At 45.9% G+C, this 71,012-nt stretch overlaps 4 protein-coding genes and 2 long non-coding RNA genes across 7 annotated transcripts; 5 read left to right on the top strand and 1 right to left on the bottom strand.

Annotated features, from left to right (window-relative positions):
• Positions 1 to 8,545: 8,545 nt before the first annotated feature.
• On the top strand, positions 8,546 to 12,936 carry LOC109743545 (uncharacterized). Its single transcript, XM_020302649.4, has 3 exons — positions 8,546 to 8,871; positions 8,961 to 9,381; positions 12,497 to 12,936. The coding sequence occupies exons 2-3, from the start codon at positions 9,138 to 9,140 to the stop codon at positions 12,559 to 12,561; spliced, it is 309 nt and encodes a 102-aa protein (XP_020158238.1). The 5' UTR covers positions 8,546 to 8,871; positions 8,961 to 9,137; the 3' UTR covers positions 12,562 to 12,936.
• Positions 12,937 to 21,411: 8,475 nt separating this feature from the next.
• On the top strand, positions 21,412 to 23,327 carry LOC109743550 (putative UDP-rhamnose:rhamnosyltransferase 1). The gene is made up of 2 exons (XM_020302652.3): positions 21,412 to 21,987; positions 23,044 to 23,327. The coding sequence occupies exons 1-2, from the start codon at positions 21,464 to 21,466 to the stop codon at positions 23,282 to 23,284; spliced, it is 765 nt and encodes a 254-aa protein (XP_020158241.2). The 5' UTR covers positions 21,412 to 21,463; the 3' UTR covers positions 23,285 to 23,327.
• Positions 23,328 to 26,660: 3,333 nt separating this feature from the next.
• Positions 26,661 to 47,145, top strand: LOC109743552 (protein arginine N-methyltransferase PRMT10-like). 2 transcript variants are annotated; one of them, XR_005756496.3, is made up of 14 exons: positions 26,661 to 27,074; positions 27,180 to 27,358; positions 27,466 to 27,658; positions 27,901 to 28,007; positions 28,234 to 28,547; positions 30,258 to 30,443; positions 30,823 to 30,930; positions 31,030 to 31,098; positions 31,180 to 31,230; positions 44,623 to 44,682; positions 44,914 to 45,091; positions 45,266 to 45,346; positions 46,092 to 46,146; positions 46,245 to 47,145. XR_005756496.3 is itself a non-coding variant. In XM_073500328.1 (14 exons), exons 1-5 carry the CDS (start codon positions 26,927 to 26,929, stop codon positions 28,246 to 28,248), a joined length of 642 nt encoding a protein of 213 aa, XP_073356429.1. In that variant the 5' UTR covers positions 26,661 to 26,926; the 3' UTR covers positions 28,249 to 28,547; positions 30,258 to 30,443; positions 30,823 to 30,930; positions 31,030 to 31,098; positions 31,180 to 31,230; positions 44,623 to 44,682; positions 44,914 to 45,091; positions 45,266 to 45,346; positions 46,042 to 46,146; positions 46,245 to 47,145. The 2 variants fall into 2 exon arrangements, 1 of the variants encoding a protein (XP_073356429.1); XM_073500328.1 differs by having other exon boundaries at positions 46,042 to 46,146.
• Positions 47,146 to 52,430: 5,285 nt separating this feature from the next.
• Positions 52,431 to 53,744, top strand: LOC141036834 (uncharacterized). The gene is made up of 3 exons (XM_073506367.1): positions 52,431 to 52,980; positions 53,065 to 53,206; positions 53,647 to 53,744. Exons 1-3 carry the CDS (start codon positions 52,606 to 52,608, stop codon positions 53,742 to 53,744), a joined length of 615 nt encoding a protein of 204 aa, XP_073362468.1. The 5' UTR covers positions 52,431 to 52,605.
• A 7,504-nt stretch (positions 53,745 to 61,248) lies between these two features.
• Positions 61,249 to 63,095, top strand: LOC120964399 (uncharacterized). The gene is made up of 3 exons (XR_005756474.3): positions 61,249 to 61,570; positions 61,689 to 61,867; positions 62,629 to 63,095. It is a non-coding gene; the product is annotated as an uncharacterized lncRNA (long non-coding RNA).
• A 1,599-nt stretch (positions 63,096 to 64,694) lies between these two features.
• LOC120964397 (uncharacterized) lies at positions 64,695 to 66,817 on the bottom strand. The gene is made up of 2 exons (XR_005756454.3): positions 66,487 to 66,817; positions 64,695 to 65,215 (listed from the first exon to the last, which is right to left on the bottom strand). It is a non-coding gene; the product is annotated as an uncharacterized lncRNA (long non-coding RNA).
• Positions 66,818 to 71,012: the final 4,195 nt, after the last annotated feature.

Below are 71,012 nucleotides of genomic sequence, written 5' to 3'. Positions count from 1 at the left end.
CAAAAGCTAAAGGCAGTCGACTGAAATTTAGCTATTGTGTTTAGGATAACATGGAGACAATGTATAGAATTTTTGTTTGAACTTTACAAGTATCGGAAGACTGGGCTCATGCTTAGCTCGACCAACTAATGTCGCCTGATGATGAAACGTACAGCCGCTCAACTCTCTAGGATGAAATGCACGGAATTATCAACATTGAGCCGCAAGGTTTTCTTCACTTGCAAGTTCCGATGCTCTTCCATGGATTCTCCATTTATACCTATCTTCAAAAGAAATTGCCAATGCATCCCATTCCCCTGCTAGATCATGCTATGTGACCGCCGGTGCCATTCACCTTGCCCATAACGGTTTCTCTCTCCCTATACTTTGGCATTCTCCCGTGGCAACTAAACGTGATACTGCTACACGGGGAAGCTCGTAGATATGTATATAAGAGAAGCGAGTGAAATGTTTTGTGTGGCTAGGACATCAGTTGTTCACCAAACATCACATGTCAACTGGTGTGGCCATTTAGTTCTACTGTGAGAGTCTAGTGCCAAATTTATTGCATTATCTACGCATCTACTCCCTCTGTACCGTAATATTTGTCACTAGAGTAGCTGATCAGCTACTCCAGTGACAAATAGTACGGTACAAAGGGAGTATTATATATGAGCAACTATAAAGTGAATACTGCAACAAAGCATGACAAAAGACATGAACTCAACCAATCCCTGAGGGTGTTGGCGATGAACACCGGCACCACCGCACCAAGACATGGTCCAGCTTGGCCACCTCTGTGCCCTTCACTATGCCCATCGACGAGCTTGCCATGGCTAGCTGCAGGTGAGAGCAGAGTAGCACAGAAAAAGCAAAGGGTAGGGAGGGAGCAAAGCAGAGAATGCATGGATGAGCTCACACCGGTCAGGCCGGTAAAATAGATATCTTGGTCAGGGCTTGGGTGGTTTTCGGAGTTGAACCTCCGGTCATCGTGGGGGCGGCGGTAGTGTTGTCCGTTGGTGCAAGTACTTCGCGAGGTGGTGGTCGGTGCCGCTGAATTGAAGAGAGAGCAAGAAGCCCGGGACACACGCGTCGAAGGTATAACCATGTTGTCACAAATTTTCTATGAGTTGTACAGTTTAGTTAGTGTAGATAAGTCATATTGCGTACTTCTAGTGTAAATTTGTCCAAGGTGGCATTTTAGCGGATAGTTGGTGTAGCGGTTAATAATTTTGTTCGTTGAGATTAATGAGAAGAAGGCAATGTGTGACAGGTGAGAAATGTCTGAATCAGTAAATTTGACTATTTACTACGACCCTGGTAATGTTCGATATAATGAGTTGGGGGTTGATCTTAGCGAGTTCAAAAATGGTGTCATGACACTTGTAGACCTGGACAGACTGGACATTAGATAGTAGAAATACTGGTTTACTACTAGTTTTGGGCTGGATCCTGAAGTATGTTCCGTCAATATTCATGCATTGTGGACCAAATCCTGTAAAAATGTCAAGTGGGAGTTGATGCCGATAGATAGGAGCCAGCATTGGTTGACCCTATTAAGTTGTTGCCGAGACCGAAGAATCCACCCTTATGCCCTAGTGCAACTAGTGGCGAAGGAGGAGAATACCATACAACTCCACGTGGGGTATGAACCCAGCCAAGGCAGTCAAGTGGCTAATGAGATTGATTTATCCGGGTCACAGCCATCGGATGTGGATGCTAGCCAACCCGAGAAAGAGTCAGACTACGTGCCACACAATGTTTGTGGTCAGGATACTGGACAAAGTAGTCGGCCGATAATATTAGCTGGTTCTGGTTTTGCTAATGGGGACGAGGAAGGGAAGGAAATGCAGAGGGTGATGGAGGAAGATGACGAGGATGGATTCACGGAGGGTCTGAATTCTGAAAATTCCGAGGATGAAGTGGTGGTACCGATTCCTCCTGCATGGGATCAGGAGATATCCACCGGCCTTATGGTCAACGATGGCCATGAGACTCCATGGCAGTATAATATGAACCAAGTCCAGATAGGGGCTATGGTTGATACAAAGAAAAAAATAAAGTATGCGGTGATAAAGTGGGCTATGTCTACGCAGAGTGTTTTCCGGACACACACATATCAAGTCCAACAAACTATACCATGAAGTGTGTTGAAATAGGTTGTCCTGGGAAGGTCCATGGGCACGTGCCGAAGTATAACATCCACTGGGTTGTCACCGATGTCGTCCCACATAATTGTGTGAGAAAACCTTCTGGTGAATCATCCAAACCTGACTTGAACTCTCATTGCGCAACTCATATATACTGAGATAGTGCAGAAGAAAGATATGGAAGCAAAAAACATCCAGATAGCAGTGAAGGTCAGATGGAATTATTATATTCCTTATGGGAAGGCTTGGAGGGCTAAGCATAAGGTTATGGAGGAAAGGTTTGGGACGTGGCTCATATGTTAATGTTGTTCGTCTCCTGGACATACTGAAGGAGAGGAATCCCGACACTTATGTTAACGTACAACACACAAGGTTGCTGAGTATACCAGATTTCAAGGTGTTGAAATGAGTATTCTTCTCTTTTGCTATGTGCATCGAAGCTTTCCGGCATTGTCCTCTTGTGATATTTGTGGATGGTACATTCCTGACTGGTTAGTACAAAGGGCAAATCCTGACTACCGATGGTGTGGACGGGAACAATCAAACCATCCCACTTGCTATGGCATTTGTGGACGGTGAGAACTTTCCGAGCTGGGCGTGGTTCTTCTGGCAAGTGAAAATTGCCATCGTGAAGGATCGACCAAACGTGTGTGTTATTCATGACAGACATGCCGGTATATTGAAGGTCGTGAAGACACTAAGGAATGCAATAGAAGACGAACCAACATCTTGGAAGGATTTGGAGAGATTCCCTATTGGACGACCCTATGTCAGCGTTGATAGACCTTTTGGGTTGGAGGACATGACAGGGTCTTACGTGCCTGCTATCGGCGACTTGCCTACTATGGGATCTGTTTGGGCACGGAGAGAGGTACTTTTAAATTATGCAATTCATTCAATTATTTTTACCATGCAATAGTATTACTAATGTTTATTTGTTGTCATGTATAGAGAAAGTTGGCGCGAAATAATGGCGGGACAGAACAGTGGGATTGAGTTGGCGGGAACATATGGAGGGAAAAGGATGCCAAAAAACTATGGCGGGAACAATGGGGGGAAAGAGTTGGCGCGAAAACATGGAGGGAAATGGTTGTGTGAAAGTATATTTTTTCAATATCTATATGACGGGCAATGGTTGTACAACATTCGTAAGTCAAATTTCATAAAATAAAGCATTTCAGCCTAGCAAAAGCGGAAGCGCACAGCCATGCATCTTCGGCCTCCAATTGACGTGAAAAGCTGGGGCCCAGGGACTCTTCGGCCTACACCTGACCGAAGAGTCCTCTTCGGCCAAGCGCCGACCGAAATGACAGTCTTCAGCCCACCCGCAATTCTCTTCGGCCAACAAGTGACAGAAGAGTCCTCCTGGGCCAACTGCAGGCCGAAAAGCTGCTCTTTGGCTCCCAGAGGCCGACGGGGTCATAGTATTGATTTTTCTGCATTAGGTCGTATAGTTTTCAAATTTGCTATACGAAACATGATAGTTTCGAAAAAAATGTCTGATAAGTATCGTGATTATTTAAGAAACATATAATACAGACTAGGATTTGTTCTATCTTTTCTTTTATTTCAAGATTATATATATATATATATAGTGATGCTATTCATCACCCAGGGTGCAGAATAAGTTATTCTTCACCCAACGTAATCTTACGATCACTTCATAATTAAATTACATTTGGAATTTAAATAGTTACGTTCCTATTGATTCACTACGTAAAATTTGGTATAAGAAAATAAAATTATAGGTCATAAGACAAGAAAATTTGGAGTTTATGTATATTTTACACTATGTTTTTACGTTTGTAATTTTACATAACATAAAATATTTTTTACGGCGATGATATATTTTCTTACGGTCTCTTTTTACATCAGAAATAAGATAAAACTTACGGAACGTAAAATTACAGTGCACTGATGGTAAAATATAGGGGGGTGAAGAATAATTATTCCTCACCCAGGGTGACGAATAGTCAATCCCTATATATATATATATGTGTGTGTGTGTGTGTGTGTGTGTGTGTGTGTGTGTGTGTCCACGAGGCTCAAACAATACATCACCAATTTCACCAATCTTCCTCTCTATCCTTCTACATGGTATCAGCCTAATCCCGATCCACAACCCTAGCCGCCATCTTTGCTTTTGCACCGCACCGCCCCCGGTGCGATCGATCTCAATGATCGCCATGGGGGCCACACTGTCCGTACTGAGAGTTCGTCCGTCGTCGAGTCCATCGGCTACCCTAGAGAGTCATTTTTCCGTCAACTTATCCGAGTTTTTCTCTCTCGCGGCGGTCATTTGATCGATGTTTTCTTTTTGCTTTTCTGATCTAAGATCGGTTTGTGTCGCCCGCCTCAGCCGCCACCCCCCGCGCCTCTACTCTGTCACCGGTGCGACTACCCGACCTTTTCTCCGATCTGGCAACCTCGTGCAATGCAGAGGCCCATCACGGCCGTCGTCCGCGCGTTTGCCCTCCCGGACGCTCTGCGCCGACCGTCGCCGCCCTGCTCCGAACGGGACTCCTCCATCACCTTCCGCCTCTACCGCATATGTACAGTCGCCTAGGCACGGAGCTGCATTCGCTACTCGGCCCTGGCCGCTCGTGTGCCGCTGCTACATTGGCCGCCCGAGTGCCAATGCTGACATGCTCGTCCACACGTCATCCCATGACGGCCATCATCGACGGCTTCAGCTCGGACTATGCTTCCACCAAGCGGCGTCTCCGACCTCTGGTACGTCTCCAACGTATCTATAATTTTTGATTGTTCCATGCTATTATATTATCTGTTTTGGATGTTCAATGGGCTTTATTATACACTTTTATATTATTTTTGGGACTAACCTATTAACCGGAGGCCCAGCCCAAATTGCTGTTTTTTGCCTATTTCAGTGTCTCGAAGGAAAGGAATATCAAACGGAGTCCAAACGGAATGAAACCTCCGGGAACGTGATTTTTGGAACAAACGTGATCCAGAGGACTTGGAGTGGACGTCAGGCAACCAACAAGGAAGCCACGAGGCAGGGGGCGCGCCCTCCACCCTCGTGGGCCCCTCGTTGCTCTGCCGACCTACTTCTTCCTCCTATATATACCTACGTACCCTGGAAACATCTGAACAGGAGCCAAAAACCTAATTCCACCGCCGCAACCTTCTGTACCCGTGAGATCCCATCTTGGGGCCTTTTCCGGCGCTCCGCCGGAGGGGGCATTGATCACGGAGGGCTTCTACATCAACACCCTAGGCTCTCCGATGATGTGTGAGTAGTTTACCTCAGACCTTCGGGTCCATAATTATTAGCTAGATGGCTTCTTTTTTCTCTTTGGATCTCAATACAAAGTTCTCCTCGATCTTCTTGGAGATCTATTCGATGTAATCTTCTTTTGCGGTGTGTTTGTCGAGATCCGATGAATTGTGGGTTTATGATCCAGATTATCTATGAACAATATTTGAATCTTCTCTGAATTCTTTTATGTATGATTGGTTATCTTTGCAAGTCTTTTCGAATTATCAGTTTGGTTTGGCCTACTAGATTGATTTTTCTTGCAATGGGAGAGGTGCTTAGCTTTGGGTTCAATCTTGCAGTGCACGATCCCAGTGACAGTAGGGGAAACGACACGTATTGTATTGTTGCCATCGAGGATAACAAAATGGGGTTTATATCATATTGCATGAGTTTATCCCTCTACATCATGTCATCTTGCTTAAAGCGTTACTCCGTTCTTATGAACTCAATACTCTAGACGCATGCTGGATAGCGGTTGATGTGTGGAGTAATAGTAGTAGATGCTTGCAGGAGTCGGTCTACTTGTCATGGACGTGATGCCTATATACATGATCATACCTAGATATTCTCATGACTATGCTCAATTCTATCAATTGCTCGACAGTAATTTGTTCACCCACCGTAATACTTATGCTCTCTTGAGAGAAGCCACTAGTGAAACTTATGGCCCCGGGTCTATTTCCATAATATACGTTTCCGATCTACTTTTATTTTGCAATGTTTACTTTTACTCTTTTTCATAAAAATACCAAAAATATTATCTTATCATCTCTATCAGATCTCACTTTTGCAAGTGGCCGTGAAGGGATTGACAACCCCTTTATCGCGTTGGTTGCAAGGTTCTTATTTGTTTGTGTAGGTGCGAAGGACTTGCGTGTGGCCTCCTACTGGATTGATACCTTGGTTCTCAAAAACTGAGGGAAATACTTACGCTACTTTGCTGCATCATCCTTTCATTTTCAAGGGAAAAACCAACGCATGCTCAAGAGGTACCAACCTCGCGCGCGATCGGACTGATCACCCGCCCACCGGTTGCGCATGCCTCCGCAGGTCCCGTGAAGATTGTCCCTGAGTTCAGGTTGCTCCTCCACTGATCGAGCAACGGTCTGCAGCTGCGTCGCCTCATCGGGCGGCAGCGCCGCCGCCCCATGGTTCTTCGCGCGACTGCACCGCCTCGCACGCCGCTACAGCGTCGCCCCTTCTGGTCGTAGCTCCACGGCATGTGGTCCACGCCGCTGGCCCGAGGCCGTCCCCATGGTTGCACCGACCCATGCGCTGCTGCTGCGCCGCCTTTGTGGGTTGTAGCGCCGCAACACGCGGTCCCCGCCGCTGCCCTGAGTTCTTACCAGTCGTCGCCCCTTAGGGTCGTAGAGCTGTGGCCCGCGGTGCACTCCGCCGTCTCCAAACATTGAGCTCTACATGTTATGCACCGTACCGCCTCCCTAGGCACGGGAACGCCGTCGTCTGCACCCAATCTTCGTCACACTGTTAGGTTCCCCGCATACTTTGAGCACTGCGGCCGTGCTCCTAACCTAGCCATTGTCGTTGTCTCCTAAGGCCGCCGTCACCTCTGCTACCACCGTAGCCGCCACCGTCCATCTCTTCATCTTCGTCCAGCACCAGCACATTGCCAGCGTTACTGTCATCTTCCTTGACCACTTCATCCACTCCGACAACCGTGTGGTTGACATCTTCACATTCTACCCCGCGTCGACTGGCGCCGCGACCATCTTCGAGTCCTTCTCTGTTGGGCCCTCCCACATGGCATACAGCTCGTGCAGGTCCCCATCACACATGCCCGTTGCTGGCAACACCAACGATGCCTTCGTCCATGATGTGTCTCCAGGCCTGGCAAGCCTAGTGCGATGCTTCGTCAGCATCGACTTCGTCCGTCTACGCATGCCCGATGCTGGCAACACCGACGCGTGCCTTCATCCATGACGTGTCCTCAGGCTTGGCAAACCCGTCACGATGCCTCGCCGACACCGTCTTCATCTGGGCACACCACTACCTCGACACTACTGTGTCCATAACTAACTCGACGCCTCCCTGCACCCACGGCTCCCTGGTGACTACCTCGAAACCGGCCACCCCAACTCAACATCGACCACAGCGTCCCTCGCATGACTACCTCGGCCACGACTAAACCATCCTATGCTCTCGGCTACATCGACATCGACACAAAGGGTTGCCGCCATGCTTGAGCAACCTCGTCGGTTTCCACTCCAGCCACAATTTTCGCGATGCATCGACTATTCGACTATGTGGGAGGTTGTCTGCCGACTTACGTTCGGATTCTTCTCCAGTCTCACCGTTTGCGCCGCTAACGTTGTGATTGCGGGGGATGTTGAGTATCGTGATTATTTAGAAAATATATGATAGACTAGGATTTGTTCTAACTTGTCTTGTACTCCTATATATATGCCCACAAGGCTCAAGCAATACATGACCAATTCCGCCAATCTCCCTATCTATCCTTCTACAACCCCTACACCCTTATGAACAGTAAATTAACAAAAAACTGAAACTATGGGGGATCAAAGATGATCAAACTTTTGACGTTCTCGTGAAATTTCAGCCACAAATAACATTCGAGGAGCCCTACAAAAGAATTCACTGCTCAAAAGTGCATATATACTTTGAACACTGATTTCGTTTTTTAGGTGAGGTCTACTCGAATGTTACTTGTGGCTGAAACTTTATAAGAATTTGATCCCCAAAGTTTCTGATTTTTTAATTTACTATTTATAGAGGGTGTAGGAGCACCCCGATTGTTGAAAGTCCTGTCTCCAGATGGAAATGGCAGCAGCGCCGGTGGCGGGCTGGAGGTGGTGGTGTTCCCGTTGTTGGCGTTCGGGCACATGATCCCGTTTTTGGAGCTCCTCTCGAGCTCTTTTATGGTACCCTATACTGCAGAAGGGAATCAGAGAGTGGATTTTTAACATCCGGGGGCCTAGGCACCCCCTTATCTCACTGTTGGTCCAGAATCCAGCACATGGGGATATGTGTCGTACAATGTAGCGAGCAAACCATTAGCAGACCTACTGTTTTGCTAAACGCATGCGGTCGGTTGTACAATACACATGGGGCTGGGCCTAGTCTGTCGCTATGGCGGCTATAGGTTTGATTCCAGTAGTAATGGACATGACCTGTCGGTCCATGTCGAATAAAAACAAGAAAAGGGCTGAAAAGGACGCGTCGCCTTGAAGCTCTGCGTCGTCAACATCTCTGTTCCCCACCCTCCTTCCGCCTCGCCATGAATCAATCCGATCCACGCACCACAGCCTAGGTCCCAATGGAGTTCGTCCATCATGGTGGGGATGATACGGTAGGACGCTTCGCCGAGCTAATCCAGCGCCATGACCCGCAGACGGAAGGCATAACAGAGCTACAGTCTCCCTATGGTATTGATATACTGGCAACAATCGCCGCCTTTCCAGATTTGGAGCCGATCTCCAGGTTAGTGGTGGCGTACTCCATTGACAGTATCGTTGATTTAACTGATTTAATCGAATATATTGAACAAAAACGACCCTCTTCTCGTCCAGATCCGAAGTTGTGGATGCTAGCAATTCAGATCCATTTTGGGGCGACGCGCAAGCAGGCGATATACCCAACTGCGGACATGGCGAGACGAATCCTTCGTCAGGGCAGTAGCGAAGCGAGCGCGTCGTCCCGCTCCTTCCCTCTCCTCTGCGCGGCTGCCGCCTCGCGACGCCACCTCGATGAGGAGCAGCAGCAGCAGCGCCGGCTCGGCGCCAAGGAGGAGGCCGATGAGCGACCTCATCGGCGCCAGCGACGACCTCTCCCGCTTCTCCGTCGCCACCACCACGGCCTCGTCCGAGTGGTCCGCCGGTGGCCGCGGGGCAGCCGCCTTCCTCGACGCCTTCCGCTCCTGCTTCGCCCCCGCGGACGCGCGCTCGCCAGAGACCTCCCTCTCCGACGTCGACCTCGACGCCTCCCACCAACGTACGTCGTTCGCGCACGCCTTCCCTGAACCTTTTCTTCAGTGGGCCCTGTGTGTGCTCTCCTGATCCAAGATGCCGTTTTTTCTTCTTGTAATTTTGTCGCGTGATAGTATATTGTTCTTCAACCATGCTTGGTCAGCGCGTACTTCAGCTTTGTACTCAATTGAATTGCTTGTGTACATGATAGGAAAGAGTCCCCCTCGTACAGTCGCATGTGTACGGCAATAAGAATACAAGATGCATTCTCCTCTTGAGCCTTAGTTTAAGGGAAACATTTGGTGCGCCGGCGGAACGCTCTGGCCGATCACTTCTTCACGCTGGCGCTAGCCACCAGGAAGTAAACACGTATACCTTATCCCCTTCCCAACGCCCAGCCACCAGGAAGTAAACACGTATACCTTATCCCCTTCCCAACGCCCGCATCCACTTCTTCTTCCTCGCGGCCGTGACCTCGCTTTCCGCCTCGCCTCCTCCGCCATAGCACCAGGCAGCTCCGAGCACTCCTCCCTTCACACCCCACAGCTGCACCTCCTCCACGGGGAGTGCTGCTCCCATGCGCCATGGCCTGCGAGCTCAAGGTCAGGGCGGCCATGGCTTACGAGCTCGGGGCGGACTGCGACTGGGGCTCCAACAAGCTGCTATGGACTGTATCGGGGCTCCGCGACGGAGGTACTGGGACCGTGCAGGGGGAACCATGCCGAGCCGTGCCGACGAGCCTCCATGGATGACCACGATGAAGGTTGCGTCGCCAACGAGCGGACAACGATGCTGGAGCCATCATTTTGTTTTGCTTCAACTGGCGAAATCCATAGCTGGAACCACAGCTGTTTTTTACTGCAACCGATAAGCGAGTTGGAAACACAGCTGGTTTTTGCTACAACTATATCATTTTTTTGCTACATCCGGCGTCTCTATTTGCTACAATCTTTTGGCGGTGTAGTTTGGCCGATGACGACAAACAACTGCAACTGGGAGATCAGAAAAGTTGCAACCCACACCGCGAAAAGGTACGACCGGCAACAAAAAAAGCTACAACTATCGGACTGACGTGTTGCAACCAACGACGGCAAACTTGTGGCCGGCGACAGCAGACAGCTGCAACCTACGACCAGGAACTGCAACCGGCGTCCAGTTTTGCTACAACCTGCATTTTGCCGTGCTACCATTGGCCTCGAGTTTTGCTACAACCGGAATCAACAGTTGGAAAAAAAAGCTTCAACCGGCGGTGTTTTTTGCTGCCACCCGTTGATGAATTTTGCTACAACCTTTAATCAGGGGGTCCGGCTGGGGCGCTGGACTGCGAGCGGCGGGGCGCGCGACTGCAAGCTGCCGGTGCACATCGGAGCTACAACCGTCAACCCAAAATGCTACGACCGGTGGCATTTTTTGCTGGAACCAGAGAAAGAATAGGCTTCGACGGACGTGCGTCATAGCTGCAACCATACTGAAAAATGCTACGTCTGGCAACCAAAAAAGCTACATCCGATTATGAAAAAAGCTTCAACTGGATACGGGGTAGCTGGAGGTCGGCCACCGCGCAGCCGAAAAAAGCTGCAACCGGCGTCGAGAATAGCTACAACCCGCTTCTAAAAAAGCTTCAAACTGAAAACAGCTAGATAACAATGGCGACCGGCGACGACGGTGCTGCGTGGCGGTGCTGCGATGGGCGCATGGCGAGCTACGACAGCAGGGCGGTGGCGACGCTGGAACCCTCATCCGGTGGTGCTGCAATCAGGGGGTGTGACACACGTCGAGATGCAAGGCGGAGCTGCATCCGGCGAGCTGCGGCGGCCTCGGCGATCTGCGGCATCGACCGGCCCCCGTGAGCTGCGACGTCGAGCAGGCCCGGCGAGGTGCGACGGGGTGGTCGAGCTGGCCCGGCGAGCTGCGACGGGGCGACCAAGGACGCGCACGAGGAGGCTGACCTGCAGATTTCTTTTTTTCCCTCGCGCAAGGAAGAAGAAGGTAAGGGGGAATCGTTTCTTCAGCGGGATCCAACGGCCCAGACGGTCGGATCCAACGGCTGCTGTGCGACCGGCCCAACAGTTGGGCCGGTGCACCTTAGTTTAATGAGACGTCCGTCATTCCATCGGTACTTTCCTAATTACCACTACCCCTCTAATCCATATTAATTGTGGCTGATTTAGTACGTATTATTTCCCATCTGTTCCATTCGATTTGTCGTGATTTGATCATGACTGGAAACCATATTGGTCGAAATGTTGTCATCCTTCGCTAATTCTTTCTCAGTTTCACAAAGTAAGAAAACCCCCATCATATAAAGTACCATTTGCTAATTCCTTCCCTGTTTCAAGAACAAGGCTTGATATTACTCATAATAGCCTCCTGAGTGAAACTCAAATTCGTTATGTGATATTATCCTGGATTGATGTGGCCCACACTATTACATACCTTCACACCTACTCTGGTAATATCCTAGACCTAGAGTTATTCATCTACGAGTATTATATACCTCCTCGTTTGCATTTTGGTTTTGAATTTGTAAGGTTATTTGGACCAAAAAGTCCACATTTTGTTTTTTTTCTTGCATATGGAAGTTTCGGCAAATAATTATCGGGTGGTTAATATTTGGTTCTGGTCAGAAAAGATCCCCTGAGAAGACTTTGATGTTTGAAGCAAGATCACTTAGAATTTAATTTAGCACTTGTTTTTGTAGTTCACATATGATGCTGCAGAGTCCTTCAGGGAAGAAACAGAGTACTATTGTATCTATTGGCTGCTTCCGCTTAGCTTCAGATGGAACATATAAGCTGAAACCCGTGTTGAATATTTCTGAATTGCCATCACAATAACCAACGCCTAGGATATTTCATAGTACTAATAGGAAATAAGGGTCTATTTGAAATGCAATTCAACTCTCTAAACCAAATTTGGAATAGTGCTATAGTTGGTGATAGGAGAGCCATCATAACTGGAACTATAATGTGGACCACACTATGTCAAATATCTCGATTCTAATAGGAAGTATGATTCGTTGCACTATTAGAACCTGATCTGCAGATGCCCAAAAACATGTATGACCTTTGAAGAATCACTAAATCACTATCACTAAATCACTAGCAATTAGATGCTGACCATATATTTCACCCATACAGATCAGCCAGTCATCCACAGGGACATACATGGTGGGTTGCGAGCATACGTCAGCACTGTTGGTTGAAGGTAGATGATGTTGTGGTGATTTGTTTCCAGAAAGATGAGGAGTCTCCGTCAATGAAGGTATGGTTTACCATCATAGCCTAGTCTTGGCTATATGGTAAGGATTTGAAAGCAAATGGTTGGAAATGCCTCTCTAAAACTGCTGAACTGTATCCGAAAGGTCTTTGGTATGGCATACCAATTATCTAAATCTGGGCACCGTGCCGTCGTCTTCAGTCGCATAACTTTAAATCTTTGTCGTGTGTGGCAAACCAGTTATCTAAATTTGGGCACTGAGCCATAGTGTTTGAATCCTTGAACCTTCCATAATTTTGTAATGTGTTCTATGTTGCAAACATCTACGTAGTTTCTAATCCGAGACTGATGACATGGAAAATGAATGCTCCTGCTTGTGATGTTTCTGTGTATATGTCCATAATAAAATAGTCATACATGTCCTACAAAAATACAGGTGGTGCATATAAATTACACCGATCCAAATTCGAGACATATAAGCAACAAGAACATGGACCTGGTACATATAAATTACAATGATCCAAAATCGAGACATATAAGCAACAAGAACATGGACCTGGTACAGCTAGTCTGACCACACACACTTGTACCTGATACACATAACCTCTGCACATGTACCTGATGGCTACATATGGTGCTATTTTCATTGTGTTCACGTTACATTCATTCATGTGATTTCAAAAAACAAATGTACTTCGATTTCTCCAGCTCGCAAATGCCTGCACCATTATAACATCACACACCATCCGGTGGCAGGCTCGGTGACTTGTCATCTCAGCACGGCGTAGTTTGAATGAATGAAATGGAATCGATGAGATGCCATTTTGGCCTTTTTTAGACAATAAGAAATCACATCGCTAGAAGCTCACGGGTTTCACTGTTCCGGTTGGGTGCGTCCGGCGAGCATTGTTTGCCCAAATACAAATGGTCAAGATTCTCGCCCCGTATAGTCAATTCAGCTGTCTAGTGCGCAGCTTAAACAAACACAGGCTACCATAGCCGGCTAGTTGTTCTATCAAATCAATACTTGTAGGGTGACAGCCTACAAGTCATCCTCTACCTAAAGCTATGAGACAGTTGTGGTTACATGTGTGGCGCCTAACTCTGAGGCGCTGCAGTGCGGGCCTTGGGGCTGTCACGCTGGACAGATGTGCAACGCCTGCGTGCTAGGTGCTGCACCATAGGGTGTGGCGTCTCCGTGTCAGGCGCCATTCAAAACGGTCAGCTGAGTGAATTTTTTTAGAAGCAGTTCATTTTTAAAATGATTTTATCCTCAAGTCAATATTGTCAAATTTGCCAACGATAGACTACCTGGTACTACTAGGCCCATGGTACAGGCAGGTGGACTCCGCTTGTTGTCGTGCATGAGGAGTTGCGCCAGGCACATTTTTTAAGTTGGACCTTGAAGTACAGAAAATGATTTGTTTTTTCTGTTATGGACCATGACTGTCATGATGTGCTCGGTACCCATCGACGAATATGTGCCACGCGCAAAACCTCCAGCACGATGAAAAAAGCAACCCACCCGCCTGCATGTACCCAATTCCAGCAGTACTAGGTACAATCCTTCTACAACACGCCTGGTAGACGTCTGCTATTCGAAACGTACGGCGATACTTGTACTGTGCGTTCAGTGTTCCCCACTCATCTACTATCCTCCTACGAGTGCCCTGTTGCAAAATTAATTATTTTTGTTTGAGTAAGATTCCATGCATTGTGATAGACCACGCATGGCAAAATTGACAAATTTGACCTATGAACGAAATCAAATAACAAAATGAACTGCCCGTGAAACTATTTCACGCGGCTGATCTTTTTGTGTGACGCCCGACATGAAGGCGTCAGACTACGCTGTGCAACGCCTCACAGATAGGCGCTACAGGCCTGGCCAGCGTCGCACCCGTGTGATACGAAAATTACTAAGTCAGTGTGCAGCGCCTGAGAGCTAGGCGCCACACCATACAGTGTAGCGCCTAGTTTCTAGGCGTTGCACTAGTGATTGCTTCATTTTGTAGTGCAACCACTAGTGCAGTGCCTGAGAGCTAGGCGCCACACTATACAGTGCAGCGCCTAACTCTTAGGCTCTGCACAATGACTTAGCAATTTTTAGGCAGTCTGGGGTGCAACGCTGGCCAGGCGTGTAGCGCCTATCTGTGAGGCGTTGCACAATGTAGTGTGGCGCCTTCGTGTCGGGCGTCACACAAAAAGGTCATCCGCGTGAAATAGTTTCACAGATAGTTTATTCTGTGATTTGATTTCGTCCACAGGTCAAATTCAAATTTGCCACCACGCATCTCCCAGGCAAGTATTGCTGCCCCCATATGGTAAAGTTGTATTGTCACATCTATCAATGGTAGCTACATAGCCTATAAACCATAGCGTATTGCGATGCTTTTCGGATGGTGATGCACGTATAGCTGTGCATGCATGATACGAGGTACTCCAACAGTAGTCAGGTCGCAAGGATTTGAGAAAATTGGGAGGCCGTTTTGATGAGGACGTGTGACTGTGTCGTTCTTAAGATTTCGACCATTTCACGTTTCCATACAGAACATACTCTTGTCATAAGATACTAATCACATATCTAATAGTCGCTGCACACTATAAGAGCAACTCCAATGGGGTGATTCATTTTGTCTGTTTGGATCATCCAGACATAAAAGTTGGCCCAACGAGGCGACCCAAACGGACGCGGGTGTCCGCCTGTTGTCCGTGTATCGTCCTCCCCGACCCAAACTTGACCCAAATGTGGGAACAAATGGGTACGAAGCGGACGCTCCCCTCCACCGCTATCGCCCGCTCGTGTCCGCCCCTGGACCCATGTACCAGCGACTGCACATGAGCTGGCATCTACCGCCACAACCGCTGCAGCGAGGAGCGAGCCCACCGGCGAGGCCACCGGCGCAGGCAGCCACCTACCGCGGTGGAGCAGCTGGCGCTGGCGCTGGAGCTCATGGGGGGGGGGGTGCTGGAGCCCGCGGCGGAGCGAGCCCCCGACTTTAGTGCCGGCAAGATCCTGCGGCGGCGCGAGGGCGGAGTAGTGGCGGCGCGACGGGGCGGAGGGCGCGATGGGGTCCCCGCCGACGAGGAGCGGAGGGGCGACGCAAGAGGTGCCCTCCGCCGATCTAGAGGAAGAAGCGCTCGGCGGGTGACCTCCAGAGCCCCGGCCTGCACGGCGGCGCCCTTGATCCGGAAGGGGCGCGACGGGGGTCGGAGGGCGCGAGGGGTGCCCGCTGGCGGGGAGGAGCGGCGGGGCGTCGCGGCTGGAAGCAGTGGGGCAGAGGGGCGGCACGAGGAGGAACAGAGGGGCGGCACGAGGAGGTGCCCGCCGGCGAGAAGGAGGGGAGGGCGACGCGACTGGGAGCAGAGGTGCCTACGGGCGAGGAAGAGTAGAGGAGCGATGCGAGGAGGTTCCCGCCGGCACCGGCGCCAGCACCGCCGAGGAAGAGGAGATGGGGCGGCTGCAGAGGAGTTCCTTGCCCTGGTGCTGTTGTGCGCCTATCCGCTTTTGCGTCTGTGCGTTGGGAGCAGTCACCGTCCGCGTGCGTTCGCCTCATATCCGCTAGGTGGACGGGCGACCCAAACGGATAAAAAACGGACAAAATCCGTGTCCATTTGAGTCGCCCCATTGCAGTTGCCCTAACAGTTTGCTTGAAGCAAACCGTACTCAAAATTTATGTTTGATCTACTATATTTGCCTGTGTTCCACTAAAACCATCAATCAACCTCAAAGATGCAATGTTGCGACCATCAAAATAAAAAAAAACATGCTGAAAACGAGTATACTTGAGCATTTCATGTGAGCATGTCAAGATGAGGCCATGCGCGATGACCTAACATGCTGGGAAAAAAAACACGAACACAGAAAAGACAAAGAGAAAGAGCCATACGCGCAGACTGCACAGTGCCTTGGATGAAACGGGAGCTGACACTGATGTGAACCCCAAAGGGACACGCATTGGCTTGACCACGCTATTCAACCCATGGCGGGGCTGGTTGGTTCTACCCCTAGCATTGCCACACTTTGCCATATATTTTTGCCAACCTTGCCTAAGCTTAGTTCATCAAAATGAAGCCACAAGTTGGCAAGTCTAAGAAAATCTTGCCATATTTTTTATGTGTATGCCATGTGGAGCTCAAGTGTGGCTTACCTAAGGTGTGATTTGAACCAAACACTCACCTAAGTTAGTTAAATTTGTTTAACCTTAAATGTGGCAACCTTTGGCAAAGTTAGTCACGAACCAAACAGCTCCTAAAATGACAATCAGACCACTAGTACCGTGTTGTCACATCGCTACACTTAGCCCAAGACCCGCGTGACCTCCTGCCAATCCTAGCTCTGCATGCAACCCCATGCCAGCAGGGCCTTTTGTGAATTTAAAAATGCCTGCTTAATTTCACAAACTGACCCGGGTCTAGTCTAGCCCAGCCCCTCTTGGCAGGATTCCATCTAGTGAAAAAAAGATGAAGACGACCAGTCGGTCTGCTGGAGCGAGCAGCGAGGTGCCATGCATCGTATAACCATGCATCCATCTGCATGCATTGGCCGCACCCTGCCATACTGAGCCTTTGCCCTCCGTATTTTGCATGCAGGGAACAAATAACCACAACGATAGATGGGCACCGGATAAAAAAATCCACAGTTCAAGGCATACAGGTAAAACGGTAACTTTTGGCTTGGAAATAATGCGACGTCGAGCACCGCTTTGACTCGCCCAGTCGCAAAACAGTGACCTAGCTAGAAGATGGGGCCACGAGTTTTTCTGATGAAGCTAAATAATACTACATGCATACCTACACGCCACAGTATGCCGCATGCACAGCTAAATCCGTCAGACCACAGGCATACCTACACACCACAGTACTAGTGGTTGTCACCTATCAGTGCTGCTGTAGCACCGCTGTCACCTATTCAACCATGGCCTGAATATTGTAGACCTCCTGCCAGGCCTACTCCTGCCAAGCCGCATGCTACTCCCTCCCTCCCTCCCTCCCGTCGCTGTTGCTCGCCTTAAAAAGGCCAGACTAATCACGCTAAACCTGCAAACGACTGCAGCTGCACAGTGGCAGATGCGAATCGTAACGCAGCTGGACGGACAAGATAATAGGGTGCCGGGACACCCGGGTGCCGTCGCACCTTTTCGGAGCAGTATATGGCTGTGTTTGTTTCAGCTTTTGTAGACAGTTTCTTGGGAGAAAAAGCTAAAGCTGTACCAAACAGATAAAATAGAGCAGTTTTGTGTGCAAAGCCCATATCAGTTTCGTCCAGTTTTACGTGGTATAGCCCAAAGCACCTCGCCGCGTACTTTCGCTGCGAAGCTGCTCGCAATAGGCAGTTTTCCCAGCGCTAACCCTGCCCTTTGTCCAGATTTACAACCAAATTGCCATCCGTCCTATTCCCCTGCGAGAGCTCCGGTTCCGCCAGATTTGTACAGACATCTAATTATATGTACGGATTATGAATTATAATGGACGGTCTAATCCTTTAGCCCTCTTTTGTAGTCTCTCCGTTCCAAAATTCTTGTCTTATATTTGTCTAGATACGGATGTATCTAATACTAAAATGTGACTTGATACATCCGTATTTAGACAAATCTAAGACAAGAATTTTAGGACGGATGAAGTATGGATTATTAATTATATGGACTATCTTTTGTATTGTACGGGCAATTGTGACTTGCATGGACTAGCGATGTGACAACATAATTCTTTTGCTCACTATTATTGTATGTATATATGAGCAAGAAAGTGAGAAAATTATTATTATAAAAGGTTTTATGCATTACCATAGAACAAATCATTCCCTGTCAGTCAAAATACCATTTAAACAATCTATTAACCCTGAATCAACAAGTTACACTGACCTCGGTATTCTAAGGGCATTTCGGGCTTTTCATCAGCTCAAAGTCGTTTCCACAGCTGTGTTGCCAAATAGCTAACCTTCACTACAGTTGTTTCCTCAGCACAACAGTTTTGCCAGCACAGCAAGTCCACAGCTGAAACTGTTGAAACTGAAGCCCAAACAAACACAGCCTATATCTAATCTCTTCGTTTGTATCTATCAAGAGAAAATGCCGCCGCCTAGCAATCTCACCTCACGGCACGGCCCCAAGCAGCCGCGCTTCACCTCAATCCCAATGCGTCGTCCCCACACGCCCAGCCGGCCGTCCAACTCCCCTCGGCCCCCCTTGCCGCGGCCGCCGCTGCCACTGCGTTAAGTTGGCTCCGTGCAATCGCCATGCTCCTCTTGTAGACCTTGCAGGCTCGCACATCGGTGACCTTGCGGCAGGCCTCGAACATCCGCTGCCTTCTTATGGATTAGAAGTTCAGTTATCCATGATTGGGTATATCCGTATATGTGGTATGATTGCATCATAAATTTTTCTTGCAGGTGCTAACTGCTGCCCCTAGGAAATAACCGAGCATCACTCAATTGCCAACAGACTGAACTAATATACTTCACAACTTAAAACCTGAATTTGCGTTGGACATGGACAACTCTACGAAGGTGAATACTAAACTATCCGTGAGCACCTGTCGCCTACATACTGCTGCCTGGGAGCCGAGGCGGGGGATGATGTATTTCTGTATGGCCTTCTTTTCGACGACGGCAAGCTCTTCAGCGGCCTCCGGTGTTTTTGCCACCACCGCCATGAATCAGGCCACGATGAGCAGCCTAAGCCAGCTCTCCTCACATACGGCCAGGCGAGGAAGAGGAGGACGGGTAGGAGACGTCAGGTGAGACCTGCTCCAAGCCACCGAGTGTCTGGTCGACGAGCACGGGTTGATCGAGGAAGGGACGGGAGATGGGCCCGCGGAGATGCATGCGCGCGACGGCGGAACAGAATGAGAGGGAGAACGAGTGGGTCGCAATAATCCATCCGACGAGCTGAAAATATGCTCCCAAATTGCCCTTGGATCTCGTATACTGTTCGCGTTAAACAAGCAGTGCACGCTGTACTGCTAACCCAATTCAAGCAGTCTACATCTCTTTGGGACGTTAGATCTTCAGGAATAAACGGCCAATATTCATTTCAGGGTTTCTCTCTTCTCAACGAGCGATTTTAACATAGTCCCTCTTATCCTTACTTTTCACATGAAAGATAAGAAGGTAAGAATTAATCAGACCCGTTACTTAATGCAATCAACATCTCAGATCTATTAATACTGTTACGGTCTTATCTCTCATGTGAAAAGAGGAGGTAAGAAGGAGCATGTTAAAATACCTCATTCTCAACAGGGCAGCATCCTTGAAGAGTATCATCTAGTTTCTTATTGTCCCTAGGATCGGCCACCATATCTGTTTCAAATCAATCCACACAGTATTATTAAAAGACATGGGAGTTTCTATGTTTCCACATGGCTCATAACACACATGCACATATATAATTTAAAGCAGTATGTTTCTGATAGCTGCCAGAACTTGGCATTAGAGAAAAAAAATCTACAACTAGGTCACAGGAGAAGAACTCTGAAACAGAGCACCAAATCTGTTTTGCAACTACACATCCAAAGAACAAGTGTTCTATGGACTCTTTCTAACTAGGTAAGAGCATCTCTAGCAGACCCATAAAAGGGCCGAGACCGTATAATTCCGGCGAGTATACGGGTTCGACCCGCTTTTCTGGCCAGAATAGACATCGTATTCGCGGCCTGGCCCGTAAAAATTTTACCGCAGCCGCAAAAACTCTCTCCCCACCGCTATATATGCGGTTTCACCGCTCGGATACGGGTCAAACCCTATCTGCCTCCACCGCCGCTCCGCCGTGATTCCCCTCCTCCTCCACCCAATTTCTCGCCGCCGGCGAGCCTCAAAAAGCCATGGATGGTTACGGGAGCTCTGGGGATGACGCGGAGCGCCGCCGCTGCGCCAGATCCGACGCCGCACGCAAGCGGGGCGCGCGGAGGTGGCTCAACCGCGGTAGCCGGCCGCCGCCGGCGTTTGAACGTCGCGAGCTGGTCGAGTTCGAGCGCGAGCTCGCCCGCCGCCGCTATGCCTCCTCCGGGTCCTCTGCCGCGGGGAGCTCGTCCACGGGCGCCTCAAGCTCGCGGCTCACTCCGGTGAAGAGAGAGCCAGAGGAGCTCGGGCAGCTCGCCGTCAAGCTCGAGGCCGCCGTGCCGCCGCGTCGAGGAGTGAGGCCCCGAGGACTACCTCCCCCCCTCCCCCGGGGCAGGAGGAGCACCTAGAGCGCGTCGTCATGGAGTGGTCGGCGAGGGAGCAGGAGGAGGCCGAAGCGCGCCGCCGCTGCGAGCTCAACTACGAGCAGATGTTCCTCCAGACGGGCGGCGTGGCATCGCAGGCACACACGTCCAAGGAGGCGGACCTGCACTTCATGAAGGCGGAGCAAGCCAAGTTCTTCATCGACCTCGACTCGTCCAACGAGGACTGAGCTCCTCCGGCTCCTCCGCCGCGTCGCCGCCGCCGCGAGCTCGTCGATTTTTGTAGCTAGGCTCAGACCTGCAGATTCCCCCATTAGTATGATCATTGTAGTATGTAGATGAACTAATGTATGATCAATGTCGTTGTAAGTTTCTCCTGCGAATGCCTTTTTAAAATTTTATAGTTTCATATATGAGGTCTGATCTGCAGCGCATGAAATCGATCCGCAAATCTCATCTACAGCGAACCATAAACGCAGTTTGCGGGTCGGTATTATACGGGTCTGCTAGATATGCTCTAACGTGCCCACTGCCCTGGACGAACACCAAAACAATTTACAGCCCTGGTCCCTGGACGTTTACTTGTGGTCGTGCGTAGCCCAGCAGCTCCATTATTTAGTTAGCTGGCCGTGCCCACTGCCTACACAGCAACACGTACGGCCAACACCAAGGACCAAGCCTCTCCCTGCTTTACTTTGCTCCATCTAATCCGCTGCGAGCAGATCGCAATGGAAGCAGCGGCTGCCGGCGCCGGCGGGCTGGAGGTGGTGGTGTTCCGGTGGCTGGCGTTCGGCCACATGATCCCCTTCCTGGAGCTCTCCAAGCGCCTCGCGGCCAGGGGCCACGCCGTGGCCTTCGTGTCCACGCCCTGGAATCTCGCCAGGCTCCCGCCCGTGCCGGCCGGCCTGTCCTCCCGCCTCCGGTTCGTGCCGCTGCCGCTACCGGCCGTGGAGGGGCTGCCGGAGGGCGCCGAGGCCACATCTGACCTGCCGCCCGACAAGGTCGGGCTCCTCAAGCAGGCCATGGACGGCCTCGCCGACCCACTCGCGGCATTCCTCGCCGCCGGAAGGAGGCCCGACTGGATCATCCACGACTTCTGCCACCACTGGGTACTGCCCATCGCCGGCCAGCTCAAGGTGGCATCCGCGACGTTCCTCATCTTCCAGGCCGCCTTCTTGGTCTTCGTGGGGCCGCGGTGGGCAAACCCCGCACACCCGCGCACGGAGCCGGAGCACTTCCCCGAGCCACCCAGGTGGATTCCCTTCCCGTCCACCACCTTCTTCCACCGCCATGAAGCCCAGTGGATCACCGACAGGGGCGAGAGCCAGAAAATTTGGCCATTGGGTTCGCTCATTCACTCTTTACGAGAACTTGATACTAATCTATGAAGATTAAAGTCTAAGTGCAACACCTTCACACGAAAGAAGTCCAACTGAAACAAAAAGTATGCACCCATAAACAATACTCCCTCTGTCATAACGTAGTGCATGTGGATTTTTTCTAAAATCAAATTTCATCAATTTGACCAAATTTATAGAAAAATTTATCAACATCTACAATACCAAATATATACTAGTAGAGTGCCCGTGCATTGCTACAGGCTCTTAAAATAGTTTACAAGACTTACGTGTTAAATTCCACACGTACAAACAATATAACACAAATACAATTATTTAATAACTGCAGTCCATTTTTGCAATGTAAATTGATAACATAAAGAAAAATTAACGACATGTCCATGTAACAAACTGAGCGATGTTCCAACTGTACATCTATTACAAAACTATTAATATCTAGATGATGCGCTTAAGAAATTCTTTCGCAATATTAGAAAAGTTTCCTTTACCTTCATTCCCACGAAGTTTTAGCAAGTATAATAAAAAATGCTTCCTCAATTCATACCCATCCTGCAAAAACAATACATGTAGTTAGTATATGAAAATTTCACGTCGAAGGTCTTAAAACACGTAACGGACAATACTCACCGCGCAAACCGGCTTGACCAATTCTTTACCGTTCCACCAGAGCATAAAATGAAAAACAAAATAGCCAGACGCATTCCTACAAAACTTTAAATTAATAATATAAAGAATATAGTGATAACAAAAGTAAATGTTTTTGTTATGAATTCATTACCCGTCTATACTCGTTGGAACACCAAATGGAAATAAACGTTGCCATTTGGATATATCAGAATTCCAACCAGACAGCTTTATTTCGAGTGCTTCTTTGAAATCCCTTGCAAAACTTTTTAATTTCAGTGCATACCTTAATTTTTTATCCTCTGACGATTGTGATGTTTGAATAGGATCCATAATATATACACGACGTGCCTCTTTGTCGATGACGTACATGATGTATCGGCCGATGGATGCATAGGAAAGATAAATCTACAAGTGGAGCTATTAGAAACAACAATAAACCATGATAACAATGTACAAAATACTTTACTTATCTTGTTGCACGATGAGATGTCGTTGTCCATTCCAGGCCGGCTATCAAATAATGTTGCCAATGTTTGGATAGTTTCCTTCTCGCAAAACTTCTGACCTCGTGTTGACTCTAACATCATGTACTAAGTAAAAAAAGAAATATTGTTTCAACATGTTGATACTAATGACACATGCAATGAAGAGTTACGATAACTTACACAAAATCATAGATCCATGTAGTGTATAGGAGGGTCTGTGAACAATACTCCCTCGTCACATGCCAGCATACACACGGAGGTGTTGAAGCAATCATTGTCCATAGGCTGCTCCATGTTAAGTATGCACTGAAGTTTCTTAAGACTTAAGCCCATTGGATCGGGTGTCGAGCTGCGGACCCATACCTTCATATAAATTGGATGGTAAGAAGAACAATAATATACATCCGCACATTAAATATTGATACATGATACTTACTCCAAACACCCGGCATCATCGATCGACATGATGTAGTTGCATAGGCCGGCAAGTAATTCACGTTGGTCCGTGGGTATGATAGTGATTGGGGCAGGACGTTTGTCTTTGACTACGTCAGCTGGATTCTCCAGGATCTCGAGATCAGAATTAGCTAAAGTTTCTTCATCGTCAGGTTGATGGTATATGGGACCTCCTTCTAGCTTATTCAGCTCTGAATCGAGCAAAGTTGCAGCTATTTTTTGTCGAAAATGTTTCATATCCTCCTACAAAATATATATAAAAACAATTTATATACTATTTTGAGATAAAATAACGAGATAATGTATAAAAATGAAATACCTGGGTGAACTGCTCTGACAGTCCATGTAATGTCCAGTATTCCATATAATTTAGCATAAACAATCCACATGATACGCTATAATATTATAAAATAATTCTTTAGAATATCACACAGATGAATCAAATAAACAAACCATTGTAGCAAGTGCTTACCCATCGGTTGTATTGCCTCATGAAACTGCTCTACAACCGTCCATTTTGTAACATTGAGATCGGGCCAGTTATGACCTCTGATAAACTCCGGACTATGCTCTACAAGTTTGAGACGCTTCTCGAGTCATAGTAACTACTTTATGTATGAGAAATATTAGGGATCAAGACAAACAAAACATATGTTAAGATGAGTACAAAAAATTTGATAGTTACCGTAGTAGCAAGGTCATTGCATTTGACCCGAGAACCAAGTGAGTCCAATACTTGAATCTCAGGTTTTTTGGCATTGGCGACTACTAGATACCAATGGTAGCCCGGCATGTTAATCGAAATGAATAACTGGTGTAAATATCATACAAGTCACGGTCGCAATTAGATATAAATATTAATAATTCATTATACATATGAATTAAATAAAAACAATCCATAATTATATGCATGGATAACGAGACAAAAACTAACCATATCTTGCTGTAGATAAGTATTAACATGATGCACGATGTGACGATATTTTGATGGGTCTATGTTTCTTTCCCCGTCTTCTTTTATCTAGCCAGATACAAACGTACTAATAATGTGTACCTTTTCACCCGCCCTGTCTTGTAGATGGTCGTGAGCAAGCATGCAATATATGTAAGCATTTATCACCTGTAATCAACATTTAGATTATATTTATATTTTATGATATTATATATCGTTCATATTATTAATTACAAAGTTTGTGCAATTGGTCTTACACCGTCATGTAAGAACATATCATCTTTCATAAGGCATTCCAAATCGTCGGTTGATAACAAGGCATCTCCAATGCCCACGAACTGGGTATTCTTGGGGGCAAACTTGATTGATTCGATGACTGTAATATCTCTAGGGGTACAAACATAGTCTGTCGAATTCATAAAAAAAATGAGCCAGCTTAGTAAACAAAATGAGCCAAATTAGTTGAATACAAAAGGCAATATCACAAAAATAAGATTGATAATAATATTAAAAAATACCTTGTGGTATAACATGTAAATTAGCATCCTTTTTTGGTTTGTTATGAGATATAACCTCTTCGACATTATTATGTTGTGAATTTTCGTCCCCTTTCAGCAACATCGCATCTGAACCCTCAATGGATTCTTTCCGTGCATCTCCAAAGTCCATATCCATGTCTCCTGTATTCTGAAAAAACAAAAATATAAAAATAGCCCTTCCGTATTATCATCTATAAGATACATACAGAGGAAGGTTAGCTATATGCATCTCTTCTTGTGGTGTTTCAGTGTGGTCTGTCATCGTTGCATCAGTGCGTACGCCGGAACCCATCAATTTATATCTATGCTGAAATATAATCAATAAATTTACTGCATCATAAAATTATATATAATATGTAATAAAACTAAATGTGAAACTAACACAACTGTTTTCTCTCTAATAAAAAAGCATTTGGTTATATTAGTAAAATATGTTGCTTAAATCATTTTACTAACACAACAATTCGGGGAAAACAACAAACTATAATGTTCATATATAAGTAAGTAGGCGTCTAAAATTGCTTAAATTATTTTAAATTAATTGTATAGGCTATGGAAAATTGTCAAACAAAAACTAAAACAAACAAACAAACATTAACCAAGTTTATTTCTTTTTTCTATGATTTTTTTGTGATACCCTTAGTATATGTAATAAGCATAATAATATTTATTTTTATGAACCATGTTTAATATATATATATACAAATTTGTTTATTTTGTGAGGTATGAATACTGTAAATATATATGTTATTTTGTGAGGTATAAAAAATAATTACAAAAAAAATTCATCCCAGCGCTAATAACAACTATACCATGATGAAATATAAATGATATTTCCTACTGCATCATATAATTATATATAATATATAATAAAAATAAAAGTGAAACTAACACAATTTTTTTCTATGCAAAAAAGAAAACCTATTTGATATTATAGAAATATATGTTGTTTAAATAAATGTCCTACCCCATGAAAATTCGGGAAAAACAACAAACTATAATGTTCATATATAAGTAAGTAGTCATCTGAAAATTATTTAAATTATTTATGCAGGCTATGGAAAACTGTCCAACAAAAGAAAAAAACATGCAAACAAACCTTCTTCAACCAAGTATATTTGTGTTTTCTCTTATATTTTTTTGTGATACCCTTGGTATATTTAATAAGTATAAAAAATATTTACTTTTATGAACCATGTTTAATATTATACACTTTTATTGTTTCTCTGAGGTATGTATACTTTTAATATCTATATGCACAGTATTTTTTTGAGGGATTATCCACAGTATATGTGGACAAATGGTCCCGCCCGACACGGCACGGCCCGACCAGCATTACACGGGCCAGACATGGCACGGCCAGGCGCAGCACAAATGCCTCACGGGCTGGCGCGACAGCCCACCTGGCCCGTTGGCCTCTCAGCTCACTCGTCGCGGTTCGCCTTTCCCCATCCCCTGCCGCATACCTTATCCAAACCACTCGCTCCTCTCCCCTCCACTCACTCACTTCATCTCCCACTTTCCCCTCTGCCGCTGCATCGCCGCGTGCGTCCACGAGCTGGCGGCCGCGCGACTCTACCCGCCGACCGCCGCATCAGTCCCATGCCGCGGCAGATCTTGCGGCTAACTCACCTCTCCTCTCCACTCACTCGCCACCTCTCGCCCTCTCACCTCCCCCCGCCGCATTGCCGCGCGCGTCGCCGAGCCCGCAACCGCGTGACTCCGCCCGCCGACCACTGCACCAGTCTCCGGCGAGCCGTGTGTGACTCGACTGATGGGGACGCACGCATCGAGCTTCATCGCCCAGGCGCGGGTGCTGGATCCGGTCACGTTCCGTTCGGATCCGTGGCGGTGCTGGTCTACGGCGAGTTCAAAGGTGGATCCGAAGCGGGGTGCCTCGATCTGCAACGCCAGAAGCTCTGGTACGCCGATCCGACCCCTTTCCTCCTCTACTTCTTCCTTTTTTGCTTCCCTGGCCTGATCTCCTCCTCGCTGATGTATCGAGGCGCCGTGACCCGGCCTCACAGGTAGGGCCAGGGCGAAGAAGGCTCCCCGACGGCCAAGAAACGGTCACTGTGGTGCGGCCTGTGGTCTACATCGCCGGCAAGAAGCACCACCACGAGGTCGGGTCACGGTGGTGCAGCCTGTGGTCTACATCGCCTACCACTCCACCGTCTTCCGCAACCCCCCCCACTTCCGCGGCAAGGTGAGACAAACGGCCCCTCCCCGCTCCCCCGTCCCCGCGAATCACCGGAGGTCCGAGGTTTGCTGTAATTTGGGGCTCCGGCTTGATTGATTCGGTGGATCTGTCAGGTGGTTCTTGATGTCGGCACCGGGAGCGGCAACCTCGCTATCTGGAGCGCTCAGGCCGGCGCCAGGAAGGTGTACGCCGTCGAGGCCACCAACGTGGTGGAGCACACCCGCAAGCTCGTCCGCGCCAACGGGGTCGCCGACATTGTCGAGGTCATTCAGGGGACCATGGAGGACATTGTGCTGCCGGAGAAAGGCGAGTCTTTTCGTTTCTTGAATCCCCCTTCCATTATTTCGTTCCCGAGTGGAGGGTAAACAATTGAAAGTACTGGTGTTGGCTGGTGGAGTGATATCCCAACAATATTATTAACAATAAAATGGCCAAGTCTTTCATCTTGAAAGGGGATTTTTTGTTTCCAAGTCTAATCAGAATATGGAAGCTATGATGTATATTGGGTATTGATCACATTGTTGTGTGTATTGTTTTTGGAACTGCAGTTGATGTCATTATCTCTGAGTGGATGGGCTACTATCTCTTGAGAGAGTCCATGTTTCATTCCGTCATATCCACACGTGACCGCTGGTTAAATCCAAGGTGGTGTAATGTAAGTAAAGAGAAGCATTCTTGAATTTTAAGTTTGTCAAGATGTACTGTACTGGTTTTGAATTTTCTTACCAGAACTGTACTTGTTATATGCAGCCTGATTAAATTAACAAACAAATAATCTTAAATGTTTTGTTTCTGAAAGATGGCAATTAACAACCTTCTGATTTTGTTGTTTGCGCAATCAAAACACAGATGCACCTAATGCATAATCAATCTTTTGCAAGGTCGACATCGACTGAGTACGAGCAGCCTTACGTCACAAGGGGGCGTGGAACTGCTGCAGCCCATCGGTGACAGAGCAGACTCCAGCGACTTTGCCCAGCTAGGTACATCCTCTACACGACTACACGGTAGCAACTTGAAGAAAATTCTTCCTTTTTTGCTTCCATGACCTGATCTCCTCCTCGCTGATGTATCGAGGCGCCGTGACCCGGCCTCACAGGCAGGGCCAGGGCGAAGACGTATCCCCGATGGCCAAGACACGACCACGGTGGTGTAGCCTGAGACAGAGCAGACTCCAGCGACTTTGCCCAGCTAGGTACATCCTCTACACGACTACACGGTAGCAACTCGAAGAAAATTTGACTTGATTAGTATAGTAGCTTAGTAGTAGTAGGTTCATGTACTCGCAAGTTTATATCGAATAATCACTGCACCGGATATGCAAGCCTGGGATTATATATGTGTGGGGGTTTGTGATATTGTGAGTGGTCTTATATATGTTAAGCTTGATGATATTTGCACAAACTGTGTAAGACAAACAGACTGTTTGATTTGTTAAATTTTCTTGGACGCGTGAAGCAAAATGCATCGTCGTCTTGGTTGGCTAGGATCCAAATAGCCAACCCCAATTTCATATATAAAACAGTACCAGGCTAGTCTGTTTAGTAATAAGAGCCATAGAGATTATGGTTTTCCAAATAATTTATAGCAAACACTTTGAATTTAATTAAATGAGATCTAAAACCTATATTGCTTGATGATTTCCTCAAATGAAATATTACTATTGCTAAGCTCAATTATGGTATAATCGCATTGTTTAAAAAAACAATGGCGTTAAGCAAATTTATAAGTTCAAATGTATTTGGCTGTTGAATATCAGTCTCTTTTTTTAATCATAAGAATCTTTTTTTAATCAAAATTCTTATGAATATACTTTGGTGTCGTGGTGGCTCTTTGATTTCCCTGTACAAATTGCTACTACTACTTCCATTTTTTAAATTGTAGACATACGTTCACCTAATTGGAGTTTAGCTCCAGCTACATAACAAGGATAAAAGGACCAAACAGACACAAAATATATGATACTAAGATGAAACTATACCACACATTTTGTTTTGGCAACAGTGTCTGTGCCTGCTTTGGGGCCAAATCATTATTTTTTTGAAAAGTAAAACACTCCAGTGGAGTATAGTTTCACAGCCTCGCAGTGACACAGGCATTGTGCAATAGGAGTGCAGGAAAATATAGTGGCCGCGCACGTTTAAACACACATGATGCAGGCACCAGATTTGTCACATACAAGAAAAATAGGCAATTTGCAAAGACAAAATTTAGGCAAAATCAGTCAACGTATTTGAAGGGCTAGTAATATTACAAAATCTGATTTCTTTTAGTAGACATTGCTTGCACCCAATTTTTCAGTTATGGTAATATGATGTATGGAACTTGCTTGGTTCACTGCCATTGTTCCTAGTTTACTAAAAACAATTTTTTTTAGAAGTAAATGTCCTTTTTAATTCCATCTAAAAGTTCACCATGTCCTCTTTAAATGGACAGTTTATATAACTCTTGAGCAGTTGAGATTTTTAGCTTGTAATACAGTCATTCTGAATAATTTAGCATTCAGTATGATCATGGGGTACATGTGTATTTAAAGAACAAGAGCAGCAAATATTTTTGTTATTGCTAAACAAGGGAGCAAAGTTGGGCTACGTTAAACTTTACATATTTGCTTAAGTAAACAATTGCAGCCAATCTCTTATGTTCTACAAGTTTGGGTTTTTGTGGTGGAAGTTGGATGGGGGGTCCATCAGGTGCAAATATGCTGACAGAGGTTCATCATGTTGTGGTGGAAGTTTGCTTGGCTATGAAAATAGTTTGCTTGGCTATGCAGCCTAAAATATATGATGAATATATTTGTCTTCAGTTGCAGCCCACCTAATAGGACTGCTTGATTAAATCTACAATCAATTGTAGTATACCTGAAGAAAACATGGTCATGATCTAATAACTATTATACTTTTAGAGAAGAGACAGATCCAGAAATGTTCATACCCGGAGCAAAAGTCGCCTTCTTGATGCTCCTAGCTTACACAAGGTACTCCTCGAAAAAATTTCCTCCAGGTCTGGCTAATTTGATCCTATGCTATATGTGATGGGTGAAGGGAGAGCAAGGAGGGGGAGGAGGGATGGCAGAGGTTAACATATATAGGTAGGAGATCATGGCTATTCCAGTCCTACCATATATTGCTGTATGTTGCAGATCTATTTCCTTTTGAGATCAAATGCACACATGTTAATAAATTAGAAAAGATGGCAAGAATTAAAACTTTCTAAATAATTAAATTTTTGTATTAATTAAATAATGAACTTATCATTGATTTGCATGCCAAGATTAGCTACCGCAATAGAAAATTCACGGCGTGCACACAAACATATCAACTATTAAATTGGTAACGGTGAAATAATAATGAATTTTTTTGTTCACTTCTTTTCTCACTGAAAAATAATGCTTTGGCCTTTTATGTCACTTGTTTGGTTGACTTTATATTAACTCATTGTAGTAATCTTTTGATGTGTTGATTTGGCAGCTTTTATTATGAAGTTAAGCTTGTAGACACACATCTGATCTGGTAGTTATTTGTATGAGTTCACAAGACATTCGACATGAAGCTTTTAGAATACACCCCGTTCGACTGGTATGACATATTTTCTTCTTTCTTGTACTCGTCGTGCTCCTGGTAACATGGGATTTCCTTGGGCCTAATGTATAGTATTACATATGTCTGTTTTCAAAGTACATGTGTTTCTTGATCAACTAAACCTTGGTGAATGTACAATCAGGGGGAGCCTTGAAGCCTTCTCATGTAAGAGTTTGCTCAACTAAATTTTGATAACTGAGTCCATTACATCATTCTAATAGGGTCAAGTTCCACTTTAATTTGCAGGCAAAGCATGCAGGAAATGATCGTTGGATTTCAGTAAGACTTGAACATGAGGTACATACTTTCCATCAGCCTATGATTTACGACAACTGCTTTTCTTTTAGCGCTGATGTTGATAAGTAGGCATTGACGTGATAGTTATATATAGTTCTTATTGCCAAATATATAGTTTATGACTTTACTGTTCTCATTGACGTGATATTTCGAGTTCTAGTTCACATATCTTGGATGGAGTTATACGATACGAGGAATTATAGGGTGCGTCACAAAACCAATGTTTAATATATCCAAAACACCAAAAAGTATTTAAACCTATATATATATATATATATATATATATATATATATATATATATATATATATATATATATATATATATATATATATATATATATATATATAGTGTTACTATTCATCATCCAGGGTGCAGAATAAGTTATTCTTAACCCGAGGTAATCTTACGATCATATCATAATTAAATTACATTTGGAATTCAAATAGTTACATTCCTATTGATTCACTACGTAAAATTTGGCATAAAAAATAAAAATATAGGTCATAAGGCAAGAAAATTTGCAGTTTATGTGTATTTTACACTATGTTTTTACGTTTGTAATTTCACATAACATGAAATATTTTTTACGACGATTATATATATTATTACGGTCTCTTTTTATGTCGGAAATAAGACAAATTTTACGGAACGTAAAATTACGGTGCATTGATGGTAAAATAGAGGGGGTGAAGAATAACTATTCCTCACACAGGATGACGAATAGTCAATCCCTATATAATCCAATGCATTATATAGTTATTCGTATTGCCAAATAGATAATTCTCAATTCGATCCCTAACAGAGCTGTAGTAGCCATTTATTTGCGACATATGAATATGCATCTGACCATAGTCAGTCGTTTAAAACCCTCAAGGCCGCTCTGCTTTCAGCTGGTATGTTTCCAGCTGCTTCATTGTTTTTGATTGTCAACATCTGGACCATCATGTTCTTTCTGAGCTGTATTGAATCCTATAAAAGATGGAAAAAATAATTTAATAATTTGCTATAAAAATAAATTGCACGACAAACCTCGTTATTGTGTACTTACGTGAGTGGTCATCCTACCAGAATGAGTAGTACCATTCTGGTGGGCCATTTCCTGTAGGACAAGGAAAGCGGAGTCTTTGTTGTTACAAAAAAGTAACTATATTAAAACTATAACGGTGTGCTTATAATGTATGTGATCAATTTAGTATATTACCGCCTGCCGATAGAAGATATGCCGTACGGTGACCAGTCCATGAGATTGGTATTCCAACCAGGGATCCTCATCTGCAACACATTGTTGAACACTTGCTTCAACATTGTGATTTCCTTCCTCGTTTCAGTGCTATGAAAGTTGTATGGTCCACCATAGGCGTCGATACATGGATCAGTTGGGAGAACCCTCCTACTTTCCATGTCGAGTACAAGTAGTCCGTATGAAGAATCCACCAAAACAAATGGTAGTAGATACTACGGTAAATAGACACATGTTAGTAGCTAATATAATAAGCAAAATAAATGATAAGAATGAGTCTCTTACAATGTTAGAGTTGAACGCATCATATTTAGGAAACGGCCGGACAGCGACATTGTCAATCAGCACTGCGGTGCGTGTTTCTTGATCCATCCAAGAGTGTCTGAGGGCCCGTGCCTGAGAATGAAACTGCAAGTCGAAAAAATGTTTGTTTCCAAGCATTCTTGTACCTGTAGTGCTCTCTACTTCAGCACTCGCAAGCATACGAATTGCAAGATTGAAGCATTCGGGATGAATTTATCCAAAAAGCAAAATTGTTTCCTGGAGCATCCGTAGGCTGATTTCAATCTGATACGGTCGTTCGCTTCTAATCCAAATTGTGCTGCCCAAAAAATGCAGACCAATCTTTACCAAAAAACATCACATATAGTCTAACTCTTTTGTATAATAAAGATCAGTGAAAAAAGTTATTTAATTAAGAACATCCTAACTCCTATGTGATAATCTGGTAGCTATTTTTTTTGTACAAAATTAACATGGCCACATGTACCATAGATAAAAAAGTGTAGGAGACAATGAACACTTATCAATAATAGTTATTTAACAATGTAGGGCCATGATAACCAAACAACTTATTCATTATATAGGCAAATGCCTTTGGGTTGCTACGGGGCAATAAAAAATGAAGTGTAAAGTAATTAATCAAATATAATTAATTAAATGCATATTATAACCCTAAGGACGCAGATTGATTCTTCCGTGAGTTTACCGTAAGGGTATCCACGGTGGTCCTCCGCGCGTTGATAAGATCCCTATGGTCTACCATATGTACAACATGTATGACAGTTAGTGAATAAAAAAAGTATGTGCAATAGGTTTCTCTGTTCATTTTATGTATATTCAGGTTATGTTTAGTGAGGCCAGATATATTCAGGTTATGTTTACAAACCACTTAGATCATGTTGATACAACATCTACGAAACCAGAACTCTGCACATTAAGGAGTAATATATAGTCAGGTTACTATAACGAAAAATTTGCATACTATACGTTTTCAAATAATAATTTATATAAACCCAAGAGTAGTCAGCAAACTCACGCTAAACTACTTACCAGTCTTTGAAAGGGATGGCTGATTCTCCTCTTGTAACCTGACCATATCCTCCTCTTTTTTCTTCCGATAAGCTGCACGCTCTGTGCGTTGAACTGCTCCCTTGTTTCGTTAGCGTATTTTTTGCGTTCATTAAATACAGCTCATGTTGCATGCTGCTCGGAAGTTGTGTCATCTGCATTACGTTAAAAGTAAAACCAGAAAGCCCATTAAGCTCATCTCGGAAAATGGACTAAACCTCACTGATCCGCTACTGAAAACGTAGATTTGGAAGCTGGATAAGCATGCCTGGGAATACCTTGAGTTTCATCTCGTAGCTTAGTCGTACCATCCTTATTATTCTCAGAAGACGACGGCATCCCGTCGTTTAAAGGTTCCCGCCCTACAACTTACCAATCAACAAAATATACGGTATGTTGTACATGAAGGTGAACACCCATAATTATTAACTATGTCACATGAATTGAGGATGAGTCAGTACCATATGAATCTTGCGCTACATGTGTGCCATAATCCAGTGTTAGCTCACCGTGAGCCGACAAGGAAGCATCACGATGGCCTCCAAGCCGTAGCAATCTTTTTCCATCTGTAGAGTTGTAATCAGGATGAATACAAGAGCAATGACACACTGGCGACAAAGCATGCATGCAACATTATCAGCAATCTTCACACAGTCTTATACCTGCTTCCGTCGTGTAACTATCGTCAACATTTGCATCTACGGGTATGATGCTTGCATTGTAGTCTCCAACATTTATCCCGCCCGTAAGGACTGCATAACATAATGCATACAACTTGTCACTGTCAGAAATGGACGTGAGGCAACATTTATAACCAATCTTCACACAGTATTATACCTGGTTTCGTCGTGTAACTATTGTCAACATTTTCAGCTACGGGTATGATGCTTGCATTGTATTCTTCATCATTTCTCCCGCTCATAAGGCCTGCAACACATTATGCATATAGTTTGTCACTGTCAGAAATGCAGGTCTCGCAACTGTACGTATATCTGGTAGAGTGCATCATACCTGTAGTTACGTCCTCTTCTGGTTGATGTTCGCCCGCCTTGCTTTCGAATTTCCCCATACGCACCTATGGAATGGCAGTTCACTTTTGAAATGACCATTGTGTGATGGCAAGAATATTATAAATAGCGGGTGTGTGTGTGTGGGGGGGGGGGGGTAGTGATGATGATATAGACCTGGGGTAGGGTCATAGGCCTGACCTATGCGCCCTATCCAAGGTCACTATCCTAGAAGCAAAGAAGCTCAAGAGACAACAGGGAGGACCCAACAAAGGTGTCGAGTGCAATCCACTCGACCGGTCAGCTACTCGGAGACCCCTCCTTCTTGAAGTCGCTCGACCAATCGACCACTCGACCATACAAGAATCCACTTGACCTATTGAAGACCAGGAGTCATCTGGAACGACAACGGACGAGCGTTCACTCTGTAATCTTTAAGGCCATTAAGGCATTTAAGGTTGGCGTTACCAGTAACGCTTAATCTTTATGTACATTGAACCCTTGGCAACAGGGGGACGACTGGGGTCCTGGCGTTCACTATATAAGCCACCCCCTCCTCTGGCACAAGGGTTCGCACCCCCTGTAACACACACACACACACGCATAATCCAGTCGACCGCCTCTGGGCACCGAGGCGTAGGGCTATTACTTCCTCCGCGAAGGGCCTGAACTCGTAAAACTTGTGTGTACAACTTCTCCATAGCTAGGATCTTGCCTCTTCATACCTACCCCCCATTCTACTGTCAGTCTTAGTACCACAACAGTTGGTGACTCCATCCAAGCAAAGATATCCACATTATCAGAAGCTTGTCTATGGAATTTATATGACCATGAAGAAGGTTGCACATTATTTCTCTGATCACTCCATTACAGTCGTCAGCGACGCGCCATTGTCAGAAATTCTGAACGATAGAGATGCAACTGGTCGAGTGGCAAAGTGGGCGATTGAACTTCTTCCCTTGGATATCAAGTTTGAGGCAAAGAAAGCGATCAAGTCCCAAGCAATAGCAGATTTCCTCGCCGAGTGGGTTGAGAAGCAACTACCGACTCAGATTCACTCGGAGCATTGGACCATGTTCTTTGATGGATCCAAGATGCTGAACGGTTCGGGTGCAGGGGTGGTATTGGTATCCCCCCAAGGAGACAGGCTCAACTACGTTCTTCAAATTCATTTTGATTCCTCCAACAATGAGGCTGAATACGACACTTCTGTACGGGTTGCGTATGGCCATTTCACTCGGCGTCCGTCGCCTAATGGTCTACGGTGACTCAGATTTGGTGGTTAATCAAGTAATGAAGGAATGGGACGTCAAGAGCCCAGCTATGACTGGCTATTGCAATGCGGTGAGAAAGTTAGAGAAGAAGTTTGAGGGGTTAGAGCTCCATCATATACCCCGACTGAAAAATCAAGCGGCTGATGATTTGGCAAAGATAGGTTCCAAGAGAGAGACCATTCCCAGTAATGTGTTTTGGGAACATATTCATACACCTTCAGTTCAGGAAGATCCTTTCACGGAAGAGCCCCCACAACCTAAGAGTGCCACTGATCCGACTGAAGTCAAAGTCCCAGCCGTGGTCGACTTGATCATGGAGGTTTTGGTCATCACTCCCGACTGGACAGTGCCGTACATCACATACATTCTTAGGAAGGAACTCCCAGAGGATGAAGAAGAGGCTCGACAACTCGTCCGTTGATCCAAAGCCTTTACTGTGATAAGAGGACAGCTGTTCAGAGAAAGTGTAACTGGAGTCAGCCAGAAATGCATAATGCCAGAAGAAGGTCGAGTGATCCTCAACGGCATCCACTCGGGGACCTGTGGTCACCATGAGTCCTCTCGGACCATTGTGGCCAAAGCATACCGAGCAGGATTTTATTGGCCACGAGCAAATGAAATGGCGAAGGAAATAGTCGACAAATGTGAAGGTTGCCAGTTTTTCTCCAACATGTCTCACAAGCCTGCATCAGCCCTGAAGACCATTCAGACCATTCCGCTTGTCTGGCCCTTTGCTGTCTGAGGGTTAGATATGGTTGGACCTCTGAGGACTGGTAGGAGTGGCTTCACTCGTGTACTCGTGGCAGTCGACAAGTTCACCAAATGGATTGAAGCCATGCCTATCAAAAATCTTGAAGCCAGTACTGCGTTCAGCTTCATCAGAGAGTTAACATTCAGATATGGTGTTCCGCATAGCATCATCACAGATAATGGGTCGAACTTCGATTCTGATGAGTTCAGAGCCTTCTGCGCTTCCCAAGGCACTCGAGTCAATTATGCTTCAGTTGCCCATCCCCAGTTGAATGGACAAGCTGAAAGAGCAAACAGATTGATTCTCAAAGGACTGAAACCCCGATTGATGCGTGATCTCAAGCATGCAGCAGGCGCATGGGTCGATGAACTTCCATCAGTGCTTTGGGGATTGAGGACAACTCCTAATCGGTCGACTGGCCGAACTCCATTCTTCTTGGTCTATGGAGCTGAGGCTGTACTTCCGAGTGACTTGCTTCACAATGCGCCCCGAGTCGAGCTTTTCTCAGAAGATGAAGCAGAACAGGCTCGGCAAGACGCAGTTGATCTCTTAGAAGAGGAGAGAGAGATAGCCCTGATCCGGTCGACCATTTATCAGCAAGACCTGCGTCGATTCCACGCCAGAAACATGAGGGGTCGAGCATTTCAAGAGGGAGACTTGGTTCTTCGAGTGGATCAACAGAAACCACACAAGCTTGCTCCTGCTTGGGAAGGCCCCTTCATCGTCACCAGAGTACTCCACAACGGAGCATACCACCTTTACAATGTCGAGCACAAGAAAGACGGCGGCGCTGAGCGGCATAGCTCATCCTCTTTAAGGACCGGCGCAGAGAATGCGGAGCTGCTCCGCCCCTTTTACACTTAAGCATTCAGACTGTTGAGATGTAATAAGAAATACCTTCTAGTTTGATTATCAAAGACACAGTTTTACAGTCTCCTAAATGATTATTATTCCTTTTTTATATGTTCTAAATCCCCAAGTGGGTGTCTTAGATGCGAATCCGCTTCGCCTAAGTTTCAAAAAAGAAAAATCCTGCCGAGTAAAGAGCAAGCCTCTCACTCGGAGGCTTAGTTGCGAATCCGTTTCGCCTAAGTTTGAAAAATCCTACCGAGTGGTGAGCAACCCTCTCACTCGGGGGCTTAGCTGCAGTCCGGTACTCGCCTAAGTTTAAAAAATCCTACCGAGTGGTGAGCAACCCTCTCACCCGGGGGCTTAGCTGCGGTCCAGTACTCGCCTAAGTTAAAAAAATCCTACCGAGTGGGGAGCAACCCTCTCACTTGGGGGCTTAGCTGCAGTCCAGTACTCGCCTAAGTTTAAAAAATCCTACCGAGTGGGGAGCAACCCTCTCACTCGGGGGCTTAGCTGCAGTCCAGTACTCGCCTAAGTTTGAAAAATCCTACCGAGTGGGGAGCAACCCTCTCACTCGGGGGCTTAGCTACAGTCCAGTACTCGCCTAAGTTTAAAAAATCCTACCGAGTGGGGAGCAACCCTCTCACTCTGGGGCTTAGCTGCAGTCCAGTACTCGCCTAAGTTTAAAAAATCCTACCGAGTGGTGAGCAACCCTCTCACTCGGGGGCTTAGCTGCAGTCCAGTACTCCCCTAAGTTTAAAAATCCTACCGAGTGGTGAGCAATCCTCTCACTCGGGGGCTTAGCTGCAGTCCAGTACTCGCCTAAGTTTAAAAAATCCTACCGAGTGGTGAGCAACCCTCTCACTCGGGGGCTTAGCTGCGGTCCAGTACTCGCCTAAGTTTGAAACACATCCCGATCCACAAGGACGACGAGGTGCAGGTCGACTACGACCTTCTCCTCAGAACTGTGCCACAAGTACAATGTGCGCTCCATCCTGATCCGCAAGGACGACGAGGTGCAGGTCGACTGCGACCTTCTCCTCAGAACTGCGCCACCAGTACAACGTGTGCTCCATCCTGATCCACAAGGACGACGAGGTGCAGGTCGACTGCGACCTTCTCCTCAGAACCGCGCCACGAGTACAACATGCGCTCCATCCTGATCCGCAAGGACGACGAGGTGCAGGTCGACTGCAACCTTCTCCTTAGAACTGCGCCACGAGTACAACGTGCGCTCCATCCTGATCCGCACGGACGACGAGGTGCAGGTCGACTGCGACCTTCTCCTCAGAACTGCGCCACAAGTACAACGTGCGCTCCATCCTGATCCGCAAGGACGACAAAGTGCAGGTCGACTGTTACCTTCCCCTCAGAGCTGAAGCACAAGTTCAAAGACTATTCCGAGTGAAGAACAAGTTCCACTCAAAGGCAAACACAAGCATATTCAGAGATAAACCAAGTTCAGATAAATCCTAAGGTTCCAGACCACGGATTAAAGTACTCGGGCATCAAGCCCGAAGGATTTTAACGATTACACGATCACTCGGCATTCCGAGGCAAATAAAGGTGAAGCATAATGGTTTTTGATCACTCGTCAGTTGAAGGACTGGCTGGATCGAAGAACCTGTCAAGGTCTATGCTGTCTGCGATGCGAGTGGCGGCGTCAAGGAAAGTATCCATGAAGGACTGGAAAGTGTGCTTTTTGGTGTTCGCAACCTTGAGCTCTGCCAGCTTGTCTTCTTTGACATCCTTGCAGTGCACTCGAACCAATGACAGGGCGACATCAGCGCCGCAACGAGCAGATGATTTCTTCCATTCTTGCACTCGGTCAGGTATTTGATTCAGTCGAGCCATCAGAGACTCGAGGTCTTGAGACAGCTCCGCCTGAGGCCAGAGTTCAGCATCAACCCGAGTCATCGCCGCCTTCAGACGGGCAAGATAAGCAACTGCGTTGTCCATGCGAGATCCAACCGCAGCACATTCATTGCGATGTTGTCTTTGACTGGACAATTTATGGGATCGAGACCTGTCTCGACCCGCCCAGTTTCTGCTTCAAAGTCCTGTCAAAGTTCTGCACAGTCGAGTAAATAGTGAGTCGACAATATGGTAAGACCTATCAATCGACAGCAACAAGTCAGTCGAACAACAATACCTTCAAGCTTTAAGACCAGTTTTGCAGCAAGCTAGCTCAGATAAGATTCTAGCTCGCCCTTCTTGACCTTGATGTTTCCAATCTCATCAGTCAGCCTGTCCTTGTCTTTCTTCAGTTGCTCGACCTCCCGATTGGCACCAGAGACAGCGGTCTTCAGTTTAGGGTTCTCTTCTTCTAACTTGTTGACTGAAGCCAGCTTCTTATCAGCAAGCGCCGTTTTCTCTCGCGCCTCCTTCTGGGCAGCAGCAAGATCCCGATCCTTCTTCTCCAGAGCCTGCTTTATTTTCTCTAAAGAAACAACATTCTTCGGACGAGCTTGAAGTTGACGGTTTTCACTACGCACATCTGTTCGAGCGAAGCCACTCGGTTCAAAGTGACTAAAAAACACACGGAAAAGTGCTAGTCGTAAGATGGACAGTTGACGATTGGTTACCTCCCATGATAGCTGCTTCGTCACGAGCGGTCTGGAGGTTCTTCTTGGCCAGTTCCAGATCAAGATTGAGGCTGATTTGCTAATTGTTCAGTTCAAAAAGTTAGGCCCCAAGATCACAAGATTTCTGCAGTCGGCGTATAAGATATATCAGTTGACAAAAACAAAAGACAATCACAGTAAAAGTTGCTCTAAGACTACCGCCAAATCAAACATTCAACGGTAGTCTCGGGGACTACACCCAGTGGGTGCACTTAACGTGCCCCCACTGGTTTGATTCAACACTCGGCATGGTCTGCCCAGCACGAGTCGTAAAAAAAGGGGGGGTAGATTCTCGAACCCCGGCCGACTGCCAATAGTCGACCGCGGTCTCGAGGACTACACCCAGTGGGGGCACGTTGGCATGGTCTGCCCAGCACGAGTCGTTTAAAACACTCGACTCAATCCAAGTCGACTCAAGTGGAAGACCTATACAACTTTAAGACAGACACAACCCAGTGGGTGATCAGATGAGAAATAAGATCAGTCGGAAATCAACTAACCTGGACATTGGTTTGCAGAGCAGCGCTGGCGTTGTAGACCACCTGACTGGCCTCGTGCACCACTTTCAACTGCTCCATCACAAGATTCAGCTGAAGAAGAGCTTCCTTGGCAGCACTCGACGGGTCGTCTGGAGTTTGGTACGCAGTAAAAAGCGATGATGGCAGGGCAGTCGAAGCAGCCACTGGGTCTGATGCGTGGAGTTGTACTGGAGCAGCAGAGGTCTGAGCAGCCGACCCTGACGGGTGATCAGTCGACAGCGGGTTAGCGAAAGTGACGTTGGTCCGAGCCGGATCTGTGGATCGCTCGACCGCCGTCCCAGGCATCAGTGTCAACTGAGGAACCTGAACCACAGGCGCTTTCCAGCTTGGTTCCTTGTCCCCCCTCATCCTTTCCCTCAGAGGCACTTCTTCTTCATCATCCGGAAGCACGACAACGTCTCGTGGAGCTGCAACAAACAGGAAACATCAGAGATTCAACTGACGAATAATCCAATCGACAGAATAAATTCGAGTCGAGCGGACTTACTAGCTTTGGAGGTAGCCGCGTCATCGGTTTCCTCGTCGTTTGGGATCTTGTCAATGTCCATATCAGTCACGGCAGAGGCTGGGCTGGAAAAGTTTACAATCCATTCGGTCAAAACAGAAGAATCAGTCGGTGCAAGAAAACACGGAAAGAACATTTACCCAGAGGCAACAGGAACATCCATCTTAATCTTAGGCAAGGTCTTCCGAGCCTTTGAGGGGTTGATCTTAGGCTGCCTGGCGATTTTCTCTATCCGCTCCGGAGTTGAAGATCGAGCACGCTTCTGCGTTTGAGCGCTCGAGGCCACAGTCTTGCCGCGCCTGCTCGCTGGATCATGGTGCTGCTTGGATCGACGTTCCGCACAAGGCGGTGAGTCGACTACCTCCTCGTCGTCCGACTCGTCGCTCTCCTCTTCGTCATCGTCGTCCAGCGACTCCCAATCACCACTCTCCTCCGCGCTGTCCTCGCCCTCATGACCCTGCTCCAGAGCTTGTTCATCATTGGCCATCGAGTACATCTCGGTATAAACCTACAAGACAAGAAGTCGAGTGGAAGTCAGTCGGATTCAAGAATGGTCGGAAAATGTACCCAAATGCAATCGGTTGTAGAGGCCGAACCTTGTCTAGCTGATTACTGTCGCTGAAGGGATTGACTCTCCTGGCGCCCCTGGGGTTGTCTTTGTTTCCTGTAATACTCCTCAGCCATTGGGCCACTGTTTTGGCCAGCACCTCCTCTGGATGAACCCGAGCGGTGTCGCCGGCTCCAGAATACATCCACATAGAGTGGTCACGAGCCTGGAGCGGCTGGATGTGCCGACTAAGGAATACCTCCAACAAATCCATGCCGGTGACGCCTTGGTTGATCAACTGGACCACCCTCTCGACCAGCATGGCTGTCTCCACCTTCTCCATGGCGGTCACTTTCAGCGAGGAAGGGGTCTGAACACGATCGAAGGAAAAAGAGGGAAGTCCAGTCGACTGGCCTGGAGTCACGATATCCTGGCAATAGAACCAGGTCGACTGCCAACCTCTGACCGACTCAGGAAGGGTCATTGAAGGGAAAGAACTCCTCTTCCTCTTCTGGATACCCAGACCCCCACACATCTGAATAACGTGTGTTTTCTCATCACTCGAATTTTCTTTCTTCACCGACTGGGAGCGGATAGTGAAAATGTGCTTGAAAAGACTCCAGTGCGGTCGACACCCCAAAAAATTCTCGCACATGGACACGAACGCGGCAAGATATGTGATGGTGTTGGGAGAAAAATGATGGAGTTGGGACCCAAAGAAATTCAAGAAACCCCGAAAAAAGGGTGCAGAGGAAGCGAGAAACCGCGGTCGACATGGGTGGCGAGCAGAACACACTCACCCGGTCGCGTCTGCGGCTCCGTCTCCCCTTCTGGCAACTGCGCAGCTCCATGGACGATCAGCCCGGACTCAGCCAGCTCATCCAAATCTTCCTGCCGAAGCGAGGATCGGATCCAATCGCCCTGGATCCAACCCGACGGCAGCCCCGACTGCGACGACGACCCCCGATTCGTCTTCTTGCCTTTCTCCGCCCCCGTCGCCTTCTTCGCGCGTTCCAGCGCCGCCGTCTTTTCCTTCCCCATGGTGACGGAGCGGCGGCGTCGAGAGCGGAGGAGCCGGATGCGGTGGAGAAACAGAGGAGAATGAAGAGGAATGGGCGCGCACAGTGCAGGCGCCTCGGCCCCGTCACCTTTAAAGACCCACTTCCGAGTGGCTGACGCGTGGGCCCAGATGATCCTGTCAAATCCCGCAACAGTCGCATGCGGGGTACGTGGCGAAAAAGGTGGCGCGGAGCTCGAGGCACTCCCGTCTATCCATCCCGCTTACCACGGCGCGCTCCGCCTCGCGCGCTTCCCCGAAATTTCGAATCCCGTGAAATCCGGGATACGCCGTAACCAATCGCGCCAAAGATTTCACGTCGAAAACAACACTCGACGGATGACGTTATAAATCCAATCGGCAACTTCTGAATCGATCAAGGTGACTGAAACGAAGCCGAAGTTCCAACATGGGCCTCCGTTCAAACATAAATAGTTGTGAAACACAAGAGTCGAAGCGAGATCAACTTCAACCTTCTTTTCACTCGGACCTCAATCCATTCGGGGGCTAATGATGATGATATAGACCTGGGGTAGGGTCATAGGCCTGACCTATTCGCCCTATCCAAGGTCACTATCCTAGAAGCAAAGAAGCTCAAGAGACAACAGGGAGGACCCAACAAAGGTGTTGAGTGCAATCCACTCGACCGATCAGCTACTCGGAGACCCCTCCTTCCTGAAGTCGCTCGACCAATCGACCACTCGACCATACAAGAATCCACTCGACCTATTGAAGACCAGGAGTCATCTGGAACGGCAACGGACAAGCGTTCACTCTATAATCTTTAAGGCCATTAAGGCATTTAAGGCTGGGGTTACCAGTAACGCCTCATCTTTATGTACATTGAACCCTTGGCAACAGGGGGACGGTTGGGGTCCTGACGTTCATTATATAAGCCATCCCCCTCCTCTGGCACAAGGGTTCGCACCCCCTGTAACACACACACACGCATAATCCAGTCGACCGCCTCTGGGCACCGAGACGTAGGGCTATTACTTCCTCCGCGAAGGGTCTGAACTCGTAAAACTTGTGTGTACAACTTCTCCATAGCTAGGATCTTGCCTCTTCATACCTACCCCCATTCTACTGTCAGTCTTAGTACCACAACAGGTAGCAATAAATTCCTTTTTGTGTGTGGTCGTGGTGTTTTCCTACATCACACTGTCTAAGCATGTCTTTATCTACTGATTCTGGATTTCTTGTAAAACTGGTATATACTTGAGGTAAACCACTGATGCTCCAAACATAAGTTGAGACCCTTCGTCCGTAGATTTTTGGAAGAAGCAAGAAATATGTTTAAGATTTATATCTACACCCTGGGTGACAAGGCTTACGCAATCGAAATAGCAAAGCTTCTAGACCCTGACCATGTCTATATTGATTCAAAAGTGCTATCTAACTGACCCTGACCCTGACCATGTCTATTTCTCGGGTTATAGTGGAGGACCTTGATTCAAAAGTGTTATCTAACTGTCACTGCAATCAGCAGCACAAGAAAGGTCTTGATGTGGATCTTGGAGCTGACAGTGTTGCAGTGATTCTAGTTGAGGACCTTGATTTTCATATAATCATTGTAGTCTACTGATGGTATTCAGGTTGTGAATCATTTAATGTTGATCATGGTTCTGCTTTGTTGGCATTATGCAGGAGGAGTTTCATTTGACGCTCTTCAAGACAAGCAAGAATGAGCGCATGTTCGCTGATTGTGTAAGCATGCCTTAATTTAATACACTCAATAGCTGTTGTAATGCTCCTTTTCATGATATTGTCATTGCAGATTTGTATTACTATGAACTTACTATTTAAAAGATGTATGGATTTGATCCTTTTATTGACTAATTATACAGCGTATGAACTTATTCATTTTAGAGTTGTTTATCCTGTTCTAATGCTGGAGTTAAAAGTTTCATGTAGCTAATGCCATCATCTTTATAATAGAGCGGCAACATACACCGTGAGTTTTCACCATACTCCAGGAAGCCATTTCATCAGTTTTTTGGCTTCTGACACACTCGGAGCAACAATGATACACCAAAGCAAGCAAAGAAGCCAAAAGAAGTTAAATGTTTTTACCCGCTGCTGGCATCCGATGAGCAGTTGCAGGTGTCAACCATAGGTAATTCTTGTAAGATACTTTAACATATCTCTAATTTACTGAAGTATAAAAATCTTCACCAGTTTGGCTTTAGGCAAAAATGCCTGCTTGAGAATTCAGGGAAAATTACATATTAACTTTAGAGCTTTCAGTTCATGAAGTAATTGACCTCGTTTTTGCTTGTTTACTGTGTAGTATTGTTATATGAAGTGAGAGTTGCATGTGCTGATCTGAAGCTCCCTAATGTGGCTGATCTGGAGCTTATACCCATGTTAGGTGAGTATCTCCCTCTCTGTTTGTTGGGCTGTCGGCACCGCCTTTTTGCTGCGTCTCTGTATACTATAACCACTATCCCTAAAATAAGTAAACTGTAGCCACACTCTTTCATCAAATTATTATTTAGAAGGAAAAAGATTAGAGCTGCATTTATTCATATTAATGTAGACTGGGCCTGATCCAAGAAATAGAAGACTTATACATTGATTGCATCCACTGATTAAATCCCAAATGTGTGTGGGCAAGACTATCTTCGTGTTTTCATAATATAAAAAATAGTAGGTAAGTGTCAATCTGTTGCTGGTTCAGAATTTGATAAGGTTGAAAACTTTGTATGAAAATCTTTGTAATTCTTTTGAGTTGTGGAAGAGACAACTGGGATGACTTTGATAATATGCGCTGGATGGCGGAGAGTCAAGGGTGCTCCTTAGTTAATGATTTATGGATAACTGATTGATATACAACTCTCATGTGTACAACATAGGAGAAACTTATTTGACTTCTTTTGGTGAATAATCAGGCTGGGACTCCAAGTGTTATTGGTAATATGGAACTGTGAACTATTAGAAATTAGAACCTTCAGTTATAGAATTATCATTTGCTGTTCCTCAACTTTCATTTTATATGTCAATGTCTTCAAAGAACAGAAAACAATATGGCAGTCCTAAAAGAAGATTTCTAATTGATTTAATTAGGTATGGCAGAAGCTGGTTGGTTACACAAGATTTCTAATTGATTTAATTAGGTATGGCAGAAGCACAAGATTTTGGATGTCTTGAAGTGGTGATCAGAGAGAATAGGTATCTGGATCTCCTGGTTATATACTGTTACAAGTTAGAAATCAGTTCTCCTACTTCTGAAAGCCATCTAAATTGCATCTACTCTTTAACTGTATCAGGTCACTGAAGTGCAGTCACGTGCATTGGCTTTCTCTGTGAAAGCATCTCTGTGAAAGCACTCGCATTAGGAGTAAAATGTTCATGGGATGGCTGTATGAGATGCGATGGCTGTATGAGATGAGATGCGATGGATGTATGAGATGCGATGGATGTATGAGATGCGATGGATATATGAGATGTATGAGATGCGATGGATGTATGAGATGCCATGGCTGTATCGAATAATACCTATATCTCGGATCCTGGACGTGTTCGGGCCGGATACTGGACGTGTCCGATGGAGGGCGGCGAGTGAAGCGCCTTTGATGTGCCAGGCCGGCGGCAAAGCGATCTCTCGTCGGCGTCTCCTCGCCAGGATCAGCGGCGGATCCTGGACGTGTTCGGCGGCGGATCCTGGACGTGTCCGATGGAGGGCAGCGAGTGAAGCGCCGATGGAGGCCGGCGGCGAAGGGATGGAGCGGCGGCGGCGAAGGGACCAATTTCTCCGGCGTTGGGATGAAGGGCGGTGGCGAAGGGAGACCTCGCTCGAGGGCAGGAGACGTCGATCGTACATGCGTGCGATTGGTTTAGGGTTAATTTTCGCTGGTTAATTTTCGTAGTTTTTTTTCGTTGGTTAATTTTCGTAGATTTTTTTCATTGGTTAGGCACTGGAGTGCGTGGGGCGGGTTGAGGCCTCGGTACGAGGTTTTTTCGGTTCGTGGTGGCTCAGTCTGAGGTGAGAGGAGGTACCAAAAAAACCATGAAAGGTGGGACTAAAAAAAAACTGGAAGCGAGACTACCAATTGCTCCATTAGGAGTAGAGATACTATGAAAATATGTCTCATGGTCTATCTAATGATATGTGTTTGATATTCTTCAAATACATAATTTTCTCTATAATCTTAGTGAAAGTTTGCTTAATTTGACTTTTGAAAAAAAAATGCACTACATTGCAGGACGGAGGGAGTATAACGGAAAGAAATATAGTATCACGAATAGCATATTGTGTTGCATTAAAAACTGAAAAGTACAAGACATACCTACGTCTAATGGCAATGGGTGACCTTGATATGCATGCATCATTATCTGGATCTGATGACCTCCATAGCCTGGATCAATCAACGTCCATGGAGAAAAACAAATCAAAAAACTAGGGGCAAAAAACAATTATACTAGCCAATTAGCCTAGATAGAACATATACAAGAGAGAGAAGGCTGGTAATGTAATCTAATTACCACAAATTTTGGGCTATAGTTGTTGTCGCTATGAGGGGGGAAACGGACGCGCCGGGTCTACACGGAGGGGATCTTGCTGTGGGTCTGGCCCGGATGTTGCTCCAAAGTGTTCCTAGGGCTGACTTAACACAACCGGGGGAGAGTTCCACTGGTCAAAGCCTGTCTGTGTAAAGTCAAAGGGCTAGATCTCGTGGTCTAACGCTACAGGGTTAGGCGGGACGGGTGCCCTGGGGGTAGCAATGCCACCGGAGCGTCGCACCGGGCCCTCATACATGCGGGGTGGTGTGGTGGCATGTACGAAGAGGCGGCACGCGTCTCCGGGGTGTGGACCCCCTCACGGACGGTATTGCTACCCCCCCCCCCCCCCCCCCCCCCGCCCACAGGTACCCCGTCCTGTCTATCCCTGACACAGACGACCGCCGGGTCTAGCCCTTTGACTTTCGCCGGACGTGGCATGTCCATCTATGCCGACGGCTAAGCTCCAGTGGCATTGCTACCCCCCACGGCCCCCGTACCGCCTAACCCCCAGGGTCACGGTGTCACAGGCGTCGCACCGGGTACCGGCTCCCATACAGACGGTAAACTAAGAATCTAAAAATATAATAATTGAATTGATTAAAAACTCCGGTATTCATCATTGAAAATGTACTATCACTGTGAACCTTTTAGTGCTCGGGCACCGGACCGGCTGCCCGGGCACTGAAAAGTTCATAGTAATTGTCCATTTTCTTCATATAAGTCTAATGAATACCGGAGCTTATAACGTATGGATTAGTGAACTATTTAAACAGGTCAAATTGCTTTTCCCCCCGGCGAGGTGGGAGTATTTTTTCAAAAAATTGTGGTTTGCATATATGCCGACGGCCTAGCTGTCGGCATAGCCCTCCCATCTATGCCGACGGCCGGGCTGTCGGCATATGTCCACGTTATCCACTCCCCCCGGGCTGCTGACATGTGGGCCGAGCCTATGCCGATGGCCATGCCGTCGGCATAGGGCCAACCTTATCCCCTCGGCCACCCTCCTCCTCCACTCATTTCTCTCCCTCACCGCACCTGACCCCAACCCCTACCGCCGCCGCCCACCTCCTCCGCCGCCCGCCCTGAGCACGCCACCGACCCGCGCCGCCCCACCCCGAGCCCGCCGCCGCCCGCGCCTCCCGGCCCCGACCCCGAGCCACCCCGCCCCGACCCCGGGCCGGTCGCCCCGCCCCGACTCCGCGGCGCCCCGCGCCGGCCGCCCCGCCCCGACCCCCCTCCGGCCTCCCTGCCCCGACCCCGCGCCGCGCCGCCCCGACCCCCCTCCGGCCGCCCGCCCCGACCCCCCTCCGGCCTCCCCGCCCCGACCCCACGCCGGCCGCCCCGCCCCGACCCCCCGCCGGCCGCCCCCCCCGACTCCGCGCCTCCCCGCCCCAACTCCGGCCGGCCCTCTCGAAGGTGAAAATTTTATGTATTTTTTAGTGTTTTTTTAGTAATTTTGTAGCTAGTTAGATAGGTATATTTAGATAGTTAGATACATAGTTAGATAGATAGTTGTATAGATAGTTAGATAGGTAGATAGTTAGATAGTTAGATAGATAGTGAGATAGGTAGTAAAAAAATTGGTTAGATGAGATGCTATATGTTGCATATGTTGCAAAAAAATTTGGTTCAATGAGATGGATCAATGATTATGACGAATAGGTGATAATGACGATGATGAATATGTGATGACGATGATGAATATATTGTTAATGTTGTTAGTTTTTTTGCCTACATGATGCAAAAATAAATGAATGCATGTTTAAATGTTTTAAATATGCTCTATTAGTTGTGATGTTCTAATTTTTTGTCGCGATGGAATTTGCAGGCTTTGTGGTGTCGCATTTCATCGGAGTGACCGTTGTCCGACGCATTGGCCCCCCTGAGCATCCCTCTGCTGTTCGACTACTTCCTCTACAGCCGAGGGTGAGCTACAAGTCCATCTCCTCCCTTTTTTCATATCAGTAGATTTCATACTCAAGTCACCTGGCGTAACCTAGGCGTCTCCCATCCGAAAGGGTTGCATTGATAAATATGCATTCAATTGCATATTTATCACCGCAGCTCTTTCGGATTGTCCAGCGTTTTCCACGGACAACCCGAGGATGTGTAGATTGGGTATGTTCTCCATGTTCTACCCCGTTCTGAGACAGGATTTCGGCGGCGCCTCCCCATTGTTCTCCGGAGCACATTCTCTCGGCTATTTGCCGAGACGTGTATCTGGAGAACAGCGGGGAGGTGCTGCCGAAATTTTGTCTCGGAACGGGGTAGAATGGAGAACGTACTCAATCTACACATCCTCGGGTGGGATTAGGACCCATCTTTACCTATTAGAGATGTAGGTGGATTAAACGCGGTAGAAACTGAAAATTTGATGTGATTAATTTAAATGAATCCTTAATTATGTTGTGTGGCTTGCAAAAAAGCAGAGGATGGCAGATAATCAGTGGATGTATAGTGGTATTATCCGTCGGAATTGAGTAACATCAGAGTGGATCGCGAAAACCGATGTGTATTTGAAGGAGATATTCCGTCGTCCAATGAGAATTATCCCACCATGCCCCTGTGCGAGATGTGCCAGACGTCACCGTAGAAATCAGACGGACATGAGTGAGCACCTTCGCACACACGGATATATGCCAAACTTTGACATGCCGCCGATAAACATAGCCGAGCAGGACCGTGGTAGAAAGGAGGTGATGCGACAACGCATCGATGGATATGAGGACGACGGGGTCAGGGACATGCTAGATGATGTCATTGTTGCAGAAACAGAAAATGCGACACCTTCAGAGAATGAACCGGAGGAGCCGGAGGCAACCGCAAAGGCCTTCTTGGAGGTCTTGGCCTCGTCGAAGAAACCTCTTTATGCGGGTGCGAAAATATCTCAGCTGGATGCCATCTCGCAACTGATTGCAGTCAAGGCTGAGTACGGCTGTAGCCAGAAATGCTTCGAAGCATTCTTGGGAGTATGGGCTAACAGCCTCCCTGAGGGTCATGAACTGCCGAAAAGCATGTACGATACAAAGAAAATCATGAAGGCACTCTCTATGGATTATGAGAAAATAGATGTTTGCCCGAAGAATTGCCTTTTGTTTAGGCACGAGTATGCGGATGACAAGTACTGTAGGCAGTGCGGTTCGTCTCGGTACATTGAGGTGGTCGGTGAGGATGGTGAGAAAAAGCAGCTAACCATCCCCGTTAAGGTTCTTCGGTATCTTGATTTTATAAAAATACTGCAGCGCCTTTTCATCACGAAGGAGTCTGCCAAAATGATGAAGTGGCACAAGGAAGGTATAAGGTACAATCCAAAAAAAATCGTACATCCATCGGAAGGGGAAGCATGGAAGTCGTTCGATGAAGAATACCCCGAGGAAGCAGCCGAGGCTGGGAATGTCAGAATAGCCATATCAGGTGATGGGTTGAATCCATATGGTATGTCGTCCAATCCATACAGCTGCTGGCCCGTGTTTGTAATTCCACTCAATCTTCCTCCCGGTGCCCTAATGCAACGCAAGACCATGTTCTTGTCGCTCATCATTCCAGGGCCTGATTATCCGGGGAAGCAATTGGGTGTGTTTATGCAGCCGCTGGTGGATGCTTTGCACCATTCTTGGTAGTTTCCGACGTTGACATACGACCGGGATCTGCAGAGAAATTTCTTGATGAAAGTTTGGTTGCACTATTGCATGCATGACTTTCCCGGCTATGCTCTATTCTGCGGATGGTGTACAAGTGGGAAGATGCCATGCCCAGTGTGCATGCAGGCTCTGCGAATGATTTAGCTGAGTAAGGGTGGCAAGTATGTAGCCTTTGACCTGCATCGACAGTTCCTCCCTCCAGACCATCCAGACAGGGAAGACAAGAAGAACTTCACGAAAGGCCGGGTTGTTCATGAAGTAACCGAGATTCCAACATTTTCGGGGGCAGATATTCTTGCTCAGCTAAAAGCTCTCCAGCCTAAAGTCAAAGGCAAAGGCAAAGCCAAAGCCAAAGGCTTCGAGGGATATGGTGAGACGCACAACTGGACTCACATTACCCCCTTCTCGCAGCTTCCCTATTTCAAGGACCTCAAACTTCCTTACAATATCGATGTGATGCACACCGAAAAGAATGTGGCAGAGTCCCTTTTCCACAGGATCCTCAATATTCCTGATAAGACGAAGGATAACGTTAAAGCTAGAGCCGATCAACAGAGAATTTGTGATAGACCACGTCTGAACATGAAGCCTCCCACAGGCGGTCGAAAAAACTGGTTCAAGCCAGATGCTGACTTTGTCCTTAAACCGCCAAAAAAAAGGAAGTACTTATCTGGCTGAAACACATTTTGAAGTTCACCGATGGTTATGCATCGAATATAAGTAAGGGAGTCAATCTTTCAACGGGCAAAGTGACCGGCCTGAAGAGTCATGACTACCATGTATGGATTGAGCGGATAATGCCGGTGATGGTTCGAGGCTATGTCCCCGAGCATGTCTGGCGAGTGCTTGCCGAGCTAAGCCATTTCTTCCGCACGCTCTGTGCTAAAGAAGTAAGTAAAGACGTGATTGAAAAATTGCATAAGAAGGCACCGGAGTTGATAGTCAAGCTAGAGAAGATCTTTCCGCCAGGCTTCTTTACACCGATGACATCTCATTCTGCACCTCGCGAACGAGGTATTGTTGGGGGGTCCTGTGCAGAATCGCTGGCAGTACGGCCCTGAGAGACAGAACAAGCATCTCCGACAGAAATATGGAAACAAAGCTAAGATTGAAGCTTCCATAGCTGAGGCAGTTATCCTAGAGGAGGTGTCAGACCTCAGGACATCATACTATCCAGACCACGTTCCCCATCTGCATAACAAGGTGCCTCGATACAATATAGAAGAGCCGAAGTATCAACCCAAGCTCCATCTATTCAACGCGCAAGGTGGGAGGGCTGGGGCCTCGAAACCTTATAACAAGCCACGACAAGAGTGGGAGGACCTCATGTTCTATATCTTGCACAACATCAGGGAAGTTGAGGAAGTGTGGATGAGGTAATACCACTACACCATTCCTTTATGTCTTCCACATCATCATGTTTTATGTTCACTTAGTCCCGGTCTAACACCGGTTTTCTTTTTTTTAGTGATTTCGTTCAAGAGGAATGGTGCAGGAGGAGAAACTGAAGCGGCCGCTCTCACACATGCAGGCGTGGGAGATCGCCCATACGCGGAAGGACCCCAAGCCTGGCGAGCCCAAGTACTACGGCAAGAAGACCGCGCATAGGAAGAAGGCCTACTCCGATGGGTATCTGGCGTTACATCCTGACACACCTGACCCCATTGCGGCGGATCTGGACGAAAGGGTGGTGGTGGGCATGGGGCCGAAGGAGCACGGTCGGGAGGGGGTTCTCGATGCTGTGATCACTCCTACTATCTCCTACACACAGCTCCGTCGGATCGACCCGACCCTGAGCCAGCGCACGAGCACGCCCATGAGCAGTGCACCGTCACTGTCCCTCTTTCAGGAGCAGCAAACTGTAAGTATTTTCCCTTTTATCTTCATTGCTCCCTTTATTTTCCGCATTTAGTAGTTTTATGAGTTTCATCATGTCATACTGTAGGCCTACATGGAGTACACACGCCAGGAGACCATGGCGTGGCACGACCGCCTTCATGCATACCATCAGCAGAGGGATCGCCAGATGCAGCACACTTTTCAGGAAATGGCGGCCGGCAGGTGTCCTGAATGGCCATCAGCAGAGGGTCCTCCAGCACAACCAACGTTGCTGACCTTTGAGGAGTTTGTGGCACAGAACGCTGGCCCCTCGCCGGTTAGTTCATCCCCAATCTATTCACTCAAAGCATATCATGCCTTTCAACACAGTCATATATCCCGTTAATATGTCTTTTCAACATCCAGGGAACCGGTGGATCAACCGTTGGCGGTGGTCTTCGCAGCACTCCCGAGTCACGAAGCCCGACCACTCCGATCCATGTAGGCGGAGGTGGAGGCGGTCTTGGCGGTAGCGCTGCCGCTAGCACTGACGACCTGGGCTTCAGCGGTCTTGGCGGTTTTGACCTCCGCGGTGCTCGATGTCCTGGCGCTTAAGCCTTTTGGTTACTTGTGTGCTTATGCTTATGTATCTTTAGATGACTTGTGTGTGGTGATGATGATAAACTTGTGGTCTTTGATGGTGCTTTAGATGACTTGCGTGCTTCTTTATATGCTTATGCTTATCTTTATGTTGATTATGATGATGCTTATGCATATATTGTTGTGATGGTGACGGATGATACTTAGATGTGTTCTATATGTCTATTTCCATCATATATATCTGCTGATATGTGCTGTATATCTGAATTGAATTGATTTGAAAACAAACAGAAAAAGAAAAAAAATCAAATACAAACTATGCCGTCGGCATAGGGCTGGCCGGAGCTCCCAGTTGCTGACGCGTGGCATCTATGCCGTCGGCATAGATTTAAACTAAGCCGACGGCCTGGCCGTTGGCAGGAGAGCCCAGTTGCTGCCACGTGGCAGGCCTATGCCGACGGCCTGGCCGTCGGCTTAGTTTAAATCTATGCCGACGGCTAGGCCGTCGGCATAGGCTTGCCACGTGGCGAGCAGGCATTGGTCAGCACTTGACGGCGGCCGCCGTTACGAGGTAACGTTGTCGACGGCCAGGGCCATCGGCATAGATGTACGGACACCGTCGGGATAGGGCCTATGCCGACGGCCTTTATATGCCGACGGCCTACCGGAGTACGCCGACGGATATGTTGCCGACGGTCCTATGCCGACGGGGGCCGTCGGCATAGGCCTGTCCCGACGGCCAATCAGGGCTATGCCGACGGCCCCGTCGGCATAGGGTGCGATTCCGGTAGTGCAAGGAATACTTTTACCCAACATCGGTGGCAGCATGATCTTAGGATTAGGCCACCTACGACTTAGGCGTTATACAGAACTTAGTTTATTTGTATTTCGTTTTCTTCTTTTTCGCTTGGTGCGAGGACTTTGTTGACTGTGTGCATCTAAGTTATGTAGAGACTGGCTGTACTTGGCAATGTTTGTAGCATTTATTGCACATATACATATGACCAACCCCAAAGCAAATAATGCTAGCAAATCGTGACAAAGAACCTATAACAAACTCAACCAACAATGAGAAACTTCTTAGCGTTGATTGATTTTGATCTCAGGTATCAAAAGAAATATAGATCGCGCACCAAACCCTTTGTGTAACTTAACAGAAACATGAATACAAAAGACTGATTTGTTAGTTAATTAGTGATAGTGAAGTTGCGATCCATAAGTGTAAAAAGACTACTTGGTTTGATTTGGAATTATCTGCTAATTTCAATTGTTCATGGCCTTGCTACGTAACGAATGTGTAGTATGTATCTTTTTTTTTTTGCGATGATGAATGTGTAGTATGTATCTCTACCAGGCTTGTGAGACAAAGTCACTGAGATGGCTAGACAAAAAGCAAAACGATATTCTTGCTTTGTAACTAGACACTCAAGTTAACATTCACTCTACTAAGCTTTGCATGGCATTTCAGATTTATGTATAATTGTTAAGGTTTAACATAAAGTGACAATCCTGCCTCTTTTTTGACTCGTTGAGATGATCCATTTAAGCTAATCCTGGGCATTTCCAGGCCGGGCCGGGTTTCAAAAAGCCCGACCTCAAAATACAAGCACGAGCCCAACCTGGGTGAACCGGCAGCCCGACAAAATGCCTATTTTCACAATTTAACATAAAAATATTGCTACTTTCGGCGATTAGTACTATAATATTGTACCTATATTTATATAAAAGCGTAGAAATCATGTTTCTCCGAATTTTTCTTGGGCTTCGGGTCGCGGGCTATGGGCTAGTAAGTGAGGTCCGAGCCTGGCCCAGACGTACGGCTTCGGGCCAGGCTACCCATCACCCGGGATGTCATATTATAGGGATGGGCATACACAATAAAAGCAACCAATAGATGATGTTGGTATAGGGAATCTTTACTTAGGTTGTAACTGCAATAATTTCAGTAAAATGTGGGTTAAGTGGCCCAAAAAGTAATGCCATTGAATTCGTATTCAAAAGGAAGTTTCCTGTATTTCAATTTTATGAGAATAATTCATTTGGTATTGGCCTAATTAATGGTCGAAGTTGAATCTTAAAATGTATGGACACTTTATAATCTAGAAAGAAGGGAGTAGTAAGGAATTCACTCATGGTCGTCCAAAAAAAAGGAAATCACTCAAGGAGGACAAGAATATGATAGGAGATGATGTGAGTTATCTCTAGAAGGCGTAGAACGTCACGGAAGCGATCTTTTGGTCGACGAGGGCATTGGCTCCCTTTTTTTTTGAAATGATTCAAAAATCATATTTCCAACTTTCAAAAAACTTCTAAACTATGGAAACTTGTACATATTCATGAAGGATTTGCGAGATTTCATTTAAAAATATTATGATTTGCAAGCAGCACATAAAAAATCCCAGCCAACAATAAAAAAAAGATTGGTCCATTTTCATTTATGTATTTGTTTTTTTGTCTACACCATGTATGAAAGTATATTGTTATGATTTTTCTTGAACGTGTTATATGTGTATTTGTGTGTGTAGAATTTTTTTTATTTTTTTTGCATTGTGGAAATATGTTTTATTAATTCCACCAATGCACCAGTCCACCAAAGGGCATTTCCTAGAACGTCACTTACTATTGCAAGTAAATAGATGCCTAAAATGTAGTCTATTTTTAAATGGAGTAGTTGCAAAGTAAAACATATTTTCCTTACTTATCTTAATTTACCATTACGTCGTTTTCCTTTATACGGCTGGAGGACACTGATGTCATCGCCACACTTAAAGGACCATATGTGCACAAGTCTCATTGACTGTTGAACGTAACTTTTTGTTAATATAAACACAAGTTTTGTTCTACTTTCTAGGGAAAGAAAGGTGGGCTTGGACAAACAGGATTTATAAACAACGAAAGACTGCAAGGCGACGAGTAGATGTTAATAACGGCGTGTTCTCATGCTTTAAGTCACACAAGCCCATTTAGGATAACAGAGACAGAATACATATATTTTTCATTCTATCTTTCCCAGCTTCGGAGACAGAGCCATGCTTAGCTCGACCAATTGGTACGTACCCAAGTGATGTAATATGCAGCTCAACACTCTAGGATGAAATGCATTGAATTGACAACATAGCGCCACATTGGGCTATGTTCTTGTTAGATCTACTTCTCTTCCATGCATGAACCTGTTTTCATACTTGTATCCAACTCAAGTTCACAATACATCTCGTTCCCTACTAGATCATGCTATGTAACTGCCGATGTCAATCACCATGGTCCTCATTGTTGCTCTCATCCTAAATTTTGGCATTCTCCCCTAGTAACTGAGCCAGATCATGCTGCATGTGGAAGCTAGTACTAGTATATATGTATAGAAGATTAGCAAGTGACACTGTGTTGTGTGGCCAGGATATCAATTTTTCACCAAACATCACATGCCAATTGTTGTGGTCATTTAGTTTACCGCGTGTGCCGTGCTTGCCAATGTTTGTATCATTTATTGCACATATGCATATGAGCAACCCCAAAGTGAATAACCCCAGAAATCATGACAAACAACCTCTCACAAACTCAACCAACAAGGAGAAACTTCTTAGTGTTGATTGATTTCCAACTCGGATAGCAAAAGAAATATAGATTGCGCACCAAACCCTTTGTGTAACATAACAGAAACATGAATAGAAAACACTGATTTGTTAGTTAATTAGTGATGGTGAAATTGTGATTCACAAGTGTGGAAAGATTATTTGGCTTGATTTTGGATTATTTGCTAATTTCAATTCTTCATGGCCTTGCTATGTAACGAGTAAGTATCTCTACCAGGCTTGTGAGACAAGTCACCAAGATGACTAGACAAAAAGCAAAACGATGTCCTTGCTTTGTCGCTAGGAACTCAAGTTAACATTTGCTCTATTAAGCTTTGCATGGCATTTGAGATGTATGCATGATAGTTAAGGTTTAATATAAAGTGAAAATCCTGGCTCTTTTTGACTCCTTGAAATGATCCATATTTAAACACATATCTCGGAATGTTATATATACAAATGGGCGTACGCAATAAAAGCGACCAATAGACAGCTTTGGCATAGGGAATTAGTGTCTGAGTTGATAAGTCCAATAATTTCGATAAAATGTGGGTCAAGTGACCCAAAAATTATGCCACTGAATTCATATTCAAAAGTAGTTTCCTATATTACAATTTTAGGTCAATAATTCATTTATTATTGGCCAAATTAATAGTCGAAGTTGAATCTTAAGATGTATGGACACTTTATAATCTAGGAAGAAGGGAGTATTAAGGAATTCACTCAAGGTCGTCGCAAAAAAAAAAAAAAAACGAAATCACTCAATGAGGACAAGAATATGACAGGAGATGATGTGAGTTATCTCTGGAAAGCGTAGAATGGCACTTACTATTGAAAGTAAATAGATGCCTTAATAATGTAGTCTATTTTCAAAATGGAACGGTTGCAAAGTAAAACATATTTGTCTTACTTATCTTAAAATGTTACGTGGTTTTCCTTTATATGGCTGGAGTACAGTGATGTCATCGCCACACTCAAAGAACCATATATGCACATGTGTCATTGACTGATGAACATAACTTTGGTTAATATAGAACACAAGTTTTTCTTTCTGCAAGAACACAAGTTTTGTTCTACTTTTCAGGGAGAGAAGGGCGGCGTCTCGGACACAGACGGTTAATAAACAACCAAATTAACAGATGGCGCATGTCATTTACGAGTAAATTTTCACATGTTTTGCAACTTAGCAGATGCTGGGGTTAAGGTAGTTACATACTTGATTCCCAGATGAGACAGTTTAACTAGTGAGTCTCATCCTAAGCAGCTGGTGTGCCACGGTACGTTGGGCAGAGGCATATTGTCGCACCGCACCAACCGGCACACATCAAATTGTAGGAAGGAGCGCATATGTTACGTGTACTGTGTACATTTGTAGTTTGTCTTCAACTCGAATTCCCCGTGCATCCTATTCCTATTGCTGGTGAATCACCCTTACGGTCTGGCTGTTGGCGCTGAGCCCTAGCTTGCTCTTTGCGCCGGTGTCTAACTCCCTCTCGCTCTTTCTCACTTGCACAAACGAAGGTAGAAGAAAAAGAAGACACTGGACACGGTGGTATTTTTTCGGCGCACATACGCCTGCCACAAGAACGGCCTTTTCCTCAAGCAACAACTCGAGCCACACCACACTTATACAACAAGCTATCACACGGACTACACCACTCGAGCTCCACGAACCACAGGAACTCACAGCACTGCACGCGGCTACATTTTGCTCTGGCCCATGTCACTTGGCGGCACAGCCGAGTACACTTTATATAGTACACCAACGCACACAGGCCAGTGGCCACACAGCACTAACTCACGCACGCATGCACCACACCGGCCACTACCACATGACCCGGCTACTAACCCACTAGCTACATGCATGCAACTAGATAACGACCTTATCCATGCACTCCAGGACTCGGCAGCTCCACCGGACGTCCCGCTCGTCACAGCCGCGGGACTCGGCTGGCAACGGAACCACGCACGTCAAGATTAGTGTAACACCGGCGCCACTTAACGTTATCACCACCGACCTCTTAATCAAGCGTACAGTTTTGAGTTCTCCATACATACCCTTACATTAACACTATATATATGGTTCCGCATGGTTTCGGTTTACAATGGATAGAAGCTAGCTAGTATAGTTTGTAAACGAACCATCGGCCCTTGACCATAGACATATATACCCAAGCCTTTATTGCAGGCAAGGTTTTCGCCTTGAGATTAAACCACTTGTATGAAAGTGACTTATGGTGAATCATGCATGTGGCGCGTGGTATTTTTTTGGTACAGGGCTGTGTAGCAACGCCATGTGTGTTCAGAGTTTCGTTCAAAAAATTTTGAACTGGTGTGATGGTTCGTTTGGTTGCTTTAGCATTTTTGATTGGATGTGGGGTAGGCTGGCGTGGTTGTTCTTCTTACGTGCTTCTTTTTGCGTTGATCGGTTTATGTCTCCGCCGCTGCTGGCCCAATCGATGCGTCGCTTTCGGTTCATGCCGATTCAGTTTTGGTCAAGTTTTTTCTGCTGTGTCGCCAGAAAAGAAAGCAAGAAAAAAAAGGGGGAGAAGGGGGTTAACACCGTGGTCAAATCCCTCGACGGCGGCGCGCTCACCGCAGAGGGAGGACGCGCGACCGGCGAGGAGGATGGCCACAGCGCAGAGTTGCCGCGCTCCTCTTCCTCCCTCTCACGCGGAAAAGAAAAAGAGGGACACGATGAACGCCTCTCTGTCTCTCTCTCTCGCGCGGAAACGGAGATGGGAGGGGGAAGGGGTTGCCTCGCCGGTGCCGCCCTGGCTCGCTGCGCTGGCGGTGGCTCGCGCACCGGAACCGAGCGGGCGGGCGAGAGAGGAACGGACGAGCGAGAGAGTTGCTTGGGGCGGAATGGCGTTAGGGTTTCTGATGGATCGATCGGATCAGAGCTTTGATCTGGCGAAAACGGCGCCGAACCGTCGGATTGAAATGGACGGTCGGGATCCTAACCCTAATGCGTTGTGGGCCGTTGGGCCGAAAGAAAATGAGGCCGGCTGCGGCGGGGGGCAGTCACGCACGCTGGGCCGAGCCCAGCAGCTGCGGGCGCCACCGCATGACTGGGCCGCGCTGAGCCAAGGGCGGCTGGGCTGCGGTAGGCCGAGGCCAGCAGCTTCGCGCGCCAGGCCAGCTGTATTTTTTTAAGTTTTTTGTTATTTGTCCAGTTTTTGGGCAGATTTCAAATAAGTTTTTCTATACAATTTTTTCCAACAAAATTTTGTTTTAGAAGCATCTAAATTTTGTTTGGTTCCACATATGCTGATTCCTTTTCTTGTATGAGCGATTTCCTCAATTTCAATTCTGGTTGGTATGCTTTTGATCCTTTGTGCAGTTCTCTGTTTTTATTTGTTGGTTTTTGCTGTACCTCTGATCATTGGCCAACACATGATGAGTGGTGAAGCGGCAGCTACATGGACTTACCAACGCTCATACATTGTAATAGTAATTCACTCGTGTTCACCATGGTGATAAAGTGACAGACGTGTGCTGGTGATGCAATTCTTACACAGAGCCAGCTTAATCTTAGACCATATATGTTCATTGGAGCCTCATCCTACAAAATGAGTGATGCCCGACCCTTTCTTTAATTTCTAAAATATACACCATATTTTGATCCATTTCTTAAGGATTAGTTTTAAGTTTTCACACTTAGATTGCTCAATAGTTTTATTGATAATTTGGCCCAGTTTTAATCATAACCCCTTTTCATTTTGTAATACACCATATTTTGATCCATTTCAACAATTCATGCCTGATAACAAGGCTCATGCACCATGGTGCTTAGGGAGGATCAGACCACTTATGTGTTTTGCCTTCAGATATGGACTGGTTCTGTTTCTATGCATTGTAAAGGTGATGAGTCTGTGCCGTCTTGGATTCATATACCTGATGATTTATTGCTTCAGCCTAAAGCAGATCACATGTCAGCTATTGTTGATTATGTCTATGATTCGTTTTTCCTTAATTACAATAAGAGCTCTTTTACGGTGATTGGGGAGTTACGATTTATAATTTCATGTAACTCCACCTCTGATTATTTCTAGCCATTGGATCTGGGAAAATTATTTTAAGATTTTTTTTCTAAAAGGGGTATAATAGTACTTGAGTCGCTCGTCCGTTTCCGTTCCTCACGGCATGTTCAGAGGCCGTCCCCACGCACGAATGAATCGGTTTCTCCGCATAGCCGCCGCACATCCCGCTCGTAGACGGGTAGCTCGGTGCGCCGTTTGGATCATCCCCACGCGGCGACCCCGATCCAGAAGAGAAGCGGCAGTCCGCGACCTTGTTGTCACTCCTACCGCCAAGGTTCCGGCGGTCGTGGCGGGCCCTACGTCGTGGCGCATCCAATCCGCGTGCCGGCCGGCCCTGTACGCCGTCATCGGGAACTTCGTCGCCAAGGCGTGGAACGGCTCCGGCCTCTTCCCTGACCCCTGCGGCCAGACCGCCATCCAGGTTCGTCTCCCCCACAGCCCCTTTTCTTTACCTCGTCTTCAGCTCTTGATTGATCTATGTTGGCTTCAACTCTTAGTAATGGAGGATTGGAAAACACCAAAATTTGTTCTTTTTTCAGGAATTAATCAATCCCCAGTTCAGTTCCTGCTCTACATTTTCATGTTTTGGGATTCAGTATAAATCGTTGCTCACAAGGATTGCTTGCACGTCTAATTAATGGAACTGCTGCTCTACACTGTACGTCGGATACCCTACTGCCTTAGTCAGCGCCGCCGGCGACCTTCCCGCACACTAAAGGTAGGTGCATACATGTTGTGTAGGAGATGATGGCAGCAAACTTTCAGCTACAAGGGTTTTCTTGGTAGGGAACTATTGCGGTTGTGGTCCTATTATCAAGTTGTAATCCCAGGTGAATAGTATTTTATTCTCTGTAACTAAGCATGTTTTTGTGGTAGGATGATGGAAACAGTCCTGATTGTGTGGGCATATGCATATGATTCGTGTACATAACAGTCTGAACTGGCCTTGCCATCGATCTAATCTACAACTTTTGTATCATGCGCTGTTAGGTACTGCTATTTTTGTGGTAGTATTGTTTTCTGCAAGTATTCCATTCTCTGTAACAAATTCTGCTAGTGATTACAGTTTACTTGCCATGAAGCCTGACCAGTGCATCTATATCCTTCATATAATAGCTTATTTAATCATGCTTTCTACAAATTTTAGTGCTCAAAGATAATAAGACTGGACCATGAAAGTGGGTAGAGAGCAAATGAAATTTTGCCATCAGAATGTGATACTTCAGTACAAACGTCCTTTAATGCTGTTTGCTGTTCTTAGGGAATGGGGATCTATCTTTCGTTCAAAATATCTACTCATATTGATTTTTATTGAGTGGAACTTAGTAGAGTTGGACTTCACGGATTTACAAGGTTGCAAGTGTCTTTTTATTCTAGCAAAGTTGCTGCCTCATTTATTTAGGAAAATGTTACTAATACTTCTTACCAAAAGTAGGACTAATGTTCTGTGATTGTGGGCGTCCATGATGGACGTTGCAGTGCAGGGACTTGTTTCAACAGCGGCATTTTGAGGTCATGTACATATGAAGATTGGAAATAGTGTTGGTGATGTGGAAACTGATCTGAATGGGATGTCTTTGGGATCATACCTGGTTTCCCTGCTACTATCTCTACAGAGATGGGCGAGCGACGCCGCAGTTTCTTGTTCTTGCAGATGCATTCTTGGATCATTTCTTCTGACTATAGCGAATGCCTAATCTTATGAGCAGCATTGTTTTAATGAACTAGGCCGTGTCGTTTTCCATCCATGTAGCTTGATTGTATTCTTCAAATGTGGCAGAGTAACGAGTTGCATTTTTTTGTGGGTTTGTGTGTGTATTGGGGTTTGTATTGCTCTCCTTGTGGTTTTCAGAAATTTAGACGGGCGCATGACCTTGTTGGGAGTTGTATTGCTGGGGCTCCTGAAGATTGATAAAGTTGGGGTTGCTAGATTGCACGCCTATTCTTGTCATTGCCTCGTTATATATTTTGCTGGTACATAATACAATGAGATCACAATTCCGCTAAGAAAAGAATAATGTTTGGTGGGTAAGTACAGTTTTGTCATAGATTTGATCCCTGCTCTTCGAAAGAAAAACATTCCAAAATTGTAAAGTAAATGTCACTAAGGATACCCTTCATCCCGACATGAGTGAAAACACACGGAAGTACCGATCTTAGTCATTCGGGCCCACAAGTAATGATCTTAGTCGGCTGGACCCACAAGTACCGGTCTTACTCGTTTGGGCTCACTAGTATCGATCTTAGTCATTTAGGCCCACACGTACTGATCTTAGTTGTTCGGGTCAACAAATGCCGATCTGAGTCATTCGAGTCGACAAGTATAGATCTTAGGCGATCAAGCCTACAAGAACTGATCTTAGTCCTTCTAGACCCACAAGCACCGATCTTAGTCGCCTGGACGACCCGTAGTGGTAGTGTTGTGTCAAGACACACTGAAGTGCTAGTCGAGGGACCCGACGATCCACTCCGCTAGTTGTATCGAGACTACTTGTTAAGGTAGTTGTGGGTCCGGATGACTGGTAATGCTGACAACCCATGCTAGTAGTTCTGGGTTCGACGGCCCTTAGTGCTTGTTATGGAATCAAATGACCAATAGTGCTAGTTGTGGGTCTGGACGACCCATTGTGGTGCTTGTGGACCCGGATGACCCATACTTGAAGTTCTAAGTTCAAACGACCCGTAGTGGTGATTGTATACGCGGACGACCCATACTTGTCGTTCTGGGTTCAAACGACGCATATCTAATCGTGGGATCGAACTATCCATAGTGCTAGTTGTGTGCCCACAAGTACCACTATGGGTTGGGCCACCAATACTACCTTGTGCCCCTTTACGTCGTCCAGACCACCAATGCCACTACTAGTTACTCTGGATCGTCCGTGCTAACAAATATCACTACGAATCACTCTGGGCGTGGGGCCCACACATACCACTACGAATCACTGGGAGTCGTCCTAGCTCACAAGTACCGATCATAGTCGTCTGAGGTCAAAAGTATCGTCCTTACTTCTCCGGGCACACAAGTACCATTCTGAGTCGTCGAGGCTCGGAAGTACCACTATGAGGCGTTCGGGCACACAAGTATGGACCTTACTCGTTCAAGCTCATAAGTACGCATCTTACTCGTTCGAGCTTACAAGTATCGATCTTAGTCGTTCGGGCCCATCTTAGGGTGCAGGGGGTGCAACGGGGAGTAGCATCTCCCCCTTGTCTATTTTGGGGTGGGGGTGGTGCAAGTTCGCCGAAGAATTTCAAGGGGTTAGTAGATTTAGAGGGATGGCCGGGGCGGCTGCTGCACGGCGGTGCGGAGAGGTTGACGGGAGGGCGGGGCGGCGAAAAGAACACCCCGCAATCAGGCACTTGTCTTCAGTCGTTCAACGTTCACTAGTTCAGGCTTAGGGATGTACCTCGGAGCATGCCTTGCTCACTTCAAGTATGAAACTCTGTTCTCATGTATGTTGATAGCATTAGTCTGAACAAACACCACTTCAATTCGAGCATCATCGCAGAGATTTGATCCCTGTAAACATGCCGTAATGCAATTTGTTTCACTCGATAAACATCATTGGTTCCTAGATTTCTGTCCGGACTCTGAAATTTATTGTACATGACATATGTTCGTAAGAAATAGAAGTAAACTACATGAAATGGATTGACCATAATCTGACAGCGTCCATGACATACAATACGAACTGTGAAACTCCCTTGAGTGACATTATAACGTACATTATTATTCCCGTAAGTTGCCACTGGATCAAAAGCGTTCTCCAAGTATTTGAAACAAGAAGTTCAGTCTCTATACAAACTAGGAACTGATGGATAATTATTAGCAAAAATATGGACCTGAGATTACAGAATCGATGAAAGAAGCAGCTGCTGGTTCCTGCTTGCCTGTAATTTACTCATCCTTGAAAAACAGAGCATGGTTAGTAAAGCAATTTGAAAAAAAAGGAGAGTTTTGTTTCAAGAAGATTAACAACATGCACTCATCTTTTTTTGCTGCTAGCACATTTGGAAGATTGCACCAACGTGGCCTTCAAAGTTGATGACGACGTTGCTCCCCCTACGTTGTGACTTTGCTAAGATAATGTCAAGCTTTGAAATGCTCCTTTATTTGCCAACTTATTTTTAATGTAAAGACGAATCAAATAAGCCTTGTAAATTCAGGCGGATGGAGTACATTGATTAGGATACATTAGTTATCCTTGAAGAAAGATGTCTACGAAAGTATGGATACTTACAAAAAGACATTCATCAAAACTGGTATTTGGCACTATAAGTGAAAGACATTTAATACTTCGGTAGAACTCGAGATGTGGCTATGGTACATTTTTTTTGGGAGGTTGTGGCTATGAAAGATTATTGGAAATAAGGTATGGGTTATGACATAAAAAAAGAGTTCACTTTCACTAGTTTTTTGACCGAACCTGTAGGAATTTGTTCCCCAGAGCATAATTTGTAGATTTTTTTAGAAGTATACAGTTATGTACAAGAAACGAAAAAGCTAGGCCTACAAAGTACAAAAACAATAAGAAAGTACAAAAATCAACTGAGGCCTGCTATCTGAAAGATTCAGCCCAATCTGAGAGTGTAGCATATGATTTTATTTTGGCTCTGTGGACCAACCATTGAAGCTCATCTTTGAATCTGCTTCTGCAGGCATATAGACTGGGAGCGATGTCTCTGAAAATGAACTCACTGCAAGTGTTCCATATGGCCCAAGAAATCAAAATGATTCTGTCCATGGCAAATGAAATATGAAGCATGGTGTTCAAGTTACTAATAAGCTGATCCTGAATCCCTTCTGCACAGAGGAGACCATTTGGGGCAAACATATTTCCAGCAAATTTGTGCAAAATCGCAGTGAAAAAATAGACGATCTCTGGTTTCTAGGACATACTCATCACACATGACACATCTGTAGTCCTGAATGAAGAAATTTTTCCTTCGAAGGAGCTCTGTGGTGTTCAGCATGTTGTTAATCAACAACCAGAAAAAGAATTTATGTTTCAGTTGAGTGCAGGCTTTCCAAAGCCAGGCAATAGCAGGAATGGTTGTAGTCTCCCGAATGAGAATTTTATAGGCCTTGGCAACTGTGAAAGTCATGGCAGCAGAGGGGTATTGCTAACTGTCAGCTTGATCAAATAACACCAAACACAGGATTCAGAGTTTCAGGGTAACAGTACGAACCATGTTCTGCAATAGCTACATTAGGTGTGGTCACTGCTCAACTACTAACTGAATCTTTATTTGAAGGTGGTGAAAGGAGTAGTTGGTCGACGTTGAACGTGCAGGTAGGGAGGGAGGGAAGAGATGAGAGCAGGGGCGAGATACCTTGCTCCGTTGGTCCACCACTACGCCATGCCCAGCCGGGGGTTCGCCTCCAGGAACTCGCGCCGGCGTCAGCAGGGCCTTGGGGGAGCGGCCACTACGACCAAGCCAAGGTCCTCGCGCCGGCGTCTTCGGCCAGCTCCTAACCCAGGTCCTCGCGCCCGCGGCTCCCTCTCGCGACCACTACAACCAAGCACAGCCGGGGGTAGCCTCCAGGACCTGGCCCCGCCGCCGTCGCCCAGGTCCTCGCGCCGGCGCTGCGGGAGGTAGCCGGGCAATTTTTGGACGGTAGTATTCCAGGGCTGCCGCGGGGCGAGGTTCCGGCTGCGGTGCCCACGAGTGTCTACTCGTGAGATGAGACGAGTGGATCGGCAGATGACATTGCCATGGGGAATTTTCTTGACGGATCTACCCTCGAAGTAACTAATTGGCCCCACCAAAATTTTGTAACGGTCCCGCTGTTATATGTAATTTCTTGTAATTTTAGTTTTGCAACTCCTCGTAACTTCTATTTTTCTACCGTCAGATTAGGCTGGATGGACCGCTCGTAAAATCGCCAATCACTGTAACAGTTGTATTACAATAATGCGGGGTATTTTTCTAGCCGAGCTATTGTTTGCCCTACAAACACTGTGGTGGATGAAATCAATGATATTGTTTTCGGACGGCTCCCTGGTTTCCCAATGGATTTTCTAAGCTGTGACACTATTTCTAAGTCCACTGATCATAGTGAGGATGCTCATCTATTCTATCCGCCTGAGCTACTTAATTCAATTAAAATTAATAATTTCCCTCACCACAAGATTACCTTGAAGCTCGGAGTGCCTATTATGTTATTAAGGAATATCAATCAATCTCAATGGGACACGTTTGATTGTCACTCGCCTTGGCCACAGAGTTATAGAAGGTGAAATCATTACTGGTTCACATAAAGGGGAACGAGTTTGTATTCAGCGTATTGTGCTTAATTCTCCTGGGTGTAAATGGCCTTTCACATTGCGTCGTTGCCAGCTTCCAATTCGGCTGTGTTATGCGATGACAATAAATAAAAGTCAAGGGCAAACTTTATCTAAGATTTGTGTGTATTTGAGGAATCCGGTTTTTTCACATGGACAATTGTATGTAGCCGTCTCGCGTGTTACGTCCCGCAAGGGTCTAAAATTCTTAATTGAAGATGAGAACGGAGAACATTCACCAATCACAAGGAACGTACATACTGATTTATGCTAGGTTTATAGTTTCGTTCTTACATGGTTAGTTCTTTCAAATTTGGTATTGCTTACTGATTTATGCTAGGTTTATTATAGATTTTACGAAATTTTTTATTGGGTTAAAACTGACATAAAATGTGGAAAGGTGTTAATCTTCTAGGTGCATGGTTACATACTGCACTTCCTACCTACTGATAAATTAACATGTAAACTTTTCTGTTGACCAATTTACAGCTTATGGTTCCTCATGTGCACAACGAAAACCAACCTTCGGCATTCAAGGAGTGCTTCATCTTGGAGGATTATGCTGAACGGTTAGAGATGTCCAAGCGGACGGACGGAGAAGGGGTGTTAACAATTTGAAGCTTGCCGAAATTAAAATCGATGATGGTGCGGCATCAAGCGAGTCTAACAAGATTGCTTAGACGTTGTCGTTGCATCGAGGAGATCAGGTCGAGGAGATCAGGTCGTATTTCGTAGTTTCCCATGTGTAAAAATATCTGTCTTTGTACTTCTATGTCATGTACGTTGGTTGTGGTCTACTAACTATGGTCATGTGTGTTTCCTTTTATGTGTTTGATTTTGTATTTATTTATTGCCTGTGTAGTTCGATTTCATTTTACTTTTTTGCCGTTGAAAAAGAACATGTGCAGCCTTTAGCTATGTACAATTTGTGAAACACCAAGTTCTAATCCGCCGCATATGCAAACAGTTTACTGACTATTAAACAATTATTGGTTCACCTTGGTGTGCTATCTATCGGTCATGCTCTTCAAAAAGTATATAATCAAACGATTTACTGACTATTAAACAATTATTGGTTCACCTTGGTGTGCTATCTATCGGTCATGCTTTCCAAAAAGTATATAACCGCCAAGGAAAACAACAACAGATCTATATTGCATAATACCTTTAACATGTGACAAGGTCAACAAGCACAAAGAAGAAAAATCATGAAACCGGCAAGATGAGACCACCCAAAGAAGGAATAAAAATAAAAATAAATGAAGGAGAGCAATATGATATCTCCTTGGTAGCGCAGGTAGAACACTACCAAGCATACCTGCCTCCAGTGGCGAAAGGCCAAAAAAATTGAAGGAGACCAATATGATATCTCCTACGTAGCTCAGGTAGAGCACTACCAAGCATATTTCCCTCCAGTGGCAGGGCCACCAGTGCCTCGGAGAGCCACCGCTCGGGCAGCAGCGTCATGACGATCATCTAGGATCATTGCACACAGAAGCATAGAGAAGCCAAGCAATGCTGCTAACAGCCCAGCTATGAGAACTAGGATCAACTCTGAGATCACGTCCTCCATTGGGGGCCTCCTCTCGATCTTTTGTCACCGGAGGAAGAAAAAAATGTGAAAATTGGGGAGAAGGAATGAGGCACGTTGTGGAGATGGAGAAAAAGAAGAAAGTCTGTGGTTATTTTTATAGCTCGAACTCGGTGTACGATGGACGAAGTTCACCAGCACCGCTCGCCGCTCGATCGCCAGTGTTCAGGAGGCGAATCTGCGATCAGTGCCGAAAAGGTACTGGTCCGTGAGGTGACTGTTCGTTGTATCGGTAGCGAGCACACCCCACACTACCACGGTACTGCCCTAGATGCTCTACACGCTAAATGGCACCAGTGGGAGACGTGCGGGAAACCGCGCGAGGGAGAAGTAGATGAGACCTGGTGAAGAAGTTCATCGCCCCTTGATATCTGAAATTTATTTAGAGTCAAGATTAAAAAGACTTGTGCCTGACCCGATTCTTTTCTGAACTTTATTATGTGAGATTGTTAGAGCTATTTATACTAAACTTTAATACTTATTTGTATGTATTTTGCCAAATCACGATCATAGATATCATATTGTGGGCAATTCAAATTGTTTTTGTAATAAAATTTGTTTTTTTAATATACATCTTAAAACATATTTAAACCGAACTCACTTAAATGCGAGAAAATAAGAAACGGGAAAATCCATGTTTACTTGGATTATATGGTGACAGTGCTTTAATGGTGTATTTGTATATGTGTATCCTTAAATATTTTGTTATAGATCTGTATAGTGTATGGCATACAAAGTATCTTCATAGTGGTGTCTTTATAATTACATATGCATAACTAGAAAGATATAGAGTGTACAGGATGTTTAGGAGGAAGATTTGCTCTAATTTTTAGATCATTTGAACGTCTGAGCAGCTCTCAGCAAAACAAGACAAATCGGATTAGAATGGTGCATAGTAGTAAGTTTTTCGGTGCTCAGAGGCGAATCTGCAAGCATTGCCGGAAAGGTGTCGGTCCGTGAGGTGAGTGCTCACTGCACCTAGCACGTCTTGCACTATCGCAGTACTGCTCTAGATGCTCTACGTGCTATACTCGACGAGTGGGGGACTTGTGGGAAAGTTCGCGAGAGAGAAGTAGATGAGGGCCGGTGAAAACTTGTGTTTGACCCAATTCTTTTCTGAATTTTGACATGTGTACTTGTTATAGGTATGTATCTTTCTGATTTATGAGTTGATCATCGGAGAGGGCGGTGCGTAGTAATAGGTTTTCCAGTGCTCGATCATTGGTGTTCAGGAGGCTAACCTATGAGAAATGTAGCGAAGACACCTCGCACTACCGTGGTACTGCCTTAGATGCTCTATGCGTTAGACGCCACAAGTGGGGGACCTGCCGAAAGCGTGCCACAGAGAAGAAAGATCAGACACGAAAAAGAAGAAGCGACTGACTGTAAGTCTTGGGTCCACCCAATCAGCCCAAGGGAGAGCTGCTCAGTGGAGTGTAGTAAGCAAAGATTTAGAATCTGAAAAAAAATCGCTCTTTTTACATTTTTTGAGGATCTAGATAGCAATTATTCAGTTGCCTTTGCCCATAGGCATGGATGCTAATTAATTTTGTTCTTAAAAAGAGGACGCGCATGGAGTATATATGGTCATTACAAGGAATGCAGTGTGTCAAAGAGTTGTTCGTCGTTTGTACTTACATTCAAATTTAAAGAGGTTTGCTCTGTTTTAATTCCCTTATATGTATTAAATTATATTCTCGATTTACTACGTAATTTTTCATTCATAGTAATTAGTTGAAGTTAGGCTGGATCAAAAAATAATATGTGTGTATTTGCAACCTGTTTTGTTTTTGCTTCCAGACCATATGGTTGAGTTTTTCTTTTTTAAAGCATTTTCTGTTTACTATAGTTTACACATTCAACCAGCCCATCTGGCTTCAACCAGCCCACTTTACTTCAAGCTTCCGTCCGCTCAATATTTAACATTCTGATACAGCCCATAAGGTCAACTTTCGTTGGCCCATATACACCATGCATGCATT

This window comes from Aegilops tauschii, chromosome 1, assembly GCF_002575655.3.
Source record: "Aegilops tauschii subsp. strangulata cultivar AL8/78 chromosome 1, Aet v6.0, whole genome shotgun sequence".
Lineage (NCBI taxonomy): Eukaryota > Viridiplantae > Streptophyta > Magnoliopsida > Poales > Poaceae > Aegilops > Aegilops tauschii.
This window is presented reverse-complemented; position numbering and strand designations above follow the sequence as displayed.

Bases quoted from the DNA above. Each gene is read 5' to 3' on its own strand.
- LOC109743552 (XM_073500328.1), top strand. From the start codon at position 26,927: ATGGGGACGCACGCATCGAGCTTCATCGCCCAGGCGCGGGTGCTGGAT. The intron at 27,075-27,179 runs GTACGCCGATCC...CCGGCCTCACAG, and splicing joins CTGCAACGCCAGAAGCTCTG to GTAGGGCCAGGGCGAAGAAG. The intron at 27,659-27,900 runs GCGAGTCTTTTC...TTGGAACTGCAG, and splicing joins CATTGTGCTGCCGGAGAAAG to TTGATGTCATTATCTCTGAG.
- LOC109743550 (XM_020302652.3), top strand. From the start codon at position 21,464: ATGGAAGCAGCGGCTGCCGGCGCCGGCGGGCTGGAGGTGGTGGTGTTC. The intron at 21,988-23,043 runs GTGGATTCCCTT...ATGTTTGAATAG, and splicing joins CACTTCCCCGAGCCACCCAG to GATCCATAATATATACACGA.
- LOC109743545 (XM_020302649.4), top strand. From the start codon at position 9,138: ATGAGGAGCAGCAGCAGCAGCGCCGGCTCGGCGCCAAGGAGGAGGCCG. The intron at 9,382-12,496 runs GTACGTCGTTCG...TCACCCATACAG, and splicing joins CCTCGACGCCTCCCACCAAC to ATCAGCCAGTCATCCACAGG.
- LOC141036834 (XM_073506367.1), top strand. From the start codon at position 52,606: ATGGTGCAGGAGGAGAAACTGAAGCGGCCGCTCTCACACATGCAGGCG. The intron at 52,981-53,064 runs GTAAGTATTTTC...GTCATACTGTAG, and splicing joins TCTTTCAGGAGCAGCAAACT to GCCTACATGGAGTACACACG. The intron at 53,207-53,646 runs GTCCTCCAGCAC...ATGGTGCTTTAG, and splicing joins TGAATGGCCATCAGCAGAGG to ATGACTTGCGTGCTTCTTTA.